At 42.2% G+C, this 60948-nt stretch overlaps 1 protein-coding gene across 5 annotated transcripts; it reads right to left on the bottom strand.

Annotated features, from left to right (window-relative positions):
• Positions 1-273: 273 nt before the first annotated feature.
• Positions 274-49864, bottom strand: tymp (thymidine phosphorylase). Of its 5 annotated transcripts, XM_072241461.1 has the most exons (11): positions 49775-49864; positions 46966-47041; positions 32843-32997; positions 31291-31493; positions 27973-28071; positions 17906-18035; positions 15398-15516; positions 13729-13891; positions 12339-12554; positions 8757-8897; positions 274-664 (listed from the first exon to the last, which is right to left on the bottom strand). In XM_072241461.1, the coding sequence occupies exons 3-11, from the start codon at positions 32976-32978 to the stop codon at positions 525-527; spliced, it is 1347 nt and encodes a 448-aa protein (XP_072097562.1). In that variant the 5' UTR covers positions 32979-32997; positions 46966-47041; positions 49775-49864; the 3' UTR covers positions 274-524. The 5 variants fall into 5 exon arrangements, with proteins under 5 accessions (XP_072097562.1, XP_072097561.1, XP_072097559.1 ...); XM_072241460.1 differs by lacking the exon at positions 46966-47041; XM_072241458.1 differs by lacking the exons at positions 46966-47041; positions 49775-49864 and adding an exon at positions 45058-45138.
• Between the last annotated feature and the right edge of the window lie 11084 nt (positions 49865-60948).

Below are 60948 nucleotides of genomic sequence, written 5' to 3'. Positions count from 1 at the left end.
GTTGAGTTCCTCCAGCGTGTTGTGAGTGTTGCTCTGACCCCAGCATCTGCAGATTATTTTGTGTTTGTGAATAGAGATATTTCATTTCAAATGGATTGAATTGTTGATTTGCTTTTTGATCATCTTAAACTGTATCATTCAATTTTCTGACTTATTTATCCACAGCAGAGTCCCTTTGGCACCTCTGCAACATGTGAGTAACTTAAGACAGTTTGTGTGCAGAATTGATGAGCAATTATTTTAAACACACCAGCACTCTGTTTTTAAACATCATCACTGCTAGAATTTAATAAGATTCAGAAAGACAGGGCAGTAGAAATTAAACTCTGTGGCATTAGGCTAATTGCCCACTATAAAAGTGCATAATACTCAATTCCAGCCTCTGCATACGAGTTGCAACCATTCCAATGTTGCCTTGTTGTATCAGAACACAGGGCAAATTTCTCCAGTCTCATGATGCTTCCCTGATGTGCATCTTACCGATGAATGTCCCACTAAACTGGGCATTTGTGCTTTTTTTCTCCCTATGAATGGACCTGAATTATTTCCATAACTAAGGGAGCAATTTCCACCTTTTCCCCAATAACCAGTGAGTGCTGGAGAAGAACCTTCTGGCTTTCACTGAGGGATGGCTCTTCAAAGTGGATTCGAATCCAAGGATCCCCTAAAATGTGAAATAGTTAATTATTGTCACCTCTACCCATTCAGGAAAAGTTAATATTCATCCAGCCTAATTCTACAACTTTATATAACTAAGCACAGATTAATATCACATCCACCCTAATCCTACATTTCTATTCACTCCTGATATATCTAATATATTACTCAGCCTAATCATACAATCCTATTCACTCCAAGGATCCTCTACTATCCCACCCGGCCTTATATTACAATTCTCATTAGTCCTGATGCATTTCAATTTCCCATTCAGTTTAACCACACAACTCCACATAACCAACATTCTATAGTATCCCATCACCTAGTCCTATTGTATGGCTAAAAGTATTTCAAGTTTCCTTCCAACCCATAATTTCAATTTAACATACTCCCACATTTCTTGTACACTCTTTTCTTGGACGCAGGAAAGAAATGCGGATGGTAGTTTGCCTCCCAGGTGCCAGGGTCGGGATGTTTCTGATCATATAGAAACATAGAAAACCTACAGCACAATACAGGCCCTTCGGCCCACAAAGTTGTACCGAACCTGTCCATACCTTAGAAATTACTAGGCTTACCCATAGCCCTCTATTTTTCTAAGCTCCATGTACCTATCCAAAAGTCTCTTAAAAGACCCTATTGTATCTGCCTACACCACTGTTGCCGGCAGCCCATTCCAAGCACTCACCACACTCTCTGTAAAAAACTTACCCCTGATATCTCCTCTGTACCTACTCCCCAGCCTGTTTCCTCTTGTGGCAACCATTTCAGCCCTGGGAAAAAGCCTCTGACTATCCACACGATCAATGCCTCTATCATCATCCTATACACCTCTATCAGGTCACCTCTCATCCTCTGTCGCTCCAAGGAGATAAAGCTGAGTTCACTCAACCTGTTTTCATAAGGCATGCTCCCCAATCCAGGCAACATCCTTGTAAGTCTCCTCTGCACCCTTTCTATGGCTTCCACATCCTTCCTGTAGTGAAGTGACCAGGAACCATAGAACCATAGAACATTACAGCACCGAAACAGGCCTTTTGGCCCTTCTTGGCTGTGCCGAACCACTTTCCTGCCTAGTCCCACTGACCTGCACCTGGACCATATCTCTCCATACAGCTCTCATCCATGTACCTGTCCAAATTTTTCTTAAATGTTAAGTGAGCCCGCATTTACCACTTCATCTGGCAGCTCATTCCACACTCCCACCACTCTCTGTGTGAAGAAGCCCCCCCCTAATGTTCCTTTTAAACTTTTCCCCCTTCACCCTTAACCCATGTCCTCTGGTTTTTTCTCCCCTAGCCTCAGTGGAAAAAGCCTGCTTGCATTCACTCTATCTATACCCATCATAATTTTATATACCTCTATCAAATCTCCCCTCATTCTTCTACGCTCCAGGGAATAAAGTCCTAACCTATTCAATCGTTCTCTGTAACTGAGTTTCTCAAGTCCCGGCAACATCCTTGTAAACATTCTCTGCACTCTTTCAACTTTATTTATATCCTTCCTGTAATTTGGTGATCAAAACTGTGCACAATACAGTATTCCAAATTCAGCCTCACCAGTGTCTTATACAACCTCACCATAATATTCCAACTCTTATAATCAATATTTCGACTTATAAAGGCCAATGTACAAAAAGCTCTGGTTATGACCCTATCTACCTGTGACGCCACTTTTAGGAAATTTTGTATCTGTATTCCCAGATCCCTCTGTTCTACTGCACTCCTCAGTGCCCCACAATTTACCTTGTATGTTCTACCTTGATTTGTCCTTCCAAAGTGCAATACCTCACATTTGACTGTATTAATCTCCATCTGCCATTTTTCAGGCCACTTTTCCAGCTGGTCCAAATCCCCCTGCAAGCTTTGTAAACCTTCCTCACTGTCCACTACACCTCCAATCTTTGTATCATCAGCAAATTTGCTGATCCAATTTACCACATTATCATCCAGATCATTGATATAGATGACAAATAACAATGGACACAGCGATGTTGCACACCACTAGTCACAGCCTCCATTCAGAGAAGCAATCCTCCACTACCACTCTCTGGATTCTTCCATTGAGCCAATGTCTAATCCAATTTACTACCTCTCCATGAATCTTCCTAACTAACCTCCCATGTGGGACCTTGTCAAAGGCCTTACTGAAGTCCATGTAGACAAGATCCACTGCCTTTCCTTCATCCACTTTCCTGGTAACCTCCTCAAAAACTCTAATAGATTGGTTAAACATGACGTATCACGCACAAAGCCATGTTGACTCTCCCTAATAAGTCCCCATCTATCCAAATACTTGTAGGTCCTATCTCTCAGCACTCCTTCCAATATTTACCTACTACCAACGTCAAACTTACCGGCCTATAATTTCCCGGATTACTTTTAGAGCCTTTTTTAGACAATGGAACAACATGAGCTATCCTCCAATCCTCCAGCATCTCACCCGTAGATACCAACATTTTAAATATATCTGCCAGGGCCCCTGCAATTTCGACACTAGTCTCCTTCAAGGTCCGAGGGAATACCCTGTCAGATCCTGCAGATTTATCTACTCTGATTTGCCTCTAGATAGCAAGCACCTTCTCCTCTTCAATCTGTATAGGTTCCATGACCTCACTACTTGTTTGCCTTATTTCCATTGACTCCATGCCAGTTTCCTTAGTAAATACAGATGCAAAAAACCCATTTAAGATCTCCCCCATTTCTTTTGGTTCCATACATAGCCGATCACTCTGATCTTCAAGAGGACCAATTTTATCCCTTACTATCCTTTTGCTCTTAATATACCTGTAGAAGCTCTATGGATTATCCTTCACCTTGACTGCCAAAGCAACCTCATGTCTTCTTTTAGCCCTCCTGATTTCTTTCTTAAGTATTTTTTGCACTTTTTATACTCCTCAAGCACCTTATTTGCTCCCTGCTTCCTATACATGTCATACATCTCTCTCTTCTTCTTTATCGGAGTTCCAATATCCTTTGAGAACCAAGGTTCCTTATTCTTATTCACTTTCCCTTTAATCCTGACAGGAACATACAAACTCTGCATTCTCAAAATTTCCCCTTTGAAGGCCTCCCACTTACCAATCACATACTTGCCAGAGAACAACCTGTCCCAATCCATGTTTTTTAGATCCTTTCTCATTTCTTCCAATTTGGCCTTTTTCCAGTTTAGAACCTCAACCCGAGGACCAGATCTATCTTTATCCATGATCAAGTTGAAACTAATGGTGTTATGATCACTGGAACCGAAGCGTTCTCCTACACACACTTCCGTCACCTGTCCTAACTCATTTCCTAATAGGAGATCTAATATTGCATCCTCTCTATTTGGTTCCTCTATATATTGATTTAGAAAACTTTCCCGAACATATTTTACAAACGCTAACTCGTCTAGACCTTTAACAGTATGGGAATCCCAATCAATATGTGGAAAATTAAAATCCCCAACTATCACAACTTTATGTTTCCTGCAGTTGTCTGCTATCTCTCTGCAGATTTGCTCTCCAATTCTCACTGACTCAGTGGGAGTCACTGACTATGGGTGGTCTATAATACAACCCCATTAGTGTGGTCATACCTTTCCTGTTTCTCAGCTCCACCCATATGGCCTCGGTAGACAAGCCCTCTAATCTGTCCTGCCTGAGCACTGCTGTAACATTTTCCCTGACTAGCAATGCCACCGCCCCCCCCCCCACCCCTGCCACCCTTCATTCCTCTACCTCCATCACGTCTGAAACATCGGAACCCTGGAACATTAAGTTGCCAGTCCTGCCCCTCCTGCAGCCAAGTTTCACTAATGGCTATAATGTTGTAATTCCATGTGTCAATCCAGGCCCTCAGCTCGTCAGCCTTCCCCACAATACTCTTTGCACAGTACTCCAAGTGTGGTCTGACCAGGGTCCTATATAGCTGCAACATTACCTCTCAGCTCCTAAATTCAATTCCACGATTAATGAAGGCCAATACACTGTATGCCTTCTTACCCACAGAGTCAACCTGCACAGCAGCTTTGAGTGTCCTATGGACTCGGACCCCAAGATCCCTCTGATCCTCCACACTGCCAAGAGTCTTACCATTAGTACTATATTCTGATCACGTCCACGATAACTTGAAGTGGGAAGGAGAACAGCCAGAGGTCGTGGTACCAAAGGGAGGATTTCCTGAAAACAGGCTGCAGGGAGTTAGTAAGGATGTTGAGAAGAGATAGTGTCACGGCTGCAGAAAAGGAGGAAGTCATGGAGGGGTTGTCTACTGAGTCTCTGTGGTTGGAAGTTAGGAATAGGAAGGGGTCAAAACTCTACTAGGTGTTTTTTAGACCACCCAATAGTAACAGGGACATCGAGGAGCAGATAGGGAGACAAGATTCTGGAAAGGAATAATAATAACAGGGTTGTTGTAGTGGGAGATTTTAATTTCTCAAATAGTGATTGGCATCTCCCTAGAGTGAGGGACTTAGATGGGATGGAGTTTGTTCGGTGTGTTCAGGAAGGTTTCTTGACACAGTATGTAGATAGCCTACAAGAGGAGAGGCTGTATCTGATCTGGTATTGGGAAATGAACCTGGTCAGGTGTCAGGTCTCTCAGTGGGAGAGCATTTTGGAGATAGTAATCACAGTTCTATTTGCTTTACCATAGCATTGAAAAGGGATAGGAACAGACAAGTTAGGGAAACTTTTAATTGGAGTAAGGGGAAATATGAGGCTATCTGGCAGGAATTTAGAAGCATAAATTGGAAACAGATGTACTTAGGGAAACGTACAGAAGAAATGTGGCAAATGTTTAGGGGATATTTGCGTGGGGTTCTGCTTAGATATGTTTCAATTAGACAGGGAAAGGATGGTCGGGTACAGGAACCGTAGTGTACAAAGGCCATTGTAAATCTAGTCAAGAAGAAATGAAGAGCTTATGAAAGGTTCAAAAAATGAGGTAAGCATAGAGGTCTAGATGATTATAAGGCTAGCAGGAAGGAGCTTCAAAATGAAATTAGGAGAGCCAGAAGGGGCCATGAGAAGGCTTTGGCAGACAGGATTAAGGAAAACCCCAAAGCATTCTACAAGTATGTGCGGATCAAGCGGATAAGACTATGAGAGAATAGGACCAATCAAGTGTGACAGTGGAAAAATATGTATGGCACCGGAGGAGATGGCAGAGGTACCTAATGAATACTTTGCTTCAGTATTCACTACAGAAAAGGATCTTGGCAATTGTAGGAATGACTAGTAGCAGACTGAAAAGCTTCAGCATGTAGAATTTAAGGGTGAGGATGTGCTGGAGCTTTTGGAAAGCATCAAGTCGGGTAAGTCACTGGGACCAAACGGAATGTACCCCAGGCTACTGTGGGAAGCGAGGGAGGATATTGCTGAGCCTCTGGCAATGATCTTTGTCTCATCTATGAGGATAGGAGAGGTTCCAGAGGATTGGAGGGTTGCGAATGTTGTTCCCTTATTCATGAAAGGGAGTAGAGATAGCCCAGGAAATTATAGACTAGTGAGTCTCACTTCAGTGGTTGGTAAGTTGATGGAGAAGATCCAGAGAGGCAGGATTTATGAACCTTTGGAGAGGCATAAGATGATTAGGAATAGTCGGCATGGCTTTGTCAAAAGCAGGCCATGCCTTATGAGCCTGATTTAATTTTTTGAGGATGTGACTAAACACATTGATAAGGGTAGAGCCATAGATGTAGTGAATATGGATTCCAGCAAGGCACTTGATAAGGTACCCCATGCAAAGCTTAACGAGAAAGAAAGAAGGCATGAAATCCAAGGGGACACTGCTTTGTGGATCCAGAAATGGCCTGCCCACAGAAGGCAAAGTGTGGTTGTAGACAGGTCATATTCTGCATGGAGGTTGGTGAATCAGTGGTGTGTCTCAGGCATCTGTTTTTCTGTACTCTTTGTGATTTTTAAAAATGACTTGGATGAGGAAGTGGAGGGATGGGTTAGTAAATTTGCTGATGGCACAAAGGTTGGAGGTGTTGTGGATAGTGTGGAGGGCTGTCAGAGGTTACAGTGGGACAATGATAGAATGCAAAACTGGGCTGAGAAGTGGCAGATGGAGTTCAACCCAGATAAGTGTGAGGTGGTTCATTTTGATAGGTCAAATATGATGGCAGAATATAGTATTAATGGTAAGACTCTTGGCAGTGTGGAGGATCAGAAGGACCTTGGGGTCTGAGTCCATAGGACACTCAAAGTTGCAAGGCATGTAGACTCTGTGGTTAAGAAGGCATCCATAGCATTGGCCTTCACCAATCGTGGGATTGAGTTTATTAGCTGAGAGGTAATGTTGCAGCTATACAGGACCCTGGTCAGCATGGCTTCGTCAAAGGCAGGTCGTGCCTTACAAGCCTGATTGAATTTTTTGAGGAGGTGAATAAACACATTGATGAAGGTAGAGCCGTGGATGTAGTGTATATGGATATGGTTCCTGTACTCTACCATCCTTTCCATGCCTCATTGGAACGTTCCTATGCAGAATCCCTTACAAATATCCTCTGAACATTTGCCACATTTCCTTGAGAATATCTGTTTCCAATTTATGCTCCAAGTTCCTGCCTGATAGCCTCATATTTCCCCTTACTCCAATTAACTATTTCCCTATCTTGTCTGTTCCTATCCCTCTCCAATGCTGTGGTAAAGGAGATAGAATTGTGATCACTATCTCTAAAATGCTCTTCCACTGAGAGACCTGACACTTGACCAGGTTCATTTCCCAATACCAGATCAAATACAGCCTCTCCTCTTGTAGGCTTATCTGCATACTGTGTCAAGAGACCTTCCTGAGCACATGTAACGAACTCCATCCCATCTAAACTCCTCGCTGTAGGGAGATGCCAATCACTATTTGGGAAATTAAAATCTCCCGCCACAACCCTGTTATTATTACTCCTTTCCAGAATCTGTCTGTTTATCTGCTCCTCGATGTCCCTGTAACTATTGGGCAGTCTAAAAAAACACCCAGCGGAGTTTTGATCCCTTCCTATTCCTAACTTCCACCCACAGAGACTCCATAGGCAACCCCTCCGTGACTTCCTCCTTTTCTGCAGCCATGAAACTATCTCTGATCAACAGTGCCACACCCCCTCCCTGTCCTTTCTGAAACATCTAAGAGCCCCTGCATCATCCAAGTCTCTGTAATGGCCACAACATCATTGCTCCAAGTGCTGATCCACGCTCTAAGCTCATCCACTTTATTCATAATCCTCCTCGCATTAAAATAGACACATCTCAAACCATTGGTCTGAGTGTGTCCCTTCTCTATCACCTGCCTATCCTCCCTTTCGCACTGTCTCCAAGCTTTCTCTATTTGTGAGCCAACCTCCCTTTCCTCCATCACTTCAGTTCGGTTCCCACCCCACAGAAATTCTCGTTTAAACTCTCCCCAATAGCCTTCCCAAACCTCCCCTCGGGATTCAAATGCAATACGTCCGTTTTGTACAGGTCACACCTGCCCCAAAAGAAGTCCCAATGATCCAGAAATCTGAACTCCTGCTCCCTGCTCCAATCCCCCAGCCACGCGTTTATCCTCCACCTCATTCTATTCGTATACAAACTATCACGTGGCACAGGCCATAATCCCGAGATTACTACCTTTGAGGTCCTGCTTCTCAATTTCCTTCCTAACTCCCTGTAGATTGTTTTCAGGACCTCCTCCCTTTTCCTACCTATGTCATTGGTACCAATATGTACCATAACATCTGGCTGTTCCCTTTCCCACTTCAAGACATCGTGGACATGATCAAAAACATCCCGGACTCTGGCACCTGGGAGGCAAACTACCATCTGTGTTTCTTTCCTGCGTCCACAAAATCGCCTGTCTGACCCCTTAGCTATAGAGTCCCCTATCACTGCTGCCAACTTCATCCTTTCCCTACCCTTCTGAGCCACAAGTGTGTGCCAACATTCTCCCTTTTTGTCCCTTTTACCCTTGAATATGCCATCTAGTCTGACCCCACCTTCATTTAAGTACCCCATACCTTTGAATAAATCATCTAATTTAATCCCACTGTCATTCTCTCTAATATCCCATCCAGTGCTTTCACTTTGCCCTTTCTCTGAGCTGGCATCCTTCTTCATGGAGGTTCCTGTACGACATATTTACCTTTATTAACAGAGTCGCCCACTGTCTTCAGGAGTTCTATTCCAACAGCGCAGTTGACTGGCTGATTGGATTGGGTGCGCCCCGCTCCAAGTTCATGTAGTACCTTGGCTAATGGCAAGGAGTGGATTGCCTGCACTAGCCCTGGAAAAAGTGAGCCAAGTTAGGGTCAATTGCATTCTGTGCTTTCCTCAGGCTACTGCAGTCTTATTGCCCAAGTTAGTTCCTCAAAGACCATCCTATATGCAGGGGAGTGGAAGGAATAACAATGCTGATGAATCTTGTGAGACGGGTTGCTCACTAATTTGGAAGGGGGGGGGGATGTGAGCCAGAGTGCAGGGACTCAGGATAAGACGGATGGTAAAAATGCAAAGATAACGTGCAGTCAGATTGTCAGGAAAGGCAGATGATAGGACAAAATTACAGCCACAAGGGTGAGTACTGGTACATTAGGGATGCAGAATCAAAAAGGGTAGCTAATACAGCACTCAAAGTGTTATATCTCAATGCACAGAGTATAAGAAATAAGGTGGATGATCTTGTTGAACTTTTACAGATTGCCAGGTATGATGTTGTAGCCATCACTGAACCGTGGCTGAAGGATGCTTTTAGTTGGGAGCTGAATGTCCAAGGTTACACGTTCTATTGGAAAGGATAGGAAGGTAGGCAGAGGGGGTGGTGTGGCTCTACTGGTAAAGAATGGCATCAGATCAGTAGAAAGATGCAACATAGGATTGGAAGATGTTGAATCCTTGTGGGTTGAGTTAAGAAACTGCAAGGGTAAAAGGACCCTGATGGCAGTAATATACAGGCCTTCCAACAGTAGCTGGAATGTGGACCACAGATTACAACAGGAAATAGAAAAGTTGTGTGAAAGGGACCAATGTAATGATATTCATGGGAGATTTCAACATGCAAGTCAATTGGGAAAATCAGGTTGGCAATGGATCTCAAGAGAGTTAGTTTGTTGAATGCCTATGAGATGGCTTTTTAGAGCAGTTTGTTGTTGAACCCACTAGGAGATCAGCTGTACTGGATTGGGTGTTATATAATGGAAAGGAGGTGGTTAGGGAGCTTAAGGTAGAAGAACCCTGAGGAGACAGTGATCACAATATGATTGAGTTCAACTTGAAAACTGACAGGGAGAAAATAAAGTCTGATGTAGCCATATTTCAGTGGAGTAAAGGAAATTACAGTGGTATGAGAGAGAAGTGGGCTAAAGTAAATTGGAAGGAGATGCTGGCAGCGATGACAGCAAAGCAGCAATGGCTTGAGTTTCTGGGAGAAATGAAGGTGGTGCAGGGTAGATGTATTCCAAAAATGAAGGAATACTCAAATGGCAAAATACTACAATTGTGGCTGACAAAGGAAGACAAAGCTAATGTAAAAGCAAAAGAAAGGGCATACAACAAAGCAAGATTTGCGGGAAGTCCAAGGATTGGAAAGCTTTTAAAACCCTACAGACAGCAACTAAAAGAATCATTAGGAGGGAAAGATGACATATGAAAGCAAGCCAGTAAACAGTATCAAAGTGGATAGTAAAAGTTTTTTCAAATATGCAGAAGAGATGAAATGGATATAGGACCGCTAGAAAATGAGGCCAGACAAATAATAACAGGGGAAAAGGAGACGGCAGTTGAACTAAATGAATACTTTGCATCAGTCTTCTCTGTGGGAGTCACTAGCAATGTGCCAGCCGTTGAAGGGTGTGAGGGAAGAGAAGTGAGTACAGTTACTATTGCAAGGGAGAAGGTGCTCAAAAAGCTGAATGACCTGAGGGTACATAAGTCACTTGGACCTGTTCAACTGCACCCGAGGGTTCTGAAAGAGGCAGCAGTAGAGATTGTGGAAGCATTAGAAATAATCTTTCAAAAATCATTAGACTCTGGCATGGTGCCAGAGGACTGGAAAATTGCAAATGTCACTCCACTCTTGTAAGAAAGGAGGAAGGCAGCAGAACGGAAATTATAGACAGTTAGCCTGACCTCAGTGGTTGGGAAGATGCTGAAGTGAATTGTTAAGGATGAGGCTGAGGGGTACTTCGTGACACATGACAAGATAAGACGAAGTCTGCATGGTTTCCTTAAGGGAAAAATCTTGTCTGATGAACCTGTTGGAATTTTTTGAGGAGATTACACATAGGATAGATAAAGGGGATGCAGTGGATGTTGTATATTTGGACTTTCAGAAGGCTTTTGACTAGGTGCCACACGTGAATCTGCTTATCAAGATAAGAGCCCATGGTATTACAGGAAAGTTACTAACATGGTTAGAGCGTTAGCTGATTGGTAGGAAGCAGTGAGTGGGAGTAAAAACATCATCTTCTAGTTAGATGCCAGTGACTAGTGGTGTCTTGCAGAGTTTGGTGTTGGGACCACGTCTTTTTATGCCGTGTATTAATGATTTAGATGATGGAACAGATAGCTTTGTTGCCAAGTTTGCAGATGATACAAAGATTGGTGGAGGGGCAGGTAGTGCTGAGGAAACAGGTAGGCTGCAGAAGGACTGAGGCAATTTAGGAGAATGGGCAAGAAAGTGGCAAATGAAATACAATGTTGGAAAATGCATGGTTATGCATTTTGGTAGTAGAAATAAATGTTCTAAATAGGGAGAAAATCCAAAAATCTGAGATGCAAAGGGACCTGGGAGTCTTTGTGCAGAACACTCTAAAAGTTAAATTGCAGTTTGAGTCAGTGATGAGGAAGGCAAATGCCATGTTGGCACTCATTTCAAGAGGTCTAAAATACAAGAGCTGGGATGTGATGCTGAGGCTTTATAAGGCACTGGTGAGGCCTCACTTTAGAATTGTGAACAGTTTTGGGTTACTCATCTAAGAAAAGATGTGCTGGCATTGGAGAGGGTTCAGAGGAGGTTCACAAGGATGATTCCAGGAATGAAAGGGTTATCATAGGAGGAATGTTTGATAGCTCTGGGTCTGTACTCACTGGAATTTAGAAAGTTGAGGTGGGGGAGGGTCTCATTGAAACCTTTCGAATGTTGACAGGCCTAGACAGAGTAGATGTGGAAAGGATGATGGGGGCAATTACACAAGATGTAATTACACATGGTGGGGGAGTCTAGGTCAAGACGGCACAGCCTCAGGGTAGAAGGGAGTCATTTAAAACAGAGATGCAGAGAAATTTCTTTAGCCAGAGGATGATGAATTTGTGGAATTTGTTACCACTGGTAGCTGTGGAGGCCAGGTCATTGGGTGTATTTAAGGCAGAGCTTGATAGGTTCTTGATTGGAAAGGCATCAAAGGTTACGGGGAGAAGGCTGGGAAGTGGGGTTGTGGAGGGGAAAAAAGGATCAGCCAAGACTGAATGATGGAGCAGACTCAATGGGTCAAATAGCCTAATTCTGCTCCTTTGTCTTGTGGTCTATAGTTATTACCTCCTGAGCTTCTCTCCTTCAGCCAGCTTTCAGATATTCACTGCTGAGAGTTGTGACTCAATATTGGAAGTTATTGAACCCCCTCCCACAAACATTTCCTGGCAGCCATGAGGCAGCCTATTCTTAGAAAACATTGTGAAGGTAACCTGGATGAAGTTGATCTACAGTCTCTAATACAATGCAACATTATACCCCTGGCTTCAGCCTTCAGTTCTTCCTGTCTGACTGCACGTTTCAGCACCTCCTTCCCCTGGCACAAAGCCTTGGCTACGTCAGCAGTCACTCCTTGTGCCACCAGCATGGATTGGAATTTGTCCAGAGCACAGCCATTCTGTAACACGTCCTTAATATCCTTCTCCCCGGCCTTAAAGCTTCCAGCCTTCCCACACATATGAAGTAGGTGGCCTCCTATCGAAGACAGAAAGAAACATGTCAGCATTAGGGCAATATCATATGGATGTGCATATTTGAATCTGTTTGTGTGTGGGAGAATCTGTAATTGTTTTTTTAAATTCATCCAATGGGTATGTGTCTTGTTGGCAAGTACAGCACTTAAAGCCCACTTTCTGATCTGTTGATTTGCTCAGGCATTTGAAAGTAAACCACATGGCATGATTCTGGAGTCACATTTAAGGACCAGCAATAATTCCTCCTGAATGGAAAAAAGGAGCTATTGTGGCAGTTGTGGCTACCACTACTGATCTAGATTTTCAATTTTAGATTTAACATGACCTACAAATTTCACAGTTGGCACATTGGCATCTCAAATCATGTCTCTAGACCATCAGGTCTCTGTATTCTTAGTTTTGTATTGCAAACCATCGAATGGTGTTTGGCTGAGATCCATCATCCCCAGACCTCCCCACCTCAAGACAGATAGTGCAGTTTTCTGGCAAACAATAAATGCTCTTGGTCGTGGGGATGTTCAAAATGTCCATTTTCTTTTAAAAAGTAGCACCTCCCAAACAAGAGAGAATAGTCAGCTAATTAGCTGCTCTGGAACTCAGCAAGATTAAGGCCAACTATATCAATAAAATTATAAGTCTGAGATCAGTAAGCTCCACATAGCCAGACACTTTATGGTCTCTTTGACCAGGAGATACTAGGTTGCATTTCTAACCATCATCCAGCCTTCCAGCCCCTGGCTGGGCCTATTACATATTACACATTGGACCAAATCCACATTTAACCTGCAATTTGAAGCTTTGATATGGGGTAACTGCCCATTTCCAAGATCTTCAGTAAGGACTAAGAGTTTCCTGTGATACTCCTTTTTATAAGACATGACACATGCATAAAGCTTAAGCCCAAACTGGACTAAATGTGGCCAGGACCCATTGGAGTAAAAGCACCTGTACTTGAACAGCCAATAAAACGATCCACAAATTGTCTAAGAATTTCTGCACATGTATTAAAGAAAAATTACTAATCTAAATCAACTAGTATCTTTGAAAGGAAATTGGACCTATACAGAAGGAGAATAATAGATGGTCCAAATAACATTCCAAACTTCTTTGTGCATTTTATTACCAAATTGCCTATCACACACACACATTGGCCCTGGTTTTGACCAAGCACTAACCTAAGCAGGTGACAAGCTCCTCCAAGTCTTTAGGACCCTTGCCTTTCAGGCACTCAATGGACTCAATGACTTCCAGTGAATTCCCAATACACCTGCCAATGGGATTGTCCATCCTGGAGAGAACAGCAGCTGTCTGAATGCCTAAGCCATTTCCAACATTTACCTGAGGGTTACAAAAAAATACTGTCCTGTAACTGGACCTCTTCCATAGAGAAGTAACCATGCAAAGATCAGAAGTTAGAAAACTTTTTGAAAGTTTTAGGGTGAGGTGGGGAGAGGGGCTGTCAGGAGCACTATTCATTGGGAGCAATGGAGGAGAAGAAACTTTGGAATTTCCTTCTAGGCGAAGAGGCCAGTGGCTTTTGAATGAAGCTCCAAAACCTCCATCACTTTCACCCTTGGTATCAGTCATTAAGGCCGGACCTGAATCCTATGAGTCTTATAGAATTAACATCAATCTTTGAAGTCCTCAGTTTGCACACTTCTTCATGTCCTGCTTACTCCAGGCTTGAATGTGACTTCATAGAGTTATAGGGATATTTTCCCTCCTTACTTCTCCAGTTTACTGGCTTCTCTAAAGGTGGAAAGCCCATCGAGCCCAAACCATTGCTCACCTGTGCAGCAGGGGAATAAATCTCAGACAGGTGTATTCAGTTAAATCTAAGACAGGTGTATTCAGACAGGTGTCTCCAGTTCACTGGCTTCTCTAAAGGTGGAAAGCCCATTGAGTCCAAACCATTGCTCACCTGTGCAGCAGGGGAATAAATCTCAGACAGGTGTATTCAGTTAAATCTAAGACAGGTGTATTCAGACAGGTGTCTCCAGTTCACTGGCTTCTCTAAAGGTGGAAAGCCCATCGAGTCCAAACCATTGCTCAGCTGTGCAGCAGGGGAATAAATCTCAGACAGGTGTATTCAGTTAAATCTAAGACAGGTATATTCAGACAGGTGTCTCCAGTTCACTGGCTTCTCTAAAGGTGGAAAGCCCATCGAGTCCAAACCATTGCTCAGCTGTGCAGCAGGGGAATAAATCTCAGACAGGTGTATTCAGTTAAATCTAAGACAGGTGTATTCAGACAGGTGTCTCCAGTTCACTGGCTTCTCTAAAGGTGGAAAGCCTATTGAGCCCAAACCATTGCTCACCAGTGAGCAAGGGAATAAATCTCAGACAGGTGTATTCAGTTAAATCTAAGACAGGTGTATTCAGACAGGTGTCTCCAGTTCACTGGCTTCTCTAAAGGTGGAAAGCCAATCGAGCCCAAACCATTGCTCACCTGTGCAGCAGGGGAATAAATCTCAGACAGGTGTATTCTCTCGCTTACAATCTGCAGCGTGATGGAAAGACTTAAGGTCTGGTGTAGAAGGGAAATCTCTGTGGCTTCTGCCAATGCTGGCATGCCAACTGTTTAATACCAATTTGATTATCTTCACTGATATAAACAGCAGATCCACACAATAAATAACCCCATCATTTCCTTGCAGTCAATGGTATCACAGTGACAGGGGGAAAACATGGACAGGATTACAAGGTAGATGCCACACGTGGAAGGAACACTGCATTGCATCAAATGTCAATAGAAAGTGAGACTAAACCAGTTCAATGCATCAACTCCAATCCTTTCCCAACAAATCCACTTGGACTGCTACATGCCCGTTTCCTGCCTACTGACCATGTATTGTGCCAGCTCTCTGGCTTGATTGATGTCCTTATATAGAGCTCCTTCTCCAAATTTCACATCCAGAATGAGGGCAGCCAGGGATTCAGCTCCTTTCTTTGATAATATGGAACCTGAAAATCAGATGGTACATGTTAACAGAAACTTCTCACTGGGGAATGGTGAAGGAATATTAAGCTGCCCTCCTGCAATGCCAATGTGTTGACTGAGATCCATTAAACCCCCCTAGCCTGCCTTACCTATGTGAAGTAGAAATTTACCATTGACTTTTTTTCCCCTGAAGTGTTTGGGAAACTTTAGTCAAATAGAAGAAAATAGTGGCTGTAAAAACAAAACAACACACACACAAATACACAAGGTGGGAAAAGGAAATGTGCCGTGGTTTGGCTTCCACGTGTGAGGTTCAAAGAAGCAGGGACTTCACTGCAGTTATACTCAGCACTGTGGAGACCACACTTAAAACTATCTTCACAATTAGGTTGCTCCTGCTCACATACAGGAGATGCTGGGCTTAGATAATGTCCGGCAATAATTCTCTCATTAGTGCTGAGATGGAGGTGATCATGAGTGAAGGTGGCACTGGAGGGGAAGCTGAGCAAATGAGGATAGACAGATTGGACGTGTTGCCTGGGAGTGAAAAGGTTACAGCGTATTCTGAATGTAGTCTTAAATTACTGAGAAGGGTCACTGGGGGCGATGGGAACTTCTCCCTTCTTGTAAGTCCGGTTTAAAGAAAACCCTGAAATATCTGAATTAGAAAAGATTATTAATCTATGTGAATGCAAAAAGTACAGAAAATAGGAGACATTTTTATCTGGGAGAAGTTAGCAGCTATTGGTAACACCTGCAGATTAAGTTCAACGGCTGAATGGCAGCTTGAGAGAATCCAATAAAAATTATGAGGCATGGGTAAAGCAGATGGAATGTTTTTCCCAGTCAAGCCAAATTTATTTACATAGCACATTTAAAAACAATCCACGTTGACCAAAGTGCTGTACAGATCAGAGCAGATAGCTAAAATCACAAATACAAGAAACACAGACATAACAAAGAGCTTATAGGCACAAAAGAAACAACACAAGGGCCTAGGCACAAGCCAAAAATCAGCCACATCAGGAGGATTCAAACGTTAGTGAATAAAAGTAAGTTTTGAGCCTGGATTTAAAAGAGTCGATGAAGGGGACAGATCTGATAGGGAGGGGAATGCTGTTCCACAGTCTAGGGGCTACAATAGCAAAGGCGCGGTCACCCCTGAACTTAAATTTAGATCGCGGGACAGCCAGGAGCTCCAAGTCACCCCACCTGAGGGACCTGGATGTAGAATAAGGGGTTAGAAGGTCTGTGATATAAGGAGGGGGGGGGGCAGCCCACTTAGGGCTTTATATCTGAACCACACTGGCAGCCAGGGATGGAAGTGTGAAATACTAGAGGGTAAAGTTTTTAAGTGAGTGGGGGGAAAGTTTAAAGGAAATAATGTGAGACAAGTTTTTTTTAGACAGGGAGCAGCGCGTGCCTGAAATGCACTACCAGGGGATGGTGGAAGCGGACACGAGTTGAGTTTCAGAGGCTGCTAGGCAGATACACGAACATGCAGAGAATGAAGGGATACAGGTCATGTGCAGGCAGGATGGGTTAGTTTACCTTGGCAACGGCACTGCAGATATTTGTGAACCGAAGGACCTGTACCTGTGCACGTTTTATGTTATAAGCCAGGCAAGGATATGCTCCAGGGTGCACTCAGAGGGGACAGAACAGTGAAGGGAGGATAAGGGAACTAAGGTCGGTTGAAAAGTAAATGTCAGTTATTTTTTTAAATTGGGAAGCTTGGAAAAAGGGAATACCTCCTGTTTCCCTTCAGTTATGGGCCATAATTGGTATACTGTATATCTTTCAGTTCTCACAGGCCTAATCAGGTTATCCCATTAATCAGCTGGTAGCTGGCCGGGTTCCATTAATGATTGTCAATGATACATCATATTCTGTCAGTGCTTCAATAACCAGCTGCCTGAGTTCCAATAGCTCATGACCTGTGATCCATTAACCTGCTGTCAATAATCCAGAGGTCATCTGCTTGAGATCCATTAACTTATTTTAAGATCCATTGACCGCTAAAATTGACCCTCTAGCCGGCCTTATTAAATTAGTAAGAGTCAGGGGTCCACTCACCTGCGTCAGTGATCCAGTAACACACATTGTTAGTGTGAAAGTAACACACTTCCAGCGACTCTCCTAAACGCTGCTAGTGATCCAGACACCCACTGTTAGTAATGCACTATCCTGAGTTTAGTGATCAATTAACCCACTGTCAGAGTTCCGCTCATCAACCATTAGTGATCTACTGTTAAAGAACTACCAGCGATCCGTAAACTGCACCAAATGGCAATGGTGATCCACAGTCTACTTCAGAGTACAACCAAAATGTTATCAATGATTCAATCACGCAGTCACTATCAGTGATCTGCCTGTCAGGTTCTACAAACCAGTTGACGCCGTGCTACTAACCTGCTATCAGTGGCAGACTGTCAACAGTCGATGTGATGTCCCTGATAGCATACATCTTCTTATCAGCAGGAACCAAATCTGGTGTTTGCCCAACAATGCAACATCCAACCGCAGCCAAGATCTGCTTTACCTACAGAGAAACATCTAGCAATTACTCTGATTCCAGCGCTCTACTTTGAGCACAGGCTCTGACCTGTAGATGGTGTCTGGCACAGAGACAGAGTCATAGTGAACACAGTTAGGGTCTTTACATACTACAAAGTAAGAGCACTCCATAGGGAGTCACTGGGTAAGAATTAGATCCTAACTGATGTGACTTACTGGAACCCATTGGAAAATACTCACATCTCTTCTTTCATGAGGTTCGTACTGATGAGTGGTCCAAAAAGATAACTCAATAATATCCTCACAGCCAGGCATATTAAAGATCAGTAAGTTCTTCCACATCAGATGATAGAGTTTGAATATCAAGCCCCACAGAAGCTCTTGTCCTCTATCCTGGGGATTTTTGATGACAGCAAGAGGGAGAATCTGGACCACCCACAGGATGAATATGGCTTGTGATGGACTTGGCACTAAAGGACTGCAGCAGCCCAGATCTGCTGGAAGTGTACTGGGAAGCACATCCGTTTTTTTTTTGAGGAAGGGTATCACCAATTTCATTCACAAGCAAAAAGGATTGGAAACTGATGACCAGCCTCGTTACTTAATCCCCTTGTGGCTATGGGGATCAGGGGGTATGGAGGGAAGGCTGGGGTGGGCTTCTGAGTTGGATGATCAGCCATGATCATAATAAATGATGGTGCAGGCTCGAAGGGCCGAATGGCCTACTCCTGCACCTATTTTCTATGTTTCTATGTTAATGTGGATTGCAAAAGATTTCCCCATCATGTTAAAGTGCTCTAGTGCGCCACCTTGATTAAACCTGCGTCTACAGTTTCACAATGCCTTATGAACACTGACCCTTGGTTCTAGAGACCTTCCTTCCACTTCAACCTCAATATCAGGATGTTTCAGTCAAGGGTGGAAATATCCACACCTGTAGTTATCTTTGTGTGTGGCCCTGCTACTGCTATTCTCAGCATGCAAACATTAAGGGTCACTCTGTGCTGAGGTGGATTTTGCAATAACACATTTACATGGACCATGCCATTCCATCTATCCCTCACTGCCAGAAAAGTTTGTGCAGAAAAGTATCTTTGACCATAAGGCAGTCATGCAGTGGTCCGCACAGAATGTTCTCAGAACTATAGGAATAGGAGATCTGAATCCAGTTGGAAGGTTCCTAAACAGAATGCCTTACCAACAAAAGTGTTGATGAGAAAAGTTCTTTGCCATCAAATTCTTCAATGCTATTGTTGTTCACTGTCCTTGAAGTGACAGCAGTGGGAATCTCATTTTGGAATATACATTTACCAAGATGATTGGAAAGAGCTGCTGTGCCATTTGTCAAAGTTTGCTATAAATAATACATAATTATTACAGGATTTCATTTTGTTCAAGAAAGGGAGTAGAGATAATCCAGGAAATTATAGATCAATGAGTCTTACTTCAGTGGTGGGCAAGCTGTTGGAGAAGATCCGGAGAGGCAGGATTCATGAGCATTTGGAGACACAAGTCAGCATGGCTTTGCCAAGGGTAGGTCATGCCTTACAAACCCGATTGAATTCTTTGAGGATGTAACAAAACACATTGATGAAGGTAGAGCAGTGAATGTAGTGTACATGGATTTCAGTAGGGCATTTGATAAGGTTTCCCATATAGGGCTCATTCAGAAAGTAATGAGGCATGGGATCCAAGGAGACCTTGCTTTGATCCAGAATTGGCTTGACCACAGAAGGTAAAGGGTGGTTTGTATTCTGCACGGAGGATGGTGACCTGTGGTGTTCCTCAGGGATCTTTTTCTGGGACGCCTCCTCTTTGTGAGTTTTGTAAATGATCTGGATGAGGAAGTGCGGGGGGGGGGTTAGTAAGTTTGCTGATGATACAAAAGTTGAGGGTGTTGTGATAGTCTGGAGGATTATCAGTGGTTACAGTGGGACATCGATAGGATGCAGAACTGGGCTGAGAAGTGGCAGATGTTGTTCAACTCAGATAAGTGTGAAGTGGTTCATTTTTGTAGGTCATATTTGAAGACAGAATATAATATTAATGGTAAGACTCCTGGCAGTGTGGAGGATCAGAGAGATGTTGGGGTCCATGTCCATAGGACAATCAAAGCTGCTGCGCAGGTTGACCATGTTGTTAAGAAGGCATATGGTGTGTTGACCTTCATCAACCGTGAACCTGAGTTCAAGAGCCATGAGGTAATGTTACAGCTGTACAAGACCTTAGTTCGACCCCACTTGGGTTACTGTGTTCTGTTCTGGTCACCTCATTACAGGAAGGATGTGGATACTATAGAGAGAGTGCAGAGGAGATTTACAAGGACATTGCTTGGATTGGAGAACATGCCTTATGAGAATAGGTAGAGTGAATGGCCTTTTCTCCTTGGAGCGATAAAGGATGAGAGGTGACTTGATAGAGGTGTATAAGATGATGAGAGGCATTGATTGTGTAGATAGCCAGAGGCTTTTTCCCCAGGGCTGAAATAGCTAACACAAGGGGACATTGCTTTAAGGTGCTTGGAAGAAGATTCAAGGGGGATGTCAGAGATAAGTTTTTCCACACAGTGAGTGGAATGCACTGCCAGTGAAGGTGGTAGAAGTGGATACAGTAGGATCTTTTAAGAGACTCTTCAATAGGCACATAGAGATTAGAAAAATAGAGGGTTATGCAGTCGGGAAATTCTAGGTAGCATTTAGATTAGGTTGCATGGTCAGCACAACATTGTGGGCCTAAAGGCCTGTAATGTGCTGTAGATTTTCTATGTTTTCTTTGTTCTATAGATTGTTCTCAGGAACACACTGGAAATCAAGTATCCACTGGTTCTGCAAGATTAAAAACTCAGTGAAAGATGTCAGGGTAGTATGCTTAACCACACTTCCCTGTCCATTGGGCCAGGGATGAGAACTATTTAGGGCTTTGATATGACACACACCATTGATAGAGTCCCGAGATAGTTCAGCATCACCATCCACAGGACTCTAGTGGAGTTGCAAGGACCTGGGACAAACGATTATAAAATGAAAAACATTCATTCATTCACAGGAAGATGACACGAGGCATTTATTGCCCATCCACAATTGCCCACCGAGTTTTCTGCCACCTCGACAGGTAGTCAAATTGGTGGATCTAGAGTCACATGCTTGCTTCCAGATTGCAGGGAAGCTAGGATCCTAACCAATGGATCTACAGCAGGAAGAATTTCAATAAAGACAGGTGTCAAACGAGGCTGCATCTTTGCCCTGACATTTTTCTCAATCTTTCTCACTGCAATGCTGCTCCTCACCTCCAACAAATGCCCAGTATCAGTGGAACAAATATTCAGAGCTCATGGAAGATCACAAACTACAGTAGTTACAGTCCTGAACCAGAGTTAGCTGAACTCAGTAGTCAAGCTGTGGTATGCAGACAATACTTGCAGCTGCATGTTCAGTGGCTGAGTTCCAAGTCATCATTGACTCATCCATTGAAGCATGACAGGATAGTCCTTACACTCAACATCAGAGTGAATAAGGTGTTCAACCAATTGGCCCCACCCTATTGTACATATTGCTCTGCAATAACAAAAGCTCAGGACGAGATAGAAAACATAGACCACTCTCCAGTCTTGGGAACCACCCTTAGACAAAAGTAGATATCATTGATGAAATTCACCACTGCCTTCAATACATCAGCACATACTTTAGTTCATTCAAAAAAAAGCGTCTGAAGATCAAGACCCCAGTCATGATATAAAATTCATGGTATTCCAAGGAGGAGCCTTGTCCCATCTGTCCTTCTACATGTCTGAGACCTGGATTATCAACAGGAGACACCACATGCTACTTAAAAGATAACTGCAATGGCGTCTCTACTAAAATCCTTCAAATTCCCTGGAAAGATAAGTGAGTCCAGGGTTCTCTCCTTGCCAACAACCCCACAACCAAAGCCTTAATAATCTCAATCATTGCCATTTTGTTTACAAGCCCAACATCGGATTCCGCAAACAAGCAGGAGGCCAGAGGGTAAAACAGTCAAGATCCTTCTTAAAAATTACAACTTTTTTTTACTGAATCTTGAGAACTTCTGTCCCATGAGAGAAACTAACTATTGACACACCCAGTTAAGCACTTCATGTCTGACTGATGGAGTGTCTGTCATTCCTATCATGGCATCATCAATTACAGTACATTCAAACCCACAAAACCAGAGTGGATGTAAATCAACACACATCAAAGTTGCTGGTGAACGCAGCAGGCCAGGCAGCATCTCTAGGAAGAGGTACAGTCGACGTTTCCGGCCGAGACCCTTCGTCAGGACTAACTGAAGGAAGAGTTAGTAAGAGATTTGAAAGTGGGAGGGGGAGGGGGAGAGGGAAATCCAAAATGATAGGAGAAGACAGGAGGGGGAGGGATGGAGCCAAGAGCTGGACAGGTGATAGGCAAAGGGGATATGAGAGGATCATGGGACAGGAGGTCCAGGGAGAAAGACAAGGGGGCGGAAACCAGAGGATGGGCAAGGGGTATAGTCAGAGGGACAGAGGGAGAAAAAGGAGAGAGAGAGAAAGAATGTGTGTATAAAAATAAATAACGGATGGTGTACGAGGGGGAGGTGGGGCATTAGCGGAAGTTAGAGAAGTCAATGTTCATGCGTCGGGTCTCGCCAATATATAGAAGGCCGCATAAGGAGCACCGGACGCAGTATATACTACTCTTCCTTCAGTTAGTCCTGACGAAGGGTCTCGGCCTGAAACATCGACTGTACCTCTTCCTAGAGATGCTGCCTGGTCTGCTGCGTTACACCAGCAACTTTGATGTGTGTTGCTTGAATTTCCAGCATCTGCAGAATTCCTGTTGTTTGGATGTAAATCAGTTCTGATCCCAAAGCACTGCCCAAGGGTGAAGAAACAGCCTAGACCAGTTTAGGATGACAGAATTTCCCTGAAAGGATGAGTCAAGCCTAATCTGGTCTAGGCTGTTTTCTTGTGACTATTATTACTAGACCTTCAATCAAGATATACTTAATTATATTTAAAGTCCTTAATTCAAGTTCAAATACATTCAACTATACATGAATATAGCCAAACAGCATTCCTCTGAGGCTAAAGGGCAAAACACATTACCAAGTGCACACAACACATACGGTTACGATTTCAGAAAAACATACAGTCACAAAGAAAACATATATAACCCAAGTTCCTGAGAGTCCAGCATGTTCTTTCACTGAGCAAACACTGAAGGGCAGCACTGACAGGAGGGGGCAAAGCCACAACCGAGAATAGATTCTAGTGCACCCCAAGGAGGCTCTCCCACAATGCCTTGGCATCTTCTCTCCTGGTCGGCTGCAACAGATGATCCCACACCCTTGGCCTAGTCCTCACCCCAACTGAGGCAATGCAGCTCCCCCACCATCAGTCTCGCCAATTAAATAGTGAACTGGAGTTGCAGTGTTCTACACTACCAATGTCCAACAGGGTATCACATGTGATCACAACGAAGACACACTGAAGACACTAAGACAAAGCCTTACACAACTGTGCACCGTCCAATGGTACACAACAAAGAGGATACCAAAAGTTTGTTCGGACACAAAGTGTAAAAGAGATGCGAAAGTGAATATCAGAATGATGCTGGAGAGGTAGTAATGGGTGAACAAGGAAATGCCAGACAAACTGATCAAGTATTTTGCATCATTCTTCACTGTGGAAGACACCAACAATATGCCGGATGTTTGAGAGTGTCGGGGGCAGAAATGTGTGAAGTTGCCACTACTGGAGAAAAAGTTCTTGGGAAAGTGAAAGGTGTGAAGGTAGATAAGTCAGATGGTCCAGATGGTGTACAGGATTCTGAAAGAGGTGGTGAAGAGATTGTGGAGGCATTAGTAATGATCATTCAAGAATCAAATGATTCTGGCACGTTTCCAGAAGAATGGGAAATTGCAAATGTCTTTCCGCTCTTCAAGAAGAGAGCGGCAGAAACTACAGGCCAGTTAGTCTGACCTCAGTGATTGGGAAGATGTTGGAGTCAATTGTTAAAGATATAGTTTCAGAGTACTTGGAGGCAAATGATAAAATAGGCAGTAGTCAGCATGGGTTCCTCATGGGAAAATCTTGCCTGACAAATCTGTTGGGAATTCTTTGCAGGAATAAAAAACAGGATAGACAAAGGAGAATCAATTGATGTTGTGCAATTGGAATTTCAGAAAGCCATTGACAAAGTGCCGTACATGAAGCTGTTTACCAAGTTAAGAGCCCATGATGTTACCAGAAAGATCCTGGCATGGATAAAGCAGTGGCTGATTGGCAGGAAGAAGAGACAATAAAGGAAGCCTTTTCTGGTTCGCTGCCAGTGACTACTGGTTTTCCACAGGGGTCCAAGTTGGGACCGCACTTTTTATGCTTTCTGTTAATGATTTGTATGATAGAATTGATGGCATTGTGGCCAAGTTTGCAGTTGATATGAAGAAAGAAGGAAGGGCAGGTAGTTTTGAGAAAATAGAGAGGCTACAGAAGGACTTAGACAGATTAGGAGAATGGGTAAAGAACTGGCAGTTGGAATGCAGTGTTGGGAAGTGTATGATCATGCATTTTGATAGAAAAAATAAAAGGTAGACTATTTTCTAAATAGAGAGAAAATTGTAAACTCTGAGGTGTGTAGGGACTTGGGAGCCCTTGTGCAGGATTCCCTAAAAGTTAATTTGCAGCTTGAGTCTGTGGTGAGGAAGGTAAATGCAGTGTTAGCATTAATTTCAAGAGGCTTAGAATACGAAGGCAAGGATGTAATGTTGAGGCTTTTTAAAGCACCAGTGAAGCCTCACTTGGAATATTGTGAGTAGTTTTGGTCTCCTTGTCTAAGAAAGGATGTGCTGACTTTGTGAGAGTCTAAGACCACAGGACACAGCCTTAGAATAGAGGGGCATCCTTTTAAAACAGAGATGAGGATGAATTTGTTTCATCAGACATAGTGAATCTGTGGAATTCATTTGCACAGGTGGTTGTGGAGGCCTAGTCGTTAAGTATATTTAAGGCAGAAGTGGATAGATTCTTGATTTGTCAGGGCTTGAACGGATACAGGGAGAAGACAGGAGACTGGGTCTCATAGGGAAAATTGATCAGCTATGATGAAATGACTGAGGAGACTCAATGGGCTAAATAGCCCCAATTCTGCTCTTACATCTTATGGTCCAAGTCCAGGTGACAATGCAACTACGATATACAACAAATCCAGCTCCATCGCTAATGAGCAACTCAGTACAGTACCTGTTCTTCTTAGCATTCTGCAGTGACGATTGTAAAAGATGAACAAGTACACCTTTGATTGGACCCGGAGTGGCCGCTGTGTCCGAGCACACTGCTAGCTTTCCAGAGGGGCACTGACATACAAACATATTTGGAGTCTAGAGTTACTCAACATACCATATTGTATATTTCAACTGTTCCTATTTATCTGCATTTGGTCCTTTAACCTTTCCTGTTCACATACCTGTCTAAATGTCCTTTAAACATTGTATTTGTATCCACCTCTTTCACATCCCCATCTCCTTGGTGGTAGTGATAACATGTTCTTGAATTCTTCATTACTGTCACTTCAGCATTGTTTTTTGCACAACTTCAGTTTGTACACTTTACACTGTTCCTTTGTTTTTGTACCTGTTGTTGGTGTATGGGACTGCAGCAGGTCACCTACAGGGGATTTTCATGTTTTTTCTCTCCAATTGACGATGGTTTCAATTTGACTTTTTGTTTCTCCCAGTGGATTATATAGCTGCCTATAAGATGACTAGTATCTGTAGTTAAACACAAGGCACCATAACTGTGTGGGGTAGGCTGGGCTTTCCCATCTGTCATTTATAGCTCCTGAAAAATGAGTTATACTTGCTTAGGATGTGAAAATTACTGCAGAAGGCTGTAAACTCAGCCATCTCTGTCATGGGCACTAGCCTCCCTAGCACCACCTTCAAATGGTGATTCGTCAGGGCGGTAGCATCCATCATTAAGAGACCCCATCACCCAGGACATGCCCTCTTCACATTTCTGCCATTAAGGAGGAGGTACAGGAGCCTGAAGACAAACACTCAATGTTTCAGGAACAGCTTCTTCCCCTTCATTAGATTTCTCAATGAACTATTTTTTGCCTCTCTTTTTCCACTGGTTAATTAATTTAATTTTTTTAAAATATTTTCCTGTTGTAATTTATAGTTTAAAAATTACTGTGTATTGCACTGTACTACTGCCAGAAAACAACAAATTTCATGACATATGCCAGAGATATTAAACTTGATTCTGATTCTAATCCCTCCCCAGCTATGGAACATTCTCCAGGTCAACAAGAAAAAAAATCCATCTTACTTAACCTGCCCATCCCCAATATGAGATTGTGCTTCCTCACACTATACAATCGATCTACACAGATGGTCTCATGAAAAAAAATCATCCCTAAGCTTCAACTCATCAAAGAGCATAGTCTCAGGTTTTTAAACCTCAGACTTTCAACTAAGATGCTTTAAATCTGGGACTAATTAAGCAAGCACAGTATCTAAAGCCTCAAGAAGATAAAAGGTTACTTCAGGTAAATGAGATTGAAAAGTTTAGGTTAGAGTCGGGTCAGCCATGATCTCAAATAATTGAACAGACTTGAAGATCTGAGTAACTTGGGTGTTATAATAACCGGAGACAGGGATCAAACTGATATTTGAAAATGTAGAGTGAATGGTGTGCTTTGTTAACAGGGTTAATTCCTCTTCTGAAAGTAATTTAACATATTGTTGTTCATAAGATCTTTTATTGAAGATTCAGAATTGTTAAATGTCATTTCCTGTACACAACTGTAAGGAGAATGAAATGATTGTTACTCCAGATCTGATGCAGCACAAAACAAAAGATAAAGACCACAATAATGCTACTAAAAGAACACCCAATAAATAGAAATACATAGGGTAGCTTATATATTGCATGTCCATAAAGTGATATTAGGCTGTAGATAAGGTGACCTTCGGGAAATAATAAAGTAGTGGTGGAGTTAGTGGGTGGAGGTATTAATCAGTCTTTCTGCTTGGCAAAAGTAACTGTTTTTGAGTATGGTGCTCCTGGCAAGGATGCTACATAGCCTCCTGATGAGGTTGGAACAAACTGTCCATGATCAGGGTGCGTGGGATCCTCCATGATATTACTGGCTTTTACTGTACATACTGTATGTGCTTGATGGTGGGTAGGCTGGTGCAAGTGATACATTGGGTACACACATCTCTTCCTTCTGACACTGATTTTGGAGTTTTCCCTGTACATTCAATACCTACTGGAGCTAATCCTTAATCCAGTCCCATATATTATTGGCAATATCATGCCTTCTAATTTTGTGTAGTAACTTCCTGTGCATGCGCTTACGCTGCACGTTTCAGAGTTAAACATTTGCAGCCATGGTGTTTCTTCATCAGGGACACTGATCAGTAGCAAAACCTTGGGTACAGGGAAGCTTCTCACACTTAGTAGTTTACAGATTACACCTCAAATCACATATGTGTGGAAAAAGTAAACAGCTGTAGTCTTAGAAGCAATCACTACAGAACACCATTGGCAACCAGACCCCATGGATAACATCCAAATCCACCTCAAACCATTTTCTGCCTATGGACTCACAACTACTTCTCAATCCAGCAGACAGATTGCCTCCATTTTCCAATTATTCCATTTTACACAGAAGTTTATGCAGTACCTGAATCAAATTTTTGAAATTATTGGGCATTATTTACCAGACTTCCGTCACCAACTATCCTTGTGACTTCTATAATAATTGTCACCATCAAATTGATAACACAGATGCTGTGCTGAGTGTTTCTGAAGTGGCTCCTGCAAGAGGTCATATTACATACCTCATCAGTCCTCTGAACACATTTCCCAGTACTGATGTCAAACGACTCCAACATGCAATTACGCAACTCCTTGCTAATTCACAGTAAAAGCCCGAACTTCAGCGAGCATTCCTTACTTCTTCTGGGCTCTTGTTAATGTTGAATCCCGGGATAGATTCCAGTTTGTCCAATGTTCCTCCGGTGTGTTCCAGTCCCCTGCCACTAATCATCGGAACCTGAAGAGTGGCAAACTCTCACTGAGCGGTTTCAGTCAACACTTCAAAAAGCACCTTGTGGTGTCAAAGTGCTTGAAAATAACAATGTAGAAAACGCAAAGTAAATTAGCATAAAAATTACACTGAAAGGCACTAAGCCCAAGACATCACAGCCAACCTCCATGACCTGTAAATACAGTGGATTCCCGTTAACAGGACATCACAATACATTTTGGCACAATTAAGCAGCTGCCCCAATTATCCAGTTTCATGGAAATAATTAAAAAGGTATAAAAGAAGACATACTATCATTCAACTGAGTAACAAATTATGTACATATTTAATGAAACACAGAACAAATTAGAACATTGTCTACACTACTACAGTGTATGAAACTGTATTAGTTCTTAATAGTTGTTGACTGAGGAATTCATCCAGTGTATGCCGCCGTGTTCTTTTGATTGACTGTAAGTAAACAAAATCAGTGCAGATACCTACTGCAGATAATGGACTGTCTTCCTACAATGCTTTTGATGATTGCATCCTACAAATCTTTATTTTCACAGGGACATTCAAGACGATTGTCAATACCTTCAAATTCTTCAATCCTCTGTAGACTGAAATCCATTGCATCGTCTTGGGATCTTTTAAATCCACAAGCAGAAGCCATATGGACCATAGTTTGAGATGTCATATGAAAGTCTAGCACTCCTTTAATACTACGGTACTTATTGGTATTGCACTTGTAACAGTGTAGTATTCCAACAGTTCTGCACCCTCACCAGCATCCAAGGGTGAAGTGTGCCTTTAGTGCAGTTTCAAAAAATGCAACAGTCCTCAGCGAAGCCCCTCTGACAGTCTGACATTCCTTAAATATACTACCTCAAACAGTACAGCAATCCCTCACTGCTGCCACTGTAACAATAATGAGCTTTATTGGTTCTGGAATCCACTGTATTTAAAGAAGGTTGTGAAGGTCAGCTGTAATGACCAGGGCTCAGTGTCTTTCTAAAATTCAGCTCTTACTCAGTACTACACAAGAAACTTTAGCCAGGCAGCCTGTGTTTAAATACCATATGTGAGCCATGAGTGCACAAGGGTAAGATTGAATAGGCTAGGACCATTCCCTGGAATGCAGGAGAATAAGGAAAGATGGAGTCTCAGTATTACGGGACAGAAACAGGCCCTTCAGCCCATCTAGTCCATGTCAAACTATTAATTTCCCTAGTCCCATCGACCTACACCTGGATAATAGCCCTCCATATGCCCCTATCCATGTACCTATCCAAATTTCTCTTAAATGTTGAAATTGAACCCACATCCACTAACTCTACTGGCAGGTCATTCCACCCACTCACCGTCCTCTAAGTTAAGAAGTTCCCCTTCATGTTCTCCCTAATATTTCAACTTTCACCCTAAATCCATGACCTCCAGTTATAGTCTCACCTAACGTCAGTGGAAAAAGCTTGCTTGCATTTGCATTTATTCCCTAGAGTGTAGGAGAATGAGGGGAGATTTGACAGAGGTATATAAAATTATGAGGGAATGAAGTCCTAACCTATTTAACCTTTCCCTATAACGCAGGTCCTAGTCTAGAAGCATCCTTGTAAATTTTCACTGTACTCTTTCAATCTTATTGATATCTTTCCTGCAGGTAAGTCTGCAGAACTGCACACAATACTCCAAGTAAGGCCTCACCAATGCCTTGTACAACTTCAATATAACATCCCAACCCCTGTACTCAATACTTTGATTTAGGAAGGCCAATGTGCCAAGAGCTCTCTTTATGATCCCATCTCTCTGTGGCAGTACTTTCAAGGATTTTTGGATCTGTATTCCCAGATTGCTCTGCTCTACCATACTTCTCAGTGCCCTACCATTCACTGAGCAAGTTCTATCCTGGTTAGTTATCCCAAAGTACAACACCTCACACTCGTCTGCATTAAATTTCACTTGCTATTTTTAGCCCATTTTCCAGCCATAGATCTTAAAGAAGTTTACAAAATTATGAGGGGTATAGATAGAATGACACTTACTCTCCTTCGGGCAATAGGTATATGTTGTTTTGTCCCACTATGGAAATATAGGAGATAAATACCTTACTCTGTTACTTATCCTGACACCAGCAGGCTCATTGTTTCTCCTAAATGCCTTACGTCTTGCTTCTCCATAGTATACTGGTATCTAGGACTTCTTGTGCCACCAACTTACTGGCTCAAGATTAAACTACCCTACATCCTACACTTAGAGATGTCTCCCTCTGCTAGTTTCCTTTCTTGTGTCCATATGAAGTGGTTTACAATATCCAAATTTCAATGGACTATTGGCCATTCACACTTTGGGAGAAGAACTTTAGTCAAAATTGTTCAATGTTCTCTTTTATGGATTTCCTTTTCAACAAGATGGAGACTATCCCCTATACCTTTTCTGCCACTTCCTCCTTACATTTTCACACCAAACCTAATCCTCTGATCCTGTTTTGATCCTTAATTCTGTTCTAATTCTTCTCATATCTCTCCAAGGTCAGAGTGCCAGCTATTGCTCCTTCGATCTCATTATTACCATAAAAGCATTGAGCATCTTTCTACCCTTTGCATCAGCTGAACTGATATTGTTGAGTGCCCTCTCCTTGGATCATACTTCCTATCCCTCCTTTTCAAACCTCCCATTATATCGTCTTTCCACAGCTTTAACCTTGACTACTTTGTCCTTGTAAACTAGGGGCCGTCTCCATCTGTACTCACTTCTCCAATATTCTTCTATCTGGTTGACTTCCAAATCAGGTCCTAGCTTTTTCATGTCCAGATTTGTACTTTTCCATGAATCTCTCTTGCCCAGCACAGAATTGCAAAGGCTCTTACATACTTATAAGATCATTGTCTGTAGCTGTGACTGTACTATGTGGCCACCCCTTACACTTCTTAACCTCCCGGCAGCCTATGACACTGTTAATTATACATTTCCAGCACTTGGGACACCATTCCATCCTTCTCCGTAGTCAATGCTTGAGGCAGAACCAGATATTTTGCAAGCTTGTCTCTGAGCTGATCATGAAATTTGTCTACTTACACCCTGCCTCACTTAATCTGCTGCTGAAACCTTTGGCCAGACTTTGGTTAGTTACCTTCAGGCTTGGCTGCTCCCAATATCTCCTGCTCAGCCTCCCATCTTCAATCTTCTTCAATCTTTACCTTATTCAGAACTCTACTCCATTTCCTTGAGTGCCTCTGTGTCCCTTACCTTGCAGCCACAGGCAGCCAGGGCTGGTGCCAAAACAAGGCTGACCTTGTCACCAACTCCTCCCGTGGAATGTTTGTCAACCACAATACTGGACCACTCCTTTGGCCATTCCAGGATAACACCAGAAGTTTTCATTTCTTTGGTCAAGTTCACTGTCTCCTCCTGTGTCATCCCCTGCAAGCGAATTGCCATTAGCATGGCTCCTGCCAAAGAGTTATGGGAACTTGTTAAAGGTAACTTCAATCAACTTAGTATAATTATATCAAATTAGTTTCACTTGTGATGGTGTTTTGCCTGTCTTGTTCAAAATCATGACCACAGGACTTCAGAGGTTACAGATGAGCTCTGGTAACCCACCTCCTCAGGAAAGTGTAAAAGAGCACGGTAGTCGGTTCTGTGAAAACTCACCACCAACACCAGTGCTAAATTGGAGGAGGGCTAATTAGCTGGAGGTGGGTAGGGAAAAAGGCAGATAGCATTGGCTATAAGGAGAAGTTGGACAAACTTGGATTGTCTTCTCTTGGGCATCGAAAGTTGAGGGGTAACCTGATAGAAGAACTGTATATAAAATTTTGAGAGGTTGATGCAATGTTTTCCCCCACTATGGGAATATCAAATACTACAGGACATGGAATTATGGTGAGAGGGGTAAAGTTTAAAGGAGATCTGGTGGGTGCCTGGAATTTGCTGCTAGTTCAGGTGTTGGAAGCAGATCCACGCATGTGTGCTCATGTGAAATTCCATTTGCTAGGATATAATCCTTCTAGTTATGAACCAAGTTTCCCTTTCTGTTTCAAGACTGCTATAATTATTTAAGTATTAATTAAGTATTTAATTATGGTCTGATGGTTCTCCCAATGTATCTGGTTAGCTGACTTGAATGACGATTGAGTGTCTGTAAGTCTGGGCAGAGCAAGTCATAGGTGAGTCACCAATCTCCATACTCATACTTTCTACACAGAAAAACTATTCGCACTGGTGGAGGAATAGCCGTTCAGCATTAAACCAGAAGCTATTTTTGTTCACAAAATGTACTATAAATCCAGAATTCTCTCTTCTTAACAAAGCTGAAGAAAATGGGCCTTAAGAGGACTGAACATGTGTCTGATGGAGTTTCTTTTGGATAGGATATCAAGTGATATGAAGATAAATCATGGTTTAAATGGCTATGATTTAGTTACCAAGCTGGAAAAGATCTAAGCAGATGAATGGTCTTTTCTAGCTATAATATGGTTTTGAAGGGCTGAATGGCCACCTTCTGTTCCTACATTCTAACGTCCCATCAGCAAGCCACTGAGTGACATTTATAATGTGAGCTCTGGTAGACTTTCTCACTCCCAGGCTACACTTTCCAATATAAATTATAGTCAAGTCATTTTTATTTGTTAAGAATTGATCAGACTTGGGCCTTACTATACAGTTCCATTTGGCTTATGACCAAACTGAGTAATAGCAGATGTATTCCAATGTTTTCTGGTAATCAATTGTCATGTAATACAGTACATATTTTGAACAATTGTAGGGGAGGCAAAAGATCATATGGTGATATTACCAATTTGGCACTCTTGGATGGTTTGCTTTGTTACACCTTGAACAAAGTAATGTATTTCTTCTGCACTCAAAGACTGCTTGTCTCGCTTCTTCCGAATCATTTCCGAGATATTAATATGTGCTTGGCCAGTGCACATTTTTTTTTTCAACACTTTCCTGAAAAGAAAAATAGATCAATGTACTGATGAGAAGGAATTCTGATTCCATTTAGTCAGTTCTCAAAAGCACAGCAAATGTTGCTTCAACTACCAAAGACAACAAAACATGCCTTAATCAATCAACTCAGTTTGAGAAAACTGCTCTAGATGCTTCTCATTCGAGCTTGATTTCCAGGAATGAGAGGGTTAACATATGAGGAACGTTTGTCCGCTCTTGGACTGTATTCCTTGGAATTTAGAAGAATGAGGGGAGACCTCATAGAAACATATCGAATGTTAAAAGGCATGGACAGAGTGGATGTGGCAAAGTTGTTTCCCATGATGGGGGAGACTAGTACGAGAGGGCATGACTTCAGGATTGAAGGGCGCCCTTTCAGAACAGAAATGCGAAGAAATTTTTTTAGTCAGAGGGTGGTGAATCTATGGAATTTGTTGCCACGGGCAGCAGTGGAGGCCAAGTCATTGGGTGTATTTAAGGCAGAGATTGATAGGTATCTGAGTAGCCAGGGCATCAAAGGTTATGGTGAGAAGGCGGGGCAGTGGGACTAAATAGGATAAAATGGATCAGCTCATGATAAAATGGCGGAGCAGACTCGATGGGCCGAATGGCCTACTTCTGCTCCTTTGTCTTATGGTCTTATGGATATCATTCTCTGCAGGTCCTCCTGAAACAAAGAGACCAACGTATCACTACCTTTGCTCTTCAACCTTTCGATATAAACTTGGAGAATCACTTTGTGTCTTCGACCAGAAACCAGAAGCCAGAACCCCACCAAACAATACAGTGCAAGACCCCACAGAAATGTTACCAGACGGGGCACTGCTTGACAGACGGAAGTGGTTCACTCTCAACAGAGCGAGAGCGGGAGTTTGTAGGACGGGAGACAGTATGGTGAAGTGGGGTTTAAAGACCAGTGCATCCTGTTGTAAGTGTGGCGAAAGGGTGCAGAACATTGAGCACGTTCTGCGCAACTGTCCACTCTCACCTGATTTAGCTGACTGACCGGCTCAACATCAACCAAACAGCACTAGAGTGGCTGGCTGTCTGGTGTGACAAGCTATGATGATGTTGATGACCAGAAATGTTTTCTGTAACTACTGTGCTTTGCTGTTTCAATAAAATTGTCTATTACATACATTTTTTGCCATGAAACTACTACTTTCCCTAATAATCTACATATATCACTTACCTGTTAATTACACCCATTGGATCCCCTTTAACAGATAGCTCCTCCAGGTTTCATGGAAACATCATAATTTTATTATTCTTAACATAAAAACCAAAATATAGCATTCAGCAGCATTGTTAACCAAAGGCTTTTGTTAGGGCATCAACAGAAACAGGTGATCTTTTTACTTACAAAGCCCAAACAGGGGCAACTGGCCTTGATGAAATGTATGAAATTAGAGCAAAAATCAGTCTATTAGAAAAACTCAATTGCCCAAGCTGCATCAATAGAGGCAGAGGGGTTTTCGGTATTTTGGTTTGAACTCTAATGCAGGGTTTTGTCTTGGGATGTGGACCATTCCTTTGCCTCCTTAGATGTTGCTTGACCTGCTGAGCTTTTCCAGCAGTTTGTGTTTTGCTCAAAATTCCAGCATCTGCAACCTATTCCGTCTGTATTAAATCGGAATTCAATAGGGAACAAAATGCAAAACTTTTCTTGACTCTGGTTAAGTGCCACAACAATATAGAAAGAAGCATAGAAGATATTCCCTTTTAAGATGAAGTCATAACTAAGAAAAAATGGTTCATTTGGATAACTTCTGCAGATAAAACATTTTGTAAATTGATACAATTCTCTTTGTCAATTAAATTAATTTAAACCGAAAAAACAAGCCCTGGCCTGGTAATATCAGAAAGCAGTTGTCGATAGATTTAGTAGATTGACTTGTAAGGTAATGTAATTGGTGGAAACGTACATAATTCACAGCTACCAACACTTCAAGAGGCTGGTCTGACGCAATGATGTAATTACATAAGGTATAGTGGCATGCAAAAGTTTGGGCACCCCTGGGCAAAATTTCTGTTACTGTGAATAGCTAAGCCAGTAAAAGATGAACTGATTTCCAAAAGGCATAAAGTTAAAGATGACACATTTCTTTAACATTTTAAGCAAGATTACGTTTTTATTTCCATCTTTTACAGTTTCAAAATAACAAAAAAGGAAAAGGGCCCAAAGCAAAAGTTTGGGCACCCTGCATGGCAGTACTAAGTAGCACCCCCTTTGGAAAGTATCACAGCTTATAAACGCCTTTTGTAGCCAGCTAAGAGTCTTTCAATTCTTGTTTGGGGGATTTTCACCCATTCTTCCTTGCAAAAGGCTTCTAGTTCTGTGAGATTCTTGGGCCGTCTTGCATGCACTGCTCTTTTGAGGTCTATCCACAGATTCTCGATGATGTTTAGGTCAGGGGACTCTGAGGGCCATGGCAAAACCTTCAGCTTGCACCTCTTGAGGTAGTCCATTGTGAATTTTGAGGTGTGTTTAGGTTCATTATCCTGTTGTAGAAGCCATCCTCTTTTCATCTTCGGCTTTTTTACAGACGGTGTGATGTTTGCTTCCAGAATTTGCTGGTATTTGATTGAATTCATTCTTCCCTCTACCAGTAAGTGTTCCCTGTGCCACTGGCTGCAACACAAGCCCAAAGCATGATCCATCCACCCCCGTGCTTAACAGTTGGAGGGGTGTTCTTTTCATGAAATTCTGCACCCTTTTTTCTCCAAACATACCTTTGCTCATTGCTGCCAAGAAGTTCTATTCAAAAGGTTCAAAGGAACATCTAAACAAGCCTGATGCATTATGGAAAAAATCCTGTGGACTGATGAAGTTAAAATATAACTCTCTGGCCGCAATGAGCAAAGGTACATTTGGAGAAAAAAGGATGCAGAATTTCATGAAAAGAACCCCTCTCCAACTGTTAAGCACATAATGCTGAGCCTTTATAAGACATTAGTCAGGCCACACTTTGGAGTATTGTCAATAGTTCTGAGCCCCATATCTCAGAAAGGATGTGTTGTCATTGGAGAGAGTCCAGAGGAGGTTCACGAGGATGATTTTGGGAAAGAAGGGGTTAACATATGAGGAGTGTTTGGCAGCTTTGTGCCTGTACTCACTGGAAATGAGAAGAATGCGGAGGGATCTCATTGAAACCTACTGAATACCGAAAGAACTAGATGGAGTGGATGTGGAGAGATGTTTTCTGTGGAGGGTTATCCAAAACTAAAGGCGGTGGATGCCACGTCCGTGGGTTTACCTATGGTGGAAGTTGATCATTTCCTGATTGGTCAGGACATGAGAGGATATGGCGAGAAGGCAGGTGTATGAGGCTGAGTGGGATCCAGGATTAGCCATGATGAAATGTGAAGCAGATTCGATGGTCTGAATTGCCTATTTCTGCCCCTACGTCTTATGGTCTTGAGGCCCAATTTGCACTGCCAGGCGTCTCTGCCGACACCACCAAGTATTTCAATGTGGTAGCGTCTCTCAGTAACTCTGCAGCTGCATGAGTGGCGAGTCTACTAAAACACCCACCTGAACATAATAAATACCGATTGCTGGCAACTCATCTTTTACAGTCTTTTGGACTAACCGTCGACATTGCGTTGGGGTTCACTTTAACAGGCTGATCTGATGTGATGACATAATTATACAAAACATACTGGTTCCGTCGGCTGCATAAGGAAGACCACCTCCGGCCTCGCCAAACGTGTGAGATTGAGACGCGAGCCCACCCCAAGCCTGCCTGTTTGTGTGGATGCTGCGTGATTCGTTACTGTTACAAATCAGCACCATGAATCAACAGACAGTACATCACGTACAATGAAACAATTTAGCTTCGTAATTCTTTATTTTAATATAATTTTTATTGAGTTTTTGAAGTGATTACATAGAAAGATAATGACTATCCTCCCCCCTCCCCTTAACCCTTCCCCCCAATGTATACCCCTAGCTGAAAAAAAAAGAAAAAAAGAAAAAGAAAGAAGAACTGCCTGGATATTGGAAGGTTTCCACATGCTCCACGGGATTCAAAATAACTTTAGTATATTTATTTATAACTTTCCCCAAGGGACCAATATCTTTATCATTGGAGCAACTAAATATGCCATCCCATCTTTTGTAAATAAGGGCGCCAAATATTCAAAAATGTATCATATTTATCTCTTAAATTATAAGTAATTTTTTTTGAGTGGAATACAACTAGATATTTCATTGTTCCAACGATTCATACTTAAATACGAATCGGATTTCCAAGTAACTGCTATAGCCTTCTTGGCTACTGCCAATGCAATTTTTATGAATTCTTTCTGATACTTATTCAGTTTAAGTTTCGGTTTTATCCCTTCAATATCACCTAATAGAAATAATACAGGGTTATGTGGAAGTTGAGTTCCACATAATAAGACTCTTAAATTTATCCAAAAAGGTTGAATTTTAGAACAAGACCAAGTAGAATGTAAGAAAGTACCAATTTCTTGATGACACCGAAAACACTGATCAGATAAGTTTGAATTTAATCTATTTATTTTTTGCGGTGTAATATATAATTGGTGTAAAAAATTATATTGTACTAATCTAAGTTGAACGTTTATTGTATTTGTCATACTGTCAAGATACAGCCTTGACCAATTTGTTTCATCAATATTAATATTCAGATCTGTTTCCCATTTTTGTTTTGACTTGTGGATTCCTTGTTTAATTGTCTGTTTTTGAATCACATTATACATACAAGAAATAAATTCTTTAATTTTTCCTTTTTGAATTAAAATTTCAATTTCATTGGGTTTTGGCAAAAACACTGTTTGACCCAGTTTGTCTTTTAAGTAAGCCCTTAATTGAAGGTAACAAAACAAAGTGTTATTTGATATTTTATATTTATTCTTTAGTTGTTCAAATGACATCACCATACCTCGTTCATAACAGTCTCCTATAGATCTAATCCCTTTTTGTTACCAATTATATAAAAGTTGATTATCCATTGTAAAAGGAATAAGTCTGTTTTGGAACAAAGGTCTCCTTGCTAATAAAGATTTCTTTATTTCATTATCAACATTTATCTTATTCCATAGATCAATCAAATGTTTTAATATAGGAGATTCTTTCTTTTCCCGTATCCATTTAGATTCCCATTTATATATAAAATCTTCAGGTGTATTTTCTCCTATCTTATCTAATTCTATTCTAATCCATGCCGGTTTTCGTTCATCAAAGAAAGATGCAATAAATCTAATTTGATTTGCTTTATAATAATTCTTAAAGTTTGGAAGTTATAAACCCTCCTAACTCAAATTTCCATGTCAATTTTTCCAATGATATTCTTGACATCTTACCTTTCCAAAGAAATTTTCTCACACATTTATTTAATTCTTGAAAAAATTTCTGCGGCAATTATATTGGTAATGTTTGAAACAAATACTGTAATCTAGGAAATATATTCATTTTTACAACACTGACTCTACCCACTAATGTTATTGGTAGTATCATCCATTTGTCAAGATCTTCTTGAATTTTTTTCAATAGCGGTAAATAATTAAATTTATATAAATTCTTTACATCATTATTAAGTCTTATACCTAAATACTTTATGCCATTTACCTGCCATCTAAATTGGGTTGTTAATCGACATTGGCTATAGTCTCCTATAGTAAGAGGTAAAATTTCACTTTTATCCCAATTTATTTTATACCCTGATACTTTCCCATATTCATCCAATCTAGAAGATAATTTATGTAACGAATGCTGTGGGTTTGTTAAGTAAATCAAAACATCATCAGCAAATAGGTTAATTTTATACTCCTCCTGATTAATTCTAAAACCCTTAATATCTGGATCAATTCTAGTTAGTTCTGCTAATGGCTGTATTGCCAGTACAAATAAAGCAGGTGATAATGGACAACCTTGTCTAGTTGACCTTTTTAACTGGAATGGTGTTGAAATTTGAGTATTTGTCACTACTTTAGCATTAGGGTTAGTATTTAAAGTTTTAATCCAGTTTATAAAAGGTGTTCCTAACCCACATTTTTCTAATACTTCAAATAAAAAATCCCATTTCAATCTATCGAATGCTTTTTCTGCATCCAAAGCTACTATACTCATCCCCTCCCTTTTTTGAGCCAAATGAATTATACTGAGTAGCCCAGTTACATTATCTGCCAATTGTCTATTTTTAATAAATCCTGTTTGATCCATATGTATAATTTTGGTAAATATTTAGATAATCTATTCCATAAAATTTTTGCTATTATTTTATAATCCGTGTCCAACAAAGAAATAGGCCTATATGATGCTGGTTTTAAAGGATCTCTATTTTTTTTGGCAATACTATTACAATCGCTGTTGAAAAAGATTCTGGGAGTTTATGTATTTTTTCCACTTGGCGTATTAACTCCATTAAAGGAGGAAACAATAAATCTTTAAACTTTTTATAAAATTCAGGTGGAAAATCACCCTCTCCTGGAGATTTATTACTTTGGAGTGATCCGAAAGCTTCTTCAACCTCTTTTAATGTAAAAGGCATATCTAATCCCTTCTGTTCTTCCGAATTCAATTTTGGAAGAGTTACTTTTGATAAAAACCTTTCTATCTCATTAACATCATTTTGTGATTCCGATTGATATAATTCAGAATAGAAACTTTTGAAGGTTTCATTAATTTCAAAAGGTTTATAAGTAATTTTATTTGCACTTGTTCTAATTGAATTTATCGTTTTGGAAGCTTGTTCTGTTTTCAACTGCCAGGCAAGAATTTTGTGTGCTCTCTCACCTAACTCATAATACCTTTGCTTAGTTCTCATAATTACTTTTTCCATTCTATATGTCTGAAGCGTATTATATTGTAACTTCTTATTGACAAGTTGTCTTCGTTTTTCTTCTGTCATATGTCTTTGAGATTCTTTTTCTAATTTTGTAATCTCTTTTTCCAATTGATCTAGTTCGGCCATATATTCTTTCTTAATTTTACTCAAATAACTTATTATCTGACCCCTCAAATATGCTTTCATTGCATCCCATAGTATAAATTTATCATCCACTGAATGAGAGTTTGTATCCAAAAAAAATTGGATCTGTTTTTTCATAAAATCACAAAAATCTTGAGGTTTTAATAATGTTGAATTAAATCTCCATCTATAAGTCATTTCTTCCTTATCAGTCATTATTATTGTTATTAATAAAGAAGAACGATCTGACAATATTCTTGCTTTATATTCCATATTTTTCACTCTGTGTTGAATATTCATTGATAATAGGAAAAAATCTATCCTTGAGTAAATGTTGTGTCTATGAGAATAGAACGAATAGTCTCTTTCTTTGGGATTAATTCTCCTCCATATATCAATCAAATTTAAATCTTTCATCAATGATAAAGTTAGTTTTACTACCTTCGATTTTGTGACAGCCTTAGTTGATCTATCTAAGACTGGGTCTAGGCAAAAATTAAAATCCCCTCCTATTACTATCTTTTCACGTGCATCAGCCAAATTCAAAAAAGCTTCTTGTATGAATTTTTCATCATTTTCATTTGGTGCCTAAATATTCATGAGAGTCCATAATTCAGAAAAAAGTTGACGTGTATAATCACATATCTCCCCGCAGAATCGGTTATTACATTTTGTATTCTAATTGGTAACGTTTTATTAATCAAAATTGCTACTCCTCTCGCTTTTGAATTAAATGAGGCTGCAACAACACTACCCACCCAATCTCTCTTTAGTTTCTGATGTTCTGTTTCTGTTAAATGCGTTCCCTGTAAGAAGGCTAAATCCACCTTCATTTTATTAATATGTGGTAAGGTTCTTTTTCTTTTCACCGGTCCATTAAGCCCATTAATATTAAAACTCAAAAAATTCAATAAATTAGTCATTATTCTTAACAAAGTTACTCCAATCTAAAACATTACTTAAAGAGATTCCTTGGGGAATCTCTTTAAACTTCACCATGTTGCTATGTGTTTCCCTCCCAATCTTCCAGGCAAAAAGAAAGAAAGAAAAACAACAAAATACCCCGCTACTAATGTTGTGAATTTAAAAAAGCACAACACTACCCCACCTCCATTTTGCGGGTCGTGGCTATAGCCACGCTTGCACACATGAATTCCGTAGCGATTGGTCAGTATTTCTTCCAGCTCCTCCGTAACAAAAAAATTGTATATATAGAAAAATTAATGTCACTATTCCCAACTAATATTCTTCAAACTTTAACCTTTCTTCCCCTCTATCATATAATATTTATATATTCTTTCGCCTTTAAAAATCCGCCAAGTCTATTCCTTGACAAAACCTTCATCTTTAATCATCCAGCTCACTCCCCTGGGTTTGTTCTTGTATCTTCAAAGAATCTCGCACAAACTCCTCCACTTTCTGGTAGTCGTCAAAAAATCTTTTTTCTCTGGCAGCCAAAAAAATCTTCAAGGTTGCAGGATAGCGCAGTATAAATTGATAACCATGATCCCATCGGACTTTTTTCACTGGGTTGAATTTCTTCCTTCTCTTCAAAAGTTCATAACTTATATCAGGGTAGAAAAAAATTGTTCCCTTCTGTCATCAATGGCCCTTTTCTATTCTTGGCAGCTTGAGCAGCCGCCCGTAGAATCTTTTCTTTATCTTGAAATCTAAACATTTTATTAAAATTGATCGTGGATATTGATCATAAGACCATAAGACAAAGGAGCAGAAGTCAGCCATTCAGCCCATCGAGTCTGCTCCGCCACTTTATCATGAGCTGATCTATTCTCCCATTTAGTCCCACTCCCCCGCCTTCTCACCATAACCTTTGATGCCCTGGCTACTCAGATACCTATCAATCTCTGCCTTAAATACACCCAATGACTTGGCCTCCACTGCTGCCCGTGGCAACAAATTCCACAGATTCACCACCCTCTGACTAAAAAAATTTATTCGCATCTCTGTTCTGAATGGGTGCCCTTCAATCCTTAAGTCATGCCCTCTTGTACTAGACTCCCCCATCATGGGAAACAACTTTGCCACATCCACCCGTCTATGCCTTTCAACATTTGAAATGTTTCTATGAGGTCTCCCCTCATTCTTCTAAACTCCAAGGAATACAGTCCAAGAGCAGACAAACGTTCCTCATATGTTAACCCTCTCATTCCCGAAATCATTCTAGTGAATCTTCTCTGTACCCTCTCCAACGTCAGCACACCCTTTCTTAAATAAGGAAACCAAAACTGCCCACAGTACTCCAAGTGAGGTCTCACCAGCACCTTATAGAGCCTCAACATCACATCCCTGCTCCTATACACTATTCCTCTAGAAATGAATGCCAACATTGCATTCACCTTCTTCACTACCGACTCAACCTGGAGGTTAACTTTAAGGGTATCCTGTACGAGGACTCTCAAGTCCCATTGCATCTCAGAATTTTGAATTCTTTCCCCATTTAAATAATAGTCTTCCCATTTATTTTTTCTGCTAAAGTGCATAACCATACACTTTCCAACATTGTATTCCATTTGCCACTTCTCTGCCCATTCTTCCAATCTATCCAAGTCTCTCTGCAGATTTTCCGTTTCCTCAGTGCTATCGGCCCCTCCACCTATCTTTGTATTGTCAGCAAACTTAGCCACAAAGCCATCTATTCCATAATCTAAATCGTTGATGTACAATGTAAAAAGAAGCGGCCCCAACACGGACCCCTGTGGAACACCACTAGTAACCGGCAGCCAACCAGAATAGGATCCCTTTATTCCCACTCTCTGTTTCTTGCCAATCAGCCAACGCTCTATCCACGTATGTAACTTTCCCATAATTCCATGCGCTCTTATCTTGTTGAGTAGCCTCATGTGTGGCACCTTGTCAAAGGCCTTCTGAAAATCCAAATATACAACATCCACTGCATCTCCCTTGTCTAGCCTACTTGTAATTTCCTCAAAAAATTGTAATAGGTTTGTCAGGCAGGATTTTCCATTAAGGAATCCATGCTGAGTTCTGCCTATCTTGTCATATGCCTCCAGGTACTCTGTAACCTCATCCTTGACAATAGACTCCAACAACTTCCCAACCACCGATGTCAAGTTAACAGGTCTATAATTTCCGTTTTGCTTCCTTGCCCCCTTCTTAAATAGTGGAGTGACATTTGCAATCTTCCAGTCCTCCAGAACCATGCCAGAATCTATCGACTTTTGAAAGATCATCGCTAATGCCTCCGCAATCTCCACAGCTACTTCCTTTACAACACGAGGGTGCATTCCATCTGGTCTGGGAGATTTATCTACCTTTAGACTATTCAGCTTCCTGAGTACTTTCTCTGCCGTAATTGTGACTGCGCACACTTCTCTTCCCTGCCACCCTTGAGTGTCTCGTATACTGATGTCTTCCTCAGTGAAGACTGATGCAAAATACTCGTTCAGTTCCTCTGCCATCTCCTTATCTCCCATTACAATTTCTCCAGCATCATTTTCTATCGGTCCTCTATCTACTCTCACCTGTTTTTTACTCCTTATATACTTGAAAAAGCTTTTAGTATCCTCTTTGATATTATTTGCTAACTTCCTTTCATAGTTAATCTTTTCCCTCTTAATGACTTTCTTGGTTTCCTTTTGTAAGGTTTTAAAAACTTCCCAATTCTCTGTCTTCCCACTAATCTTGGCTTCCTTGTATGTCCTCTCCTTTGCTTTAACTTTGGCTTTAACTTCTCTTGTCAACCACGGTTGCATCCTTTTTCCACTCGAAAATTTCTTCTTTTTTGGAATATACCTGTCATGCACCTTCCTCACTGCTCCCATAAACTCCAGCCACTGCTGCTCTGCCGTCTTTCCCGCCAGTGTCACTTTCCAGTCAACTTTGGCCAATTCCTCTCTCATGCCACTGTAATTTCCTTTACTCCACTGAAATACCGACACATCAGATTTCGGCTTCTCTTTTTCAAATTTCACAGTGAACTCAATCATGTTATGATCACTGCCTCCTAAGGGTTCCTTCACCTCAATCTCTCTAATCACCTCTGGTTCATTGCACAATACCCAATCCAATACAGCCGATCCCCTAGTGGGCTCAACAGCTAGGTTTTGGTCTTAGAGCTCTATGTGGCCGTTCAATTTCAATTGATCGGTCTTCCTCTTTCATTTGCAAAGTTTCTGGGATCCATCTTTGAAAAAATTCTATTGGATTGTCTCCCTCTACACCTTCTTTAAGACCAACAATCTTCATATTATTTTGTCTACTAAAATTTTCCAGCACATCCACTTTTTCCAACAGTCCATTTCTTTCCATTTTCCAGACAAGCATATCACTTTCTGTTTTTTCCACTCTGTCATTAATATGCTCCATTGTTCTTTCCAACTTTTGAAGTTCCTTATCCATTTTCTCCTGTCTTCTCATAGCTTTATCATAGCTGAGCTTCATGTTTCTAATCTCTATTTTTACTCCTTTTAATTCAATCATTACTTGCAATAAAGCCTCTTTTATGTCGCCATCATATCCTTTACTTTTAGTCTCTTCCAATTCTTCCTCCTCTTCTTCATCTGTGTTCTCTGCGGAATCCCGATTCTGACTCTGAGTCACTTTCGCTTGCAGTGGCCGTCGGTTCTTGTAGTTTGAGTTGTATCGATATGCGCATGCCTACTTTTTTGCGCACGCGTAGTTCCGGCATCTTCTTCCCCGGGACCGCTACCGCCGCTATTGCTCCCTGTCCTTCACGCCAGAGATAAAACGTGTCTCCTCCGAAGGAGATCCAACCTGAGTCCGAGGATCCATCGCTGCAGTAGGCCTTTTTTTCTTCCCGTCTCGCGGCGACTTCACAACGGCAGACTTCTTCTGTTGCGATTTACAAGGCTCTCGTAAAATAATCTTGAGAAGTTTATAAGTAGTTTTCGGAAAGTATTTATTAACTTTGCTTTGTTTAAACGGTACTTTGATTTTGTACGGGAGAGCTGGATTCACACGTCTCAATCTCACGTCATCAGGTGACGTCCCCAGCTTTATAATTTTTGAAATGACTGAAGGGTTAGTAAAGAAAGAACAAAAAAAGGAAAAGAGCCCATTTTAATGAAACTGTCTAATGGAGCTCACAGTTTCCCTGCCACCGACCCTCCATTAATCTCACCCCAGGCTTTGGCGAATCATAACTCCGCTCCGGGTCAAAACCTACATCCTCCTCTCTCCAGCGTCTTCTCTCTTCATCTCCTCTCGAACAAAAGCCCCAGATCCAACCTTAGTGTTCCTCCCACCGGAGAAACCTCCCCTAAATCCAGCCATCCTAATTGGATGGCAGATATTTCTCCTATCTCTTACCTCCAACAGTAACCCAAACAAGCAGCTTGGCCAGAACAGCGTTAACAGTAAAAAATATGAACCAGGGCATTACATCTGTAAAGTACTGTTACTGCACTTCGTGTTCAGTGTTTTGAGTACAATAAATGAGTTGTTATGGATTTTCTTTAACATAAAACACATCTGCCATTTTTATTTGCAAAAACCTACAGACTTAAAATTGTAATTTATTTTAATCAGTGTATTCCCTTTGTGGTAGCCTTTTGGGAAAAAAAAGGTTGAAATTTCCAGTTTTTCCAATGCAACTTTATTAACTTGATTTCTAAATGTAATTAAAAAGAAAATGTTTGTCGCATTTAGGAAAATCTCCAGACTCTGTGGTGCCCATCTGTTATGAAATGTCCCAGTTGTTCTGGAGGACCCCATCAGCAATTCTTCGGACGTGCACAGGCTTACAGATAACCTGGGAAGATGGTCAGGTTAAACAGCCTGTCATCAGCTTGGACTTGTGAATAGGGTTGCCAACTGTCCTGTATTAGCCGGGACGTCCCGTATATTGGGCTAAATTGGTTTGTCCCATACAGGACCGCCTTCGTCCCATATTTCCCCCGCTAAGGTAGAGCGTTCCTATGAAACCGTTCGTAAACTGAAATTGCGTAAAGCGAAGAAGCAATTACCATTAATTTATATGGGAAACATTTTTGAGTGTTCCCAGACCCAAAAAGTAACCTAGCAAATCATACCAAATAACACATAAACCTAAAATAACACAAACATATAGTAAAAGCAGGAATGATATGATAAATACACAGCCTATATAAAGTAGAAATAATGTATGTATAGTGTAGTTTCACTTTCACAGAATCGGGAAGATTAAGCCAAAACCAATTTGTAGAAAAAAATCGGCCTGTATACAGGTGCCCGCGCAAGGCTTCATGGTCATGGTAGTCTTTCTCAGGGTAAGTACAAGCGTCCCGTATTTGACTGCTACTTTTGTCCCTTATTTGAGAGTGAGGAAGTTGGCAACCCTACCTGTGAATGACTTCATTTGCCATGCTTAGGAGCAGTGCATCCTACCTGCGTTACACTTCTCCACAGAAATGTCCAAAGATCAGCTGCAACCAGAATTTGAGGGATAACCCCTTCCAGTAGTCAACATGGGTTGCAACCTCTCCTTCTTGCTGAAGACACAGCAAACGTATCTCTTTGGACCTTAGATTTATTGGTTTGTCAGGATTCCATTGGCCAACAATAAACAAAATGTCTATTAATTATTTCTTTAAAAAGATTCAGATTTTTAAAATTTCTATCCTGTTCCATTCTGTGATCCATGTTTGACTGAATGTGGGTAATAGCATAGGTGAATATCAATCTGTCACTTACCTTTCTTCCAAGAGGACCACAACCTTGTCATAGGGCTTGGAGGCTTGCATCTTTGTAGGATTATCAAAGCCAAACAGGTCAAAGAGTAGAGGCCGGACTAAAAGTGGTCCACTGGTTCTCCAGGTTCAAGGGTTTAGCTCTGGGCTAACAAGCTTGACTAGTCAAACAAAACCGTTACAGAACCAGCAATGAAGAATCCTCCTACATCTGTGTGTGACAGTATTCCTGAGTCTCCACCCGGGACTTGCATGACTGACAGTAAACTGGGAGGAAGCCGTGAATGGGTCAGTGATGGAGGACTTTCATTGCTGCCCTAAATGTCAGCGGCATACTGGGCAATAGAAGAAGAAGAACTTACCTTTTGAAAATGGTGTGAAATGGATGCCAGACTTACTTGTACCAAACTTTAGCTAATGAAGAGTTAATGTTCCATCCTGTTCACCAAATCAGAAGAATCCCCACATTAATGCTATATTTCAAACACATGAATACTGTTAAGGTATTGAAATATCCTAGGCCAAATTAGGGGAGTAAAATCAAAGAAAATTACACTATCACATAAGGAAATTATAGTGGACAAGTTGGTGGCGAGGAAGGGAAAGTTAGAGAGGCGAAGGGGCATCAGGAGGGAATTCAAGAAATGAAGACCTGGCCAGCTGAATATACATTTGACAATTAGGGCTATTGGATTTATTAAGTGTGCACACAAGGGAATGAATCTCAGGGTTGTATTTGGTGACATGTTTATACTTTGATAATAAATTTACTTTGAACTTCACACATTGAGCAGAGAAGGTAAAACAGGTGAAGCTTAAGAGGTGAAAATTTGCAGAAGATCGTTATCACAGGAGATTAAATTGGACGAGAGCATATAGATAGGATGTGGCTCTGGTGGAGAAATTTAAAATTGTAGTTTGGTTAGAAATATTCTATGTCAGTGAGCTCTGGGGTAAACAGGATATAATAGAGATAGGCAGCTAACTAACCTCTGCTTTACACCAAACGGAACACGATCACCCTTTGGAATAGTCAAATCTAAGTAATAATATGACTACGTTTCAGCAGCTGATGAGCAAGTTTAAGGGTTAAGTTGAATAATGTTATCGAGATGGAAATAAGCTGTCTAGTTAAAGTGGCAGATGTACAGTCCGAGGCTCTGAACTTCCACAGCAAGGAGTGAAAAATGACAACAGACTGGTTCAGCTTCAATCTCCTTTGAGGGAAAGCAACTGAGTCAGTAAATCAGGAAAAGTCTCTGGTGGAGAGCAAAAACGTTGGGATTGCTCCTAAAGGCATTTAGTTTGACTAAGTTTCTGCTCATCTGCACAGAATGTTGGATAGACAGTCCAACAATTTGAAGAGTGGAAGGACTTATAGAGGAAAATCAAGAGATTCTGCAGATGCTAGAAATCCAGAGCAACAAATACAAAATGTTGGAGGAACTCAGCAGATCAAGCATCATCTATGGAGAGGAATAAAGAGTTCACAATTCAGGCTAAAACTCTTTATCAGGACTGAAAAGAAATGAGGGAGAAAAAGAAGTGTGTGTGTGTGTGTTTGGGGGGGTGTAGGTAAGCATGCAAGTTGGGAAGTGATAGGTGAAAGCAGGTGAGGAGGAAGGTGTGTAGGTGGGGGAGGGTAATGGATTGAGAATCTGGGAGGAGTGATAGAGTGGTGACAAGGATTAGGTGAGTGTCATCAGTATAGGTATTCTACAACACTGAGGTAGTTCTTCATTCTCTGCTTCTGTGTTCCATACCGGCTGCTCCATTTACAATGCTGAAGTAAGTTTACCATGGTCTTTGCAGTGCCACTACTTTGCAAAGACTGGGTCACCCAGCCACCCAGCAGAGTCCACCAAAGTCAATCAACAAGTGTACTATTAGACCTCAGCAGTGGTGAAGGAATGTTGAGATTGGAATATGCTGAGAAGGTGAGTTGGCAGGATGAATTGGTGTAAGGGAGACATGACATTAGGGATAGAGGGTGATAATGAGTATGTGATATTTAAAGATAAGTGAAAAAGGGGGATTGATAAATATGAAGAATAGGTTGATAGTAAACATGAGGAATTCTGCAGATGCTGGAAATTCGAACAGCACACATCAAAGTTGCTGATGAACGCAGCAGGCCAGGCAGCATCTCTAGGAAGAGGTACAGTCGATGTTTCAGGCTGAGACCCTTCGTCCGGACTAACTGAAGGAAGAGCTAGTAGGAGATTTGAAAGTGGGAGGGGGAGGGGGAGATCCGAAATGATAGGAGAAGACGGGAGGGGGAGGGATGGAGCCAAGAGCTGGACAGGTGATTGGCAAAAGGGATATGAGAGGATCATGGGACAGGAGGCCCAGGGAGAAGGAAAAGGGGAAGGGGGGGAAAAACGCTAGAGGATGGGCAAGGGGTATGGTCAGAGGGACAGAGGGAGAAAAAGGAGAGACAGAGAGAGAAAGAATGTGTGAATAAAAACAAATAATGGATGGGGTACGAGGGGGAGGTGGGGCATTAGCGGAAGTTAGAGAAGTCAATGTTTATATAAATATTATACACCTTATATTCCGTCTGGGTAGCCTCCAACCTGATGGCATGAACATTGACTTCTCTAACTTCTGCTAATGCCCCACCTCTCCCTCGTACCCCATGCGTTATTTATTTATATACACACATTCTTTCTCTCACTCCTTTTTCTCCCCCTGTCCCTCTGACTATACTCCTTGCCCATCCTCTGGGGTTTTTCCCCCCCTCCCCCTTTTCCTTCTCCCTGGGCCTTCTGTCCCATGATCCTCTCATATCCCTTTTGCCAATCACCTGTCCAGCTCTTGACTCCATCCATCCCCCTCCTGTCTTCTCCTATCATTTTGGATCTCCCCCTCCCCCTCCCACTTTAAGATCTCTTACTAACTCTTCCTTCAGTTAGTCCTGACGAAGGGTCTCGGCCTGAAACGTCGACTGTACCTCTTCCTAGAGATGCTGCCTGGCCTGCTGCGTTCACCAGCGTTCAATAGGTTGATAGGTAGGATTAGGGTTATGTGGAGAAGAGGAGGAAATGGATAGGGGTTGAGATTTATCAAAAAGTAAAACTTTTGCTGGTCTAAAAGCCTCTTTTATTCTTATACATTTTTTCTTTTTGTGTTTCACATGGTGATCAAGAGAGCCAACAGAGATTGTCCTACCTGTATACTTGTGGGAAGCACACCTCAGAGGCACTAACTGTTATATCCTTCACTGGCAGCAGGATCGAAGGCTGACTCTTCTGCCACAGTAATAGAATGAAGCAACAATTCCACTTTCGGGGAAATTAGACTGTATTTATAAAGTCCTGATCCTGACTCAGAGGGCAAAGCTCCTGTAAATAAAAGCCCCGATTAGGAGTTCACATGGTTTCATTCATTGCCAAAAACACCCAAGGGTAGAGAAATCACTGAGACATAATATTAATTTCAATCTGGGTAAAAGAATTACGTAAACTGGTTTACTGCCAGAAGGAGCTACCAATAAATTGGTAAGCCTTGGGTATGGGGAGGGTGTGGGAGATTTGGGTGGAGGAAAGTTCTTGTAAGACAGACACACAATAGCATGATGCATTCATGTTTTGCAATGACTGACAATCAGTCTTAGTTCAGAAACAGGTGACTCCTTCAACACAACATTTGGGTGAGGTTAATGGAGGGAGACTAAACATAGAGTCACAGAGCACTACAGCACGGATACTGGTCCTTTGTCACATGTACATCACATTGAAATATTGAAACATACAGTGAAATGTGTCATTTGTGTGAATGACCAACACGATCCAAGGATTATGTTGGGAGAACCCCGCATGGAACTCTGCTATGGATGGTCCCAAGCCTGGCTGCGAAAGGAAAAGATTTGAGCAAGGAGCTGGCAACCCCATCCTGTAAAAATCCAGTTCTACAGAGACACCAACAAAAGCACCAGGTACCTCATCCCTGGAAGAAGAAGGATCTTCGGAGATAGGCTATACCTGGGGACACATTGAAAGACTGGTCCAGGATAGAGGGCTTTGGCAAGCTGCTCCAATAAGGGTGATGGGCTAAGAAGGAGAAGGAGAAGAAGAAGCCTGCAAGTGTTACCACACTTCTGGTGCCAACATTGCATGCCCACAACTCACTAACCCTAGCCATATATCTTTGGAACATGGGAGGAAACCGGAGTACCTGGAGGATAAGCACCCAATCACAGTGAGATTGTGCTAACTCCTTACATACAGCAGCAGGAATTGAACCCCAATTGGTGATTATAAACTGAAGCGCTAACTATTGCACTATTATGACACTACATTCTGGACTCTTTCTAGTTTAACTAGGCCTTTGTTATAACACGGTGACCAAATCTGTACACAGAACTCCAAGTGTAGCCTCTTAAAATGCATTCATTTGAAGAGGTCTAGAATATAAGAGCATGGATGTGATGCTAAGGCTCTATAAGGCACTGGTGATGCCTCACCTTGAGTATTGTGAAAAGCTCTTGGCTCCCTATCTAAGAAAAGATGTGCTGGCATTGGAGAGGGTTCAGAGGAGGTTCAAAGGATGAAAGGGTTATCATATGGGGAGTATTTGATGATTCTGGTTCTGTACTCACTGGAATTTAGAAGGATGGGGGGGGTCTCATTGAAACTTTTCAATGTTGGCAGGCATAGACAGTGTACGTGTGGGAAGGATGTTTCCCATAGTGGGGAAGTCTAGGATAAGAGTGAACAGCCTCAGGATAGAGAAGCATCCATTTAAAGCAGATGTGGAGAAATTTCTTTAGCCAGAGGGTGATGAATTTGTGGAATTTGTTACCACAGTCAGCTCTGGAGGCCAGGTCATTGGGTGTATTTAAAGCAGAGATTGATAAGTTCTTGATTGGCCACAGCATCAACGGTTACGGAGAGAGTGTCGGGGAGTGGAGCTGAGGAAGAGAAAAAGGATCAGCCATGATTGAATGGCTGAGCAAACTCGATGGGCCAAATGGCCTATTTCTGCTCCTAGGTCTAATGGTCTAAATACAGAAAACACGCCCAATTTGTTTAATAGGACAGGGATATTTTATTGGTTGTGTCAACATTCTAAGTATCATAAAAATAAAAATCTATAATTAACTGTCCTTTGTTTCTTGTTGGCTTTTGTGATCAAGCTTCAGTTGTGCTTACACATCAGATGAATCTAATGTTGTAAACAATCTTCTTCACCAGCTCAGCATAAAGGTTTTGGCAGCATTTGACTTTGACCTTGGCCACTTGATTACATGTGACCTTGTAATCACCAGAGAGTCAAACTGTTTATTTGCTTTGGTTTTTGCAGCTATCACAAATGATGCAGCAAAATCACTGTACTCCACCTTCATCAAAACCCATGTTTCTCCAGTATCCCATTCCAGTTCGACCTTGGCTTTCAATGCATAACAAACTGGCTGTGGTTTGTAATAAATAGGTTACACTCCTACACTAATGAATTAAATGACCTGGATGAGAGGGTGGAGGGATGGGTTAGTAAGTTTGCTGATGATACAAAGGTTGGAAGTGTTATGGATAGTGTGGAGGGCTGTAGGAGGTTACAGCTGGACATTGATAGGATGCAAAACTGGGCTGAGAAGTGGCAGATGGAGTTCAACCCAGATAAGTGTGAAGTGGTTCATTTTGGTAGGTCAAATATGATGGCAGAATATAGTATTAATGGTAAGACTCTTGGCAGTGTGGAGGATCAGAGGGATCTTGGGGTCCGAGTCCATAGGACACTCAAAGCAGCTGCGCAGGTTGACTCTGTGGTTAAGAAGGCATATGGTGTATTGGCCTTCATCAATAGTGGAATTGAATTTAGGAGCCGAGAGGTAATGTTGCAGCTATATAGGACCCTGGTCAGACCACACTTGGAGTACTGTGCTCAGTTCTGGTCGCCTCACTACAGGAAGGATGTGGAAGCCATAGAAAGGGTGCAAAGGAGACTTACAAGGATGTTGCCTGGAATGGGGAGCATGCCTTATAAGAATAGGTTGAGTGAACTCGGCCTTTTCTCCTTGGAGCGATAGAGGATGAGAGGTGACCTGATAGAGGTGTATAAGATGATGAGAGGCATTGATCGTGTGGATAGTCAGAGGCTTTTTCCCAGGCCTGAAATGGCTAGCATGAGTGGACACAGGTTTAAGGTGCTGGGGAGAAGGTACAGAGGAGATGTCAGGGGTAAGTTTTTTACTCAGAGAGTGGTGAGTGCATGGAATGGGCTGCCGGCAACAGTGGTGGAGGTGGATACGATAGGGTCTTTTAGAGACTTTTAGATAGGTACGTTGAGCTTAGTAAAATAGAGGGCTATAGGTAAGCCTAGTAGTTTCTAAGTTAGGGACATGTTCGGCACAACTCTGTAGGCTGAAGGGCCTGTATTGTGCTGTAGGTTTTCTATGTTTCTAAGTACAATTATGAAGAAAGTACAGCAGTACCACAACTTCCTTAGGAATTTGTGGAGATTCAGGACGACATCTAAAACTTTGACAAACTTCTATAGATGTGTAGTGGAGAGCATATTGACTGGCTGCATCACAGCCTTGAAAATCCTACAAAAAGTAGTGGATGCAGCCCAGCCTTTCATGGGGAAAACCCATGCAACCATTGAGCACATCTACTTGAAACACTGCCACAGGAAAGCAGCTTCCTTCATCAGAAACCCTCACCACCCAGGACATGCTCTCTTCTTGCTGCTGCCTTCAGGAAGAAGGTACAACAGACATCCCACCCTGCAAATACTCATTTCAAGGAGGTAGCATTCCCCCCCCCCCACCATCAACCTCCAAGGGTGTATGTACTACTTTGTTCAGTGATTTTGTCTAATCTGTAAACCAAGTTGGGTATATGCAGCAAATGTGACATTAAAATATGTACTTATATTATATTATCATGTTTATTCTATTAAAACTTTAAGCAAGTCTACAGGGAGTTTGGCCTCATCACGTAGGACATCAATAGCGTAGCTCCTTGGCAGCTAGCCAGATAGTTTAAATCAGGGGTCCCCAAACTTTTATGCACCGCAGACCGGTTTAATATTGACAAAATTCTTGCGGACCGGCCAACCCGGAGGGCGAAGTGGGGGGGGGGGGGGGGGGCGGCGAGGGTGGTGGTGGTGGTGTTAAGCACGACCAGAATATAGGTGATAAGTCAACTGTAAGTCACTTGTAAGTCGCTAATACACTCAATTTCGTTTCTAAAGGGTTTATCTAAAGATTTTAATATTAAACACACAGCGCATATTTTCCTCACATGAATGTAGTGATAAGTCAATTATAATAGTGGTCCCAAACCTCCGGGCCGCGAAGAATGCAGCAGTACAGCGGTAGCCAGAACACATCCAACACATCTTTAAGAAAAAAGCCAAGATAAACAAGCTAATTAATTAGGTGCCACCCGACTTGTAAATGTCGGCCCAGATCAGAGGCGACGCAATTGGGATATTGAATATAATTTCCGGGCGTCAGGGAGCCACTATCGGTATGCGGGAGACTCCTGGAACTTCCGGGAGAGGTAGGATGTCTGGTATAAGAGCCTCAGGCCTCACACCACCAGGTTCAAGAACAGTTACTACCCCTGAACCATCAGGCTCTTGAACAAAAGGGGATAACTTCACTTGCCCATCATTGAACTGTTCCCATCACTGATTGACTCACTTTCAAGGACTGTCTCTTTTATTCTCAATATTTATTGTTTAATTATTTATTATTAATCATTTCTTCTTTTAGTATTTGCACAGTTTGTTGTCTTTTGCACTCTGGTCAAACACCCAAGTTAGGTGGTCTGTCACTGATTCTGTTATAGTTGTTATTCTATAGATACCTTGAGTATGCCTACAAGAAAATGAATCTCAGGGTTAGATATGGTGATGTATATGTACTTTGATAACAAAATTTAATATTTACTTTGAACTTTTCTCTTTAGTGCTTTTGTCAGAATCATCAGACATAGTACTCAATAATTATATCTAGTGACACTTGTTTAGTAAAAAGCCGCTCAAAGAAGCTCAGTTTGGGTTCTGCTGAAGTTCAGCTCCTCGTTACAGCCTTAGTCCAAACATGGACAAAAAGACTGAGTTACAGAGGTGACCTGAGAGTACCTGCCCTTGATATCAAGGCAAAATTCGATCAAGGTGCTTTGACTAAATTAGAGTCAGTGGAAATCAGGAGGAAACCCTTCTGGTGGTTGGAATCATACCTCGCAAAAGACATCCTCAATTATAATGTCAGAGGTATGGATTTTCACTGATGATCGCACAGGTTCAGCACCATTCATGACTCCTCAGATATTGAAGTAGTCCACAACCAATTGCAGCAAGAAGTGGACAACAACCAGTATGATAGTTGACAAGGAATGTTCATGCCACACTAGTGCCAGGCAGTGACAATATCTGACAAGAGAAATCCCGTCGAATTGCATTCCTGTCATTGAACTCCCCCACTATCAATATCACAAGGTTACCATAGACTAGCGGCTGAGCTGGAGTTATCCATATACACAAGTGGCTTAAAAAGCAGATCAGATGTTTAAAATTCTGAGGTGAGTAACTCAACTGCTAATTTCTCGGAGTGTGTCCACATTCCACAAGGCTTATGTCAGGAGAGTATTGAAATTAAATTTGATTTAGTTCTATCATCAGTTAATCCACAGATCAGATTATATCTGGTAGCTCTGACAAGAACTCACCAAAGTTGCAAAGAAAAGAAAGGCTCTTCAATACCGCATCTGATGGACTCTTCTTATTACTGTATCTGTGATTTGAACCTGTGGGGTTCAGTTACCATTGCAATAAGGAGTTGAAGCATTCTTCTCACTCTTCATCATTTTGCAAATGCTTGATGCAATTATGATGTATTTGTTGCTCTCTGGCGCGCAAGTAAATTGATGAGGAATATCTCAAATTCAGCTTCATTTGAGGTGACAATTTTCCTTCTATTGAATTAGCTTGTGGAGTATTCCAGCAATCCCTGCACTTTGTGAATTCAAATGTGAACTAAAGATTGCAAAAATGTTCTTTTAGAAGAGCTGGAAAAGCAGGAAACCCATTTGGGATAATGATCTGATGAAAGGTCATCTGTGACCTTGCAAGGATTGAGACATGGTATCAAACTGGATCAAGGTCTGAGCACCAAACAAGTACTAGACGATATCAGTAGTTGGGCTTACAATTGAGCACTGAACCTCAGTTCAGATGCTCTTTAAATACTCAATTCTTGGTGCCTAAAACATGATTGCCAATTTGTGGGACCATCCTGAATCCTTAAAGAGGCCACAACAGCTATCTATACGCCAGAGAGCGTCTAAATCCTGGAAGCTGTTGCGGTTGGGAGCATTTTGTAACAGGACCCCACTCCCCTACATCCAACTCCTGACATCCCTGGCTGCCTGGAGAATCGGTGATGGTAGTCATGATGAGTGTAGGATCCAAGATGACTCTTTCAGGCACCCAGCATCTCCTCTCAGGTCCGAATCCTCCCAGTCCACAAGGTATTTCCAGACACCCTGAACAGTACATGAGTCCAAAAGTCTGCTCTTTGTGAAGACCTGTTCCCCTCGATAAACCTGGTGGCAGTGGGGCTGATGGTGGTAGGACTAAGGGGCTGGTGCAGATAAGTTTTAATTTAGAGACGTGGAAGGTGGGATTGATCTTTAGGGTCTTGGGGAACTGCAAAGTGTAAACCACCAGGTTTACTTTTCTCAGGACTTAGAAGCGTCAAATAAACTTGGGTGCCAACTTTCTAAACTCCACCTGCGGAGACAAATCATAAGTGAATAAGCTGGACCTGTTGCCTAGGCTGTAAAGTGGGTTGCTGTCTTCTCCTTTGGTTCTGTTTGGTCTCCATCTTCCGGGTTGAGGCCAGCAAAATCTCTCTTTCCCTAATCCATCTTTTCAGCATTGGATGAGATCTTCGGCTGCAGAGATCCCAACCTCGGCCTCTTGTTCCAGAAAGAGAGGTGGAGCATAACCAAACTCACACTTGAACAGTGACATTCTGGGAGCTGAATACTATAAGGTGTTGTGGACAACCTCTGCCCACATCAAATAGTCACACCACTCATCAGATCTTTCTGATGCTAGACATCTTAATGTAAGTTCTTAAGTCTTGGTTGATCCACTCCAAATCGCCATTGAACTGCAGGTGAAACCCAGAGGAAAGGCTTATTGTTGCCCCTATCAGCTTACAGAGCTCTCTCCAAAAATGCAATGCGAATTTTGGACCACGAACTGAGACAATGTCCACTGGGAATCTGTGGATCCTCAAGACCTAGTCTACAACAATTTCTCCCACCTCCACCACAGATGGTAGCTTCTCCAAGGCAATGAACTTGCAGGCTTTCGAAAACTGATTGACAATTATCATGATGACTGTCTTTCCCTTGGATGATGGAAGACCTGTGACAAAATCCATGGAGATGTGTGCCCATGGTCTTTCTGGAACAGGTAGGGGGTGGAGGATCCCTTGAGGTCATGTACGGGGCTCTTTGTTCAAGGCACACATCTTGCATGCCTACATGTACTGCCAAACTTCCTTCATCATTCTGGGCCACCAATACCTCCTCTTGATAAACCTGAGGGTCCTGGCAATCCCTGGGTGAGCAGTGAGTCTCAATGAATGTGCCCATTGGAGCACCTAGGACCGATGGAACTGGGATGAACAGCCGACCCAGAGGACCATTCTTAGGAATCTCCTCTTGCGTTTGGGCCTTGCGAACAAGTATATCGATTTCCCTAACAAATTGGCACTACCACCCTGGCTTGGGGCAAGATGGTGGTTGGCTGTTCTTCTCATTCTGGTTCTTCAAACTGATGGGACAAGGCATCAGGCTTCTGGTTCTTTAACCCCGGTTAGTAGGTCAGGGTGAAATTGAAGGGATTAAAGAACGAAGTTAGTCCTGACAAAGGGTCCCAGCCCGAAACGTCGACCGTACCTCTTCCTAGAGATGCTGCCTGGCCTGCTGCGTTCACCAGCAACTTTCATGTGTGTTGGTTGAAAGAACAAAGACCTCCTGGCCTGACTGGAATTCAGCCTCTTGGCCTTCTGAATATAAGCTAGGTTCCTGTGTTCAGTCCAAATGATAAAAAGATTCTTGGCCCCCTCTAGCCAGCGATGCCATTGCTCCAAAGCTAAATTAACTGCAAGAAGTTCCCGATTCCCGATGTCATAGTTCACCTCTGCCAGGGATAGCTGCCTGAAGAAGAATGCACACGGGTGCAGTTTACCATCTGAAGGTGATCATTAAGACAAGATAGCACCCATTCCATTGTCTGAGGCATCCATCTCCACGATGATGGGAAAGTTCGGGTTAGGAGAAACCAAGGTGGGAGCTGGTGTGAACCACTGTTTAAACACTGTAAAAGCACCCTCTGCTTCAGTAGTCCAGACAAAAGGGCCTGTGGATTTCTGAGCTAGTGTCATCAGCAGAGCTGCCACCAACCTGATTTTTCTGATGAACTTTCGGTAGAAGTTTGTAAACCCCATGAATCATTAGACTTGTTTGATACTGGATGGTGATGGCCAATCTTTGACTGCCTGGGTCTTGGTAGGGTCCTTCTTGAGATTGCCATTCAAGATAATGAAACACAAAAATGAAAGTGAAACTCGGATTTCTCCAATTTGACATAAAGTCCATAGTTTAGAAGCCTCTTTAAATAGCCCTAATGTGAGTGATGTGCTCCTCCATGGACTTCAAGAAGATTAGGATATCATCCAAATAGACTTACAGAGAGCATCCCAGAGCATGTCTTTTATAAAGGCTTGGAAACTGATGGAGTGTTCACAAGGCCGAAGAGCACAACCAGGTACTCATCAGTGTATTGAATGCAGTTTTCCACTCATCACCTTCCTTTATATGGACCAGGTTGTATGCACTCTGTAGGTCTAGTTTTGCGAATACTCTCCTACTTTGGAGCATCTGAAAGGCCATATTCGAGAGTGGAAGGAGGTAACGATTATTGTCTATTATGTGATTTAATCCCCTACGGTCAATGCATGGCCGCAAACTCCCATCTTTCTCTTGTATGAAGCCGAAGCCTGCGTCGGCAGGCTGAATGAAGCCCATGGCTAGAGCTTCCTCTATATACTCCTCTATGATGCTTCTCATTGGGCCTGAGAGCACGTACAATCAACTCTGCAGAGGGCAAGTACCAAGTAATAGGCCTGTAGCATAATTGCAGGGTTGGTGTGCTGGAAGAGTCATGGCCTTTCACTTGCTGAAGACCTCCTCCAAATCCCCGTAGATGGAAGGGATTTCAACTGGTACGGGTGTTGCTATCTCCTCTAGACTTTCCTTCGAGGATGACTCCTGAGGCCTCTTAGGCAGCGGGGTGATTCGACAGAGTCCTCTCTCTAAGCTCACAAAGTTCATTCACAGAAACAGCGGCCAAATCAGAGTCCCTGTCTGTATTCTCAGGTGATGACAGCAAGGCATTACAGATGGTCCTCGCCACCGCGCCCCCCCCCCCCCGGAGGAGAGGCTTCAAGGATCTACATAAAGGAGTCTTTTTCTTTCTTGACATCTTGACATCTCTGGCGGCTGGATTCCTCAAGCTTAATTGCTCAGGCATCTCCTTGGTCCTTTCCTGAACTAGAGATTCCCTCTCTAGTTCTCAGGCAGTCCCAACTAGATAGTGTTGGGATGCGCACAGTCCCGTTGGCCGGAACCGGCTTGACAATCCTTGAGGGCAGGACTAGGTCTCCAGAAGGGTTCACGTTACCTCACACTGAAGGCTGCCCCCTTACTGGTCGGTTGTCACAGGAGACTCTGGCTGTTAGATCACTATGCCGCCAACAAACCCTCATACAATGACTGGACCAAGCAATAATTCTTCCCTCCATTCAGCCCAAAAATGGGTTATGCTGGGATAGCCAAGGGTACCCGGGGATCAGGGGTATGAACAAAGAATCAATAATGTAGAAACTAATATCTTCCAGATGAACCCCTATCCTCATCTACAAAACCACAGTCTATTGCTGGATCTGCCGGGAGCCTAGCGGCCAGCCGTCCAAGACAGCAGCGGGCATGGACTGGCTCAACTCTCGTAGTGGTATGTCAGACTGATGGGCATTTCCTAAATCTAGAAAATTACCTGCTGCCCCAATATCCACAAAAGTGTTCACCTGCATCATGTTTTTACTGCCTTCAGAATCGGTAGGATTGGGAGTAGTGGCTGTTACCATCACAATCCTCCCAACACTGGATGGTCTTAGTTGTTCTCCCAACAGTTGCAGACTGGGACATTCGGCCCACAAGTGACCTGCTTTCCTGCAGTAAAAGCAGCTACCTTGACTCTGATGGGGGGACCTCTTATCAGTGGAGAGTCTAGTGCAGCCGACCTGCATGGGTCTGAGGTGGATCTTGAGCAGGAGACGGGCTGGTCATGGTACGAGGTTGGGGAGCAGAACTGCAATGCGTTGCCTCAGACCAGGCTCAGATTGGCTGTTCTCAGACTCTGAAGTAGTCCCAATCTCACTCTGCCAGGCAATTATCGAGACGAATGGACTGGTCAACCAGGGCCTCTAAGTTCTCAGCTGGCTTTCCCATGGTGAGGGAATCCTTCAGTTCATTTCGGAGTCATGGCGGTATAGAGTGGCCAAGGTCTCCCTGTTCCAGCCACTCTCTTGGGCCAAGCTTTGAAATTCATTGACCATCCACCATGTTGAATCTTCAGGCAGTCTGAGGCTCGGCTGGCTCTGGCGGAGTGATGGAACACCTTCCCCAAGGCGGCCGAGAATTCCTCTGAATCCAAGCAAATCTCTGACCTGCATTCCAATGTGTGGTGACTCAGGCCAAGGTTCTTCCAGTCCGAGGAGAGATAATGAAAGTCATCTTTCCATGTTTTGAAGGGAACTATAAAGACATGAGTTCAAACACTAATGAGCATTGGATGAGGAAGCTGCGGCAAGAACCTGGGTTACCATCAAACCTATCCGGGGATATACTGGCTCTGTAGAGTGACCTTCTGGCACTCCAAGTGACTCTGACTTCCTTCTTGTGAAAGTTGACAACCAGCTGCCTGGAGGTCATGAATCTCCAGGCTCTGTCTGGAAATTTTCTTGCTGTGGTGGGCTACAGAGGATGAAAGACTCTGATAGCCCACTGGATCCATACTGGCTCAATCGCACTGTGATGACAGCCCTTGACGAGGATGGTTTGGAGCTAAATTCTGGAGTATCTGAAGCAAGGATCGAAACATGGTATCAAACTGGATTGAGAACTGAGCTTAAAACAAATGCTAAATGATATCACCAGTAGGGCTTATGATTGAGCGCCCTCTTCTTCTGACTTTTAATGGTGGTTGGCAGTCCAACTTAAAGGTGCATTACTGCCACCAACTGGACTGGAATGTTG

Source organism: Mobula birostris, chromosome 23 (genome assembly GCF_030028105.1).
Source record: "Mobula birostris isolate sMobBir1 chromosome 23, sMobBir1.hap1, whole genome shotgun sequence".
In the NCBI taxonomy this organism is placed as follows: Eukaryota; Metazoa; Chordata; class Chondrichthyes; order Myliobatiformes; family Myliobatidae; genus Mobula; species Mobula birostris.
The sequence above is the reverse complement of the archived record's forward strand: the minus strand, read 5'-3'. Positions and strand labels throughout refer to the sequence as shown.

Excerpts from the sequence above, each read along its gene's own strand:
- tymp (XM_072241458.1), bottom strand. The coding sequence starts at position 45,077 with ATGATTCGCCAAAGCCTGGG. Across the intron at positions 32,998-45,057 it reads ATGATTCGCCAAAGCCTGGG|GAAAGTGTTGAAAAAAAAAA; the intron begins GTGAGATTAATG and ends TTTTCTTTTCAG. Across the intron at positions 15,517-17,905 it reads CAGTCTGCCACTGATAGCAG|GTTCCATATTATCAAAGAAA; the intron begins GTTAGTAGCACG and ends TCTGATTTTCAG.